This window comes from Bubalus kerabau, chromosome 16, assembly GCF_029407905.1.
Source record: "Bubalus kerabau isolate K-KA32 ecotype Philippines breed swamp buffalo chromosome 16, PCC_UOA_SB_1v2, whole genome shotgun sequence".
NCBI classification, from domain to species: Eukaryota; Metazoa; Chordata; class Mammalia; order Artiodactyla; family Bovidae; genus Bubalus; species Bubalus kerabau.
The window spans coordinates 52,991,078-53,063,166 of record NC_073639.1 but is presented as its reverse complement, the minus strand read 5'-3'; the positions used below and the strand labels follow the sequence as shown (position 1 = coordinate 53,063,166).

At 45.1% G+C, this 72,089-nt stretch overlaps 1 protein-coding gene and 1 long non-coding RNA gene across 2 annotated transcripts; both read right to left on the bottom strand.

Moving 5' to 3' along the window:
* Positions 1-36,895: 36,895 nt before the first annotated feature.
* Positions 36,896-49,834, bottom strand: LOC129629835 (uncharacterized). Its single transcript, XR_008703342.1, has 2 exons — positions 49,615-49,834; positions 36,896-37,421 (listed from the first exon to the last, which is right to left on the bottom strand). It is a non-coding gene; the product is annotated as an uncharacterized LOC129629835 (long non-coding RNA).
* Positions 49,835-52,850: 3,016 nt separating this feature from the next.
* On the bottom strand, positions 52,851-63,021 carry LOC129629742 (40S ribosomal protein S27-like). The gene is made up of 3 exons (XM_055549949.1): positions 62,969-63,021; positions 53,566-53,840; positions 52,851-52,993 (listed from the first exon to the last, which is right to left on the bottom strand). Exons 1-3 carry the CDS (start codon positions 63,019-63,021, stop codon positions 52,851-52,853), a joined length of 471 nt encoding a protein of 156 aa, XP_055405924.1.
* Between the last annotated feature and the right edge of the window lie 9,068 nt (positions 63,022-72,089).

The window sequence follows — 72,089 nt, the reverse complement described above, 5'->3', positions numbered from 1 at the left end:
TTTCAAATTTTAATTTTATTGGTGTATAGTTGGTTTACAATGCTGTGTTGGTTTCAGGTACACTGCAGAGTGATTCAGTTATACACATAAATATATTCATTATTTTTCAGATTCTTTTCCCATATAGGTTATTACAGAATATTGAGCGTAGTTCCCTGAGCTATAGCACAGGTCTTTGCTGGTTACCTTCTTATATACAGTGGTGTGTATGTGAATTCATCCCAAGCTCCTGAAATACCCCTCCCTCCCACTACGTTTCCCCTTTGGTAACCATAAATTTGTTTTCCATACCTGTAAGTCTGTTTCTGTTTTGTAAATAAGTTACTTTTGGGGATTTAAATATAGTGCCATGAACTGAATCTCAATAACAAAGGAGAACTGTAATAACTTTGCCCACTGCATCTCAGCAGCTTAAATACCACTGAGGACAATCCGAAGGCCTCATAAACATTACATGAACCATTTAATTCCACCCAGTAACCATGCTCGCCCTCGCCCCAGAGCAAGTCTTCAATGGTCACTCCCCCAGGTCCAGTTTGGGTCAATTGAGAAAGACACACAGAGAAGTCATATACTAAATGCCCAGCATGGGTGAGAAAGCATCTGAAATATTTCTGAAATAAATGAAATGCTAATGATCATTTTGATGGATGACAATAGACTCGTGTCGTTTTTCTGGCGGGGCTAATGGAAAGGGGATCTCGCTTTGCACCATCTTTTGGGCTGCTACCCTCCCCACTCTGCAGAGATAACCAAGTTCAGGTCACGCTGAAATTCCAAAGGCCATGATGTGCGCTTGATTTAATAACGTGACATCAACCAAGAAAAATAAGGCCATAAAATAAAGAGAGACAATGCTCTCCTAATTCATGTCACTGAAAGGACAGTAATAAATGGATGAGAAAAAAAGAAGGAACGATTAGGAGACTATAAACCCAACTTGGTCATCCGCCCACGCTGCTGTTGACAGCTGATGATGGAAGATTGTTTGAGCGCCTTTTAAACTTGAGGTGAGGACCCTTCCTCTCACCTGGAGGCAAATAAAAGTAATAACACATACGCATCAATGGTCAGGCTTCAGGTTTTAATGCTCAGAAACTTCTATGAATATGTTATACAATCATCCCCCCTCTTTTCTACTTGAGAAATGCAAGCACAGGGAAGGTTAAGAAATTTATCCAGGGCATCCTTGGCTGTCCAGTGGTTAAGACTCTGTGCTTCTAATGGGAGGCACTAGTTCGATTCCTGGTCAGAGAACTAAGATCCCACATGACGTGTGGCCTGGCCAGAAAACAAAAATTATCCAAAGTCACACAGCTAGGAAAGGGTGGAAGATGGGTCTGAACTTAGGCATCTGGTTCCAGAAATGATGACCGTAACCACCGCACAGCACAGTCTTCCATAGGATGAGAGCTTTGGTGAATTTGCTCAAGCTAGGTTCTTGGATAAAGTGAACCCAATGAGCAACCAAACAAACCTGGGCCAGGATGCAGAGAGCAGACTGTGGCCAGAGATGGAGTGGGTCTGCCCTGGTTTAAACTCTACTCCAGACTAACAAGGGAAAATCCAGCTGGTTTCAGGTCTCTGCCCTTGCCTTTAAGACCTAATGGATTCTGCCCTCTCCCCAAGGTTGCTAATTAAAGAATACAATTTTAAGGAGGGGGAAAAAAAAAAAGCAGTGCCTAAATAATAAGGAAAATAGAAAAGAATTAATGCACTCCTAATCCTCCTTGACTACAACCCGGCCCAGTGGACCAACAGGCCAATTCAGACACGTGCTCCCCTTAATCCTTTCCCGAAAACCCCGATGATGACAGTCCAGGAGTGACAAAAGGGAGAGGAACAGGAGCATGAACAGGAAGATGAAGCAATTGGGAAACGGGAGACGTGAGCCAGAAAGTGAAAAGGATGGAAAAATGGTAGCTGATTAGAGAGGGTGCAGAAACCCAGGCTGACTTTGGGATTCCCCAAAGCAAGCAGGCTGCAGTGAAGGTCCTCACAGGTCCCAGACATTCAAGGCTCCCGAGTGTCTGAGATTTGAACCCCAGCCCTTTATCTCACTGCCCATGAGGCCAGGGAGCCCCTGACCTGCTCTCCAGGAGAAGACTTGAGCTTACCACATGGGAAAAGAGAAACCAGGGGGCATTAGGGACTCAGACTCCAAGCCCTGTTGAGGGAACAGGTACCACACTGGGAACAGGGCTTGTGTGAAAGTCCCAGGATTGAACAGAGAATGTCCCCAGGCCCCTCCTGCTCCCAGCTCCATGATGCAGGCAGCCAGATGCATCCTCTCTCTGCCCTCCAACCTGCTGCAGGATGGAGAGTTGAGGCTGTGGTTCCAAGGAGACAACAGAGCCTAGAAAAAAAAATCAAACTACAAACACTGACAGTCAGATGTCTTGCAAGGCACAGCTCCGACTGATCACACTCAATAAAGCCCCAGATGTCAAGCCCTATTGGTGCCTACAGGGATTCTAGTTTGCTCTTCAGCAACTCAAGCCTAAATGTGAGTGGACAGCGAGGACCCAACAGGAAAGACAGATTTAAAACAAAACAAAAGTCCAGAAAGGAGTCAGGAGAAGGCAGGCATATGAAATCTCTAAGAAACACTCATTCATACTTTAATTTTAGTCCTTGGTCCTGTTGATGTGCTTTTAATGAAAATAAGCATTCAGAAAACAAGAAGATTTTGGAAATTAAAGCTGAGATACAAAATATGTAAAGGATTGGAAACAGATGTTTGGGAACTCTTCTAGAGATTAGAACTTAAAAACACAACAAGATAAAATTTAAAAATGAACAGAAGGACAAAGAACATGATAGAAGGAGAGAGATGTTGGGTTTAGAGAGGTCAGGAAGTTTAATATTTGAATAATAAGAGTTCTGAAAAGAGAGAAGAGAGAAAATTAAGTGGAGAAAATTTATCACATGAACAGTTAAAGAAAATTGGGGGGCATCTGGAAGAGAATTATTGCCAAGTTAAAAGTTTTCACCAAGCACCTATAATCATGAATTTAAAAAAAATAAAAAATAAAAAACAAAAAGGGGCAAAAAAAAAAAAAAAAATACCTCCAGGCACATTATCGTAAAATTTCAAAACAACAGATATAAAAATACTCTAGAAGATTCCAGAAAGAGAATACAATTTGCATATCAAGGATTAGGCGTCACAGACATCTGACTTTCCAACAGCAACACTGGAAGCTAAAGGAGTGACTAAGATCACAACACAGACAGTGATGATATCGCATAAGTGCTGTATTTCATAAATCCAAGGTGCTCAGAGAAAACTGGGCCTGAACAGTTCATTCTGAGGTGTTTACCTCCAGATGAGAGTGCCGTCCATCATTTATGATCATAGTTGACATGCCTAGGCTGGAGAGGGCGATCACCTTTCATCAGTGGTCTACTCCTTCTCTTTCTCGTCTTGATCGTTGTCCCAAGGAGTCACATTGCTCTGGACAACTGGCTTTTGATTGAATCCTCCCACCCTGGTCGATAAGATCCACTGGAGAAGGGAATGACAACTCACTCCAGTATTCTTACTGGGAGAATTCCATGGATAGAGGAGCCTGGTGGGCTACAGTCCATGGAGTTGCAAAGAGTCGGACACAACTGAGCAACTAACACTTTCACTTTCACCCCAACCCTGGGGTGGCTCTGGTGGGAATTTGGAGAGTGGAAGGAAAAGAATCCGGGGCATCCCTCTTCCTTCCTCTTCTTCTCCCCTTCCTTTCCTTCTTCCTCCCCTTCCTCCTCCCCCATCCCATCCCTTCTTCATCCTACTCGTCCTCGCCCTTGTCCTCCTTTTCCTCTGCCACACTTCCTCCTCCCCCTCCTTCCCATCTTCTTCCTCCCCCGCCTCCTCCTCATGCTTCTCCTCCTCCTTGCTCTCTGCTTCTGGTGGCATCTCTAGCAGTAATCCCGTTTCCTCCAGGATTCTGACTATATCACAGCCCCTCCCTCCATGGTCTGTTTTCACAGCAACCCCTTAGGGTTCCAGCCTCCACCTCTCCTTCAGGCCTTGTGGAACAGTGGCATCCTGCAGATACTTATCTATTAGTTGCTTTGTAATATGTATTTGGCTTTTTATTCTCAATCACCTGCAAAATCAGTCTCTTGTATTAAGCTCTCTGTTGGAAACTTGTAGAATAGTGTCTGTCATCATGGCTGATCCTGACACAGACCAGTGCCTGCCAGTCTAAACTCTGGCATGCATCATTAGCCTCTAATCTCCACAGTCAGCTTGGGTGTTGTTGCTGTTCAGTTGCTAAGTCGTGTCCAACTCTTTGCGACCCCATGAACTGTAGCACTCCAGTCTTCCCTGTCCTTCACCATCTCCTGGAGCTTGCTCAAACTCATGTCCATTGAGTCAGTATGCCATCCAACTAGCTCATCCTCGGTTGTCTCCTTCTCCTCCTCCCTTCAATCTTTCCCAGCATCAGGATCTTTTCCAGTGGGTTGGCTCTTCGCATTGGGTGGCCAAAGTATAGGAGCTTCAGCTTCAGCATCAATCCTTTCAATGAATATTCAGGGTTGATTTCCTTTAGGATTGACTGGTTTTGATCTCCTTTCTGTCCAAGCAACTTTCAAGAGTTCCAGCACCAAGAGTTCCAAGTCTTCTCCAACATCACAGTTCAAAAGCACCAATTCTTCAGCTCTCAGCCTTCCTTATGATCCAACTTTCACATCTGTACACAACCACTGGAATTGACCATATGGACCTCTGTTGGCAAAGTGATCTCTCTGCTTTTAGGGCCAAGATTTATCCATTTCCCTATTTTTCACAAGGAGAAACTGAGGCCCAAATGAGTCTTGTTGCCTAAAGTTCTGCAGGCTTGCAGTGGCCTGGGTAGTGCAGGAGCAAACCAGAGCCCATGCTTTACCAGTTGTCAATTACAATACCACCTTGGTGGACCTGGGGGATCCTGGATTAAACCAGTCATGGCAACATCAGCACTAATAAGACAGACTAATTACTCTGCTACGGGGATACATGAGTGCAGAGGTGCAGCAAATTAAACAGGGTCACGCATCTCTTAGAGTCTGAATCACACCCTGCTGACTCTCTTCCATGGGAGTCTCAACCAGCCCTGGAGGCAGAGACCCAAATTCTAGGCCTGCATCAATGAGATGTGTGAACATCTGGATGTTGGGAAATAAACATCCCCAGGCTGTGTCTTAGAATCTCAGTCATAATCTAGGTAACAAGATGCTGCACATCATTAACCATTAGGGAAATGCAAATTAAAGCCATAATGAGATACTACTACATTACCTATTAGAAGACTGAAAACAAAACCAAACTAAAACGGTCGAGTTCCAGATAAAGGGTGTTATACCAAAAAAGTATTTTTAGATACTGGCAATGAAGATTGGAGACCATATTAATACCATTTACTCTGGAATTTAAAATTATATGAGAGTTAGGGATACATTTCATGAAAAGAACTTTACAACGAAAATGACAAACCGTTGCTGAGGGACTTCTCTGGCGGTTATCCTTTTGTTCTACTTTGTGTATCCTCCTTGCCTCTTGCTATATGTATTCAATAAGATGTGTAATTCAAGCATTTTAGTTTGGTCTAGTGGTTAAAAATCCACCTTGCACTGCAGGGGTTGTGGGTTTGATCGCTGGTTGGGAAACTAAAATCCCACATGCTTCAGAGCAACTAAACCCACGCACCACAGCTAGAGAATCTGTGTACTACAACTGAAGATCTTGCGTGACACGAGAAAATCTCATGTGCTGCAACTAAGACCCAAGGCAGCCAAGTAAACATATTAAAAAATCCAAATTAATGGCAAGATACAAACTCTATTCATGGACTGGAAAATACAGGATTGTTAAATTATCCATTTCCTCCAATGTGTTCCAGAGAGTAAACACAGTCTAATAAAACAAATACTCCACTGTATGTGGATAACTAACTTCCCAGGTAGCTCAGTGGTAAAGAATCTACCTGTCAATGCAGAAGACCCTGGGTCCCTGGAGAAGAGAATGGCAACCCACTTCAGCATTCTTGCCTGGAAAATCCCATGGATGGAGAAGCCTGGTGGGCTACAGCCCATGGAGTCACAAAAGAATGGGACAAGACATGGCAACTAAACAACAACAACGAGGGGATAACATATGTTGTATATCCACTCACCAGGTTATTGACTATGCCAAAGCCTTTGACTGTATGGATCACAATCAACTGTGGAAAATTCTGAAAGACATGAGAATACCAGACCACCTGACCTGCCTCTTGAGAAATCTGTATGCAGGTTAGGAAGAAACAGTTAAAACTGGACATGGAACAACAGACTGGTTCAAAATAAGAAAAGGAGTATGTCAAGGCTGTATATTGTCACCCTGCTATTTTAACTTCTATGCAGAGTACATCATGAGAAATGCTGGGCTGGAGGAAGCACAAGCTGGAATCAAGATTGCCGGGAGAAATATCAATAACCTCAGATAATGTGGTCCACTGGAGAAGGGAATGGAAAACCACTTCAGTATTCTTGCCTTGAGAACCCCATGAACAGTATGAAAAGGCAAAATGATAGGATACTGAAAGAGAAACTCTCCAGGTCAGTAGGTGCCCAATATGCTACTTGAGATCAGTGGAGAAATAACTCCAGAAAGAATGAAGGGATGGAGCCAAAGCAAAAACAATACCCAGCTGTGGATGTGACTGGTGATAGAAGCAAGGGCCGATGCTGTAAAGAGCAATATTGCATAGGAACCTGGAATGTCAGGTCCATGAATCAAGGCAAATTGGAAGTGGTCAAACAAGAGATGGCAAGAGTGAATGTCGACATTCTAGGAATCAGCGAACTGAAATGGACTGGAATGGGTGAATTATATCTACTACTGTGGGCAGGAATCTCTCAGAAGAAATGGAGTGGCCATAATGGTCAACAAAAGAGTCTGAAATGCAGTACTTGGATGCGATCTCAAAAACGACAGAATGATCTCTGTTCGTTTCCAAGACAAACCATTCAATATCACAGTAATCCAAGTCTATGCCCCAACCAGTAACGCTGAAGAAGCTGAAGTTGAATGGTTCTATGAAGACCTATAAGACCTTTTAGAACTAACACCCAAAAAAAGATGTCCTTTTCATTATAGGGGACTGGAATGCAAAAGTAGGAAGTCAAGAAACACCTGAAGTAACAAGCAAATTTGGCCTTGTAATACGGAATGAAGCAAGGCAAAGACTAATAGAGTTTTGCCAAGAAAATGCACTGGTCATAACAAACACCCTCTTCCAACAACACAAGAGAAGACTCTATACATGGACATCACCAGATGGTCAACACCGAAATCAGATTGATTATATTCTTTGCAGCCAAAGATGGAGAAGCTCTATACAGTCAGCAAAAACAAGACCAGGAGCTGACTGTGGCTCAGACCATGAACGCCTTATTGCCAAATTCAGACTGAAATTGAAGAAAGTAGGGAAAACCACTAGACCATTCAGGTATGACCTAAATCAAATCCCTTACGATTATACAGTGGAAGTGAGAAATAGATTTAAGGGCCTAGATCTGATAGATAGAGTGCCTGGTGAGCTATGGAATGAGGTTCATGACATTGTACAGGAGACAGGGATCAAGATCATCCCCATGGAAAAGAAATGCAAAAAAGCAAAATGGCTGTCTGGGGAGGCCTTACAAATAGCTGTGAAAAGAAGAGAAGTGAAAAGCAAAGGAGAAAAGGAAAGATATAAACATCTGAATGCAGAGTTCCAAAGAATAGCAAGAAGAGATAAGAAAGCCTTCTTCAGCAATCAATGCAAAGAAATAGAGGAAAACAACAGAATGGGAAAGACTAGAGATCTCTTCAAGAAAATCAGAGATACCAAAGGAACATTTCATGCAAAGATAGGCTCGATAAAGGACAGAAATGGTATGGACCTAACAGAAGCAGAAGATATTAAGAAGAGATGGCAAGAATACACAGAAGAACTGTACAAAAAAAATCTTTACAACCCAGATAATCACGATGGTGTGATCACTGACCTAGAGCCAGACATCCTGGAATGTGAAGTCAAGTGGGCCTTAGAAAGCATCCCTACGAACAAAGCTAGTAGAGGTGATAGAATTCCAGTTGAGCTATTCCAAATCCTGAAAGATGATGCTTTTAAAGTGCTGCACTCAATATGCCAGCAAATTTGGAAAACTCAGCAGTGGCCACAGGACTGGAAAAAGTCAGTTTTCATTCCAATCCCAAAGAAAGGCAATGCCAAAGAATGCTCAGACTACCACACAATTGCACTCATCTCACATGCTAGTAAAGTAATGCTCAAAATTCTCCAAGCCAGGCTCCAGCAATATGTGAACCGTGAACTTCCTGATGTTCAAGCTGGTTTTAGAAAAGGCAGAGGAACCAGAGATCAAATTGCCAACATCTGCTGGATCATGGAAAAAGCAAGAGAGTTCCAGAAAAACATCTATTTCTGCTTTATTGACTATGCCAAAGCCTTTGACTGTGTGGATCACAATAAACTGTGGAAAATTCTGAAAGAGATGGGAATACCAGACCACCTGATCTGCCTCTTGAGAAATTTGTATGCAGGTGAGGAATCAACAGTTAGAACTGGACATGGGACAACAGACTGGTTCCAAATAGGAAAAGGAGTACATCAAGGCTGTATATTGTCACCCTGTTTATTTAACTTATATGCAGAGTACATCATGAGAAACGCTGGACTGGAAGAAACACAAGCTGGAATCAAGATTGCCGGGAGAAATATCAATAATCTCAGATATGCAGATGACACCACCCTTATGGCAGAAAGTGAAGAGGAACTAAAAAGCCTCTTGATGAAAGTGAAAGTGGAGAGTGAAAAAGTTGGCTTAAAGCTCAACATTCAGAAAACGAAAATCATGGCATCTGGTCCCATCACTTCATGGGAAATAGATGGGGAAACAGTGGAAAGAGTGTCAGACTTTATTTTTCTGGGCTCCAAAATCACTGCAGATGGTGACTGCAGCCAAGGAAAGTTATGACCAACCTAGATAGTATATTCAAAAGCAGAGACATTACTTTGCCAACAAAGGTCCGTCTAGTCAAGGCTATGGTTTTTCCTGTGGTCATGTATGGATGTGAGAGTTGGACTGTGAAGAAAGCTGACCGCCGAAGGATTGATGCTTTTGAACTGTGGTGTTGGAGAAGACTCTTGAGAGTCCCTTGGACTGCAAGGAGATCCAACCTGTCCATTCTGAAGGAGATCAGCCCTGGGATTTCTTTGGAAGGAATGATGCTAAAGCTGAAACTCCAGTACTTTGGCCACCTCATGTGAAGAGTTGACTCATTGGAAAAGACTCTGATGCTGGGAGGGATTGGGGGTGGGAGGAGAGGGGGACGACAGAGGATGAGATGCCTGGATGGCACCACTGACTCGATGGACATGAGTCTGAGTGAACTCCGGGAATTGGTGATGGACAGGGGGGCCTGGCATGCTTCGATTCATGGGGTCGCAAAAAGTTGGACACGACTGAGCGACTGAACTGAAGATGTGTAATTCGAACATTTTAATTTGGTCTGCAAGCCTTACTGATCTGTGGCCTCTAGAAGAGGCTGTTTGGCAGGTGTATTTGGAGACTCTCATTGCTTCTAGGTAATTTCCCAGAAGACAGTTTTGTGTGACCACCCAGAATGTTGCCACCCAGGTCATGCTTGGCGATGGGAAAATATGGCTATTTCACAGGCTGTGATTAAATGGGGACAATAATGCCTGAAGTATGGTGCATTTCAAAAAACCTTCACAAGGAACCAGAGAGAAGCAGGATCAGAATTTAAGCTTCCACTGTCTAACGGATTAGAGCCCAGCTCCTCTGACCCCGGACTGGCCAGACCAAGCCCATTTAACCCTCACAAAACCTGGCAAACGTTAAGTGCAGGTTCACCGCTCTTTGTGCAATGAAGAGGCTCCCACAAAGCCTGTGTGTGCGTGGACAGCAAATGGACTGGCTGCCATGGCTACATAAATGCCTTATTTCTTATAGATAAAAATTTCTGAGCAGAACTTAGTAAGTGGAAGTCTGATGGGTCATGTGACCATGCCTGAACCAATAGCCAAAGCCCAGAGGAATGGCCTGCACTGATTGGCCCAGAATGATCATGTGATTCTACTGGAGGTGGTTTCAGAGTACTGGAGGTGGTTTCAGAGTACTGGAGGTGGTTTCAGAGTCCTGAAGGGATAGATTGCCAGTGAAAATCTGCGGGTTGTTTCCAGAATCTGGGGAAAGACCTCAGGCTGGAAAAAAATAATACTACAGTATCATGCTGGGTATTTGTAAACATTTCTGAGTTTTTAGGAGGATTTATCAAGTAGAACATCATTTCTGGGAGGATCCATTAGAAACTAAACCACAGGACAGTTTCTTCTCTTCAAGTAGCAAACATTTTAAATAAATTTATTCTGTAATATATTTTCTTCATAAGAAAACCACAGAAGCATGGAATCACGTCAAGATATTTTGGGGGGAGACACAGAAAAATGAGTGCATGCATGAAATGCACACACACGAGTCTGAACAAAGATCTCTAGAACATCAGATTGCCTGTCATGTGTTATTCGGGGGGAGGGGGCACTGTTCTCTGATGCCTCACTGTCCATCAGCTGGTGCGTGTATCTTTCTTTTCCCCACCCCTGTTTCTGAAATGCCTACTGTAATTAAGAATTTGCAAGAGATTTTCCCAAAGCCGCCTGCGTGGGTGCATCTTTCAGAATGTTAAGTACCCCACTTTTGACATATGCCCTTGGACTGAGTTTTTAAAGATCCCTGACAGTTATTGACAGCCAGTAATTAGTCTGTAGAAGCCCGACTTCTGCCAAGAGCCTGACTTACCACCTCTGAGTCATCTTCTCCATCAGCCTTTCCCTCCACGTCATCATTTACAGGAAGGCAAGCTCTCCTGTTCTCAATTCCATGCTGTGCTCACCCCTGGCCCACTTTGAGGATGGCTGCGTACTGTCCTCCTGAATGAATCTTGAGAATATCAACAAGGGAGAAGGAGGCTCAGGCCGTTGGCACTAAGAAGTGTGTTAGAAAAGAATTCAAGCCCTGTATTCAGAACTCATGAGAATTAGGGTGAGTGAAGTGTGGTTATTTTTCAGGTACCCTAGGCAAAGTGCAATTGCTTAATTTAGAGTCCAAACCAGGATAGATCTGAGAAGGAAATCGTTCACTTTCAAGAGATAGGCTGTGAGAGTAGACCTAAGTGGATTATCCCCCAAGGAACAGGGTGGTGTAGACACCTGTCCCTCAGTGGCACATCCCCGGGTCCACATTTCAGTTCTTCTATCCTCTCACTCTGAATGTCTTTCTTCTTCTTCTTGTCACACTTTCAGTGGTTCAAAGGTCATCTCTTCATAGTCTGTCCAGTTTCAGAAGTTTATCCCTCTTCATGACCCTAATCATTTTCCTTTGTGCTTTTAAAGCCACTTTGGGTGACAAATGGGAGGAAATCACTCAACCTCAGATCCAGTGTTGTACTTCCAATTCTCAGGCTAAGGACACACACCAACAAAGTGGGTGAGTCCCACAAGGGGTCATTTGAGGCCTTGTGGCTACCAAATGCCTTGAATGTGGACTTCCCTGGTGGTCCAGTGGTTTAGAATCTGCCTGCCAATGCAGGGGACACAGGTTTGATTCCTGGTCTAGGAAGATCCCACCTGCCACGTGGCAACTAAGCACATGAACCACAACTACTGAACCCATGCTCTAGAGCCAGGGAGCTGCAGCAAGAGGAGCCACCACAGTGAGAAGCCTGCACACCACAAGGAACAGTAGCTCCCACTCGCTGCAACTAGAGAAAGCCTACGTGCAGCAGTGAAGACCCAGTGCAGTAAAAAAAAAAAAAAAAAAAGTAAATAAATAAATCTTTTAAAAGTCTTCAGTGATTCACATATATTTGTCCTCTTTTCTTCTAAAAGTTTTATCTCTTTACATTTTTTGTCTCACGTATATTTCATGTGCCATGAATGTTGGTACCTTATATAAGTATGTTCAGTGGATCACAAACATTCAGCCCTTAACAGGCCTCATGCATATTTAGTATATTTAGCCCTTCTATACTTTATGGTCTGCAAGCAATGTTCTATTTACTTTTTCTATGTACAATACCACCCATATTTAATTTCTTCAATCTGCTTTATCTGTTTCTTTCTCTTATTTTCCCTAGTAGGATTGAATAGTCTCAAATAATACAAGCCAACACACAATACAAGTATCAAAATATCACTCCAACTTTTTCTCAATCCTGAAAAGGAGAGCTTTTCAGGTGTTTTTCTTTTGGATGAACATTATCTATATTTAGAGAGATGGAAGTTTTATCCCTCATGTTGAAAAAGGCCCCCAAAGACCCCTTCTTCCTTTTGCATTCAGTTCAGTTCTGTTCAGTTCAGTTGTTCAGTTGAGTCCGACCCTTTGTGACCCCATGAATTGCAGCACACCAGGCCTCCCTGTCCATCACCAACTCCCGGAGTTCACTCAAACTCATGTCCATCGAGTCAGTGATGCCATCCAGCCATCTGGATGTCCCCTTCTCCTCCTGTCCCCAATCCCTCCCAGCATCAGAGTCTTTTCCAATGAGTCAACTCTTCGCCTGTGGTGGCCAAAGTATTGGAGCTTCAGCTTCAGCATCAGTCCTTCCAATGAACACCCACGACTGATCTCCTTCAGAATGGACTGGTTGGATCTCCTTGCAGTCCAAGGGACTCTCTAGAGTCTTCTCCAACACCACAGTTCAAAAGCATCAATTCTTCAGCACTCAGCTTTATTCACAGTCCAACCCTCACATCCATACATGACCACTGGAAAAACCATAGCCTTGACTAGACGGACCTTTGTTGGCAAAGTAATGTCTCTGCTTTTGAATATGCTATCTAGGTTGGTCAAAACTTTCCTTCCAAAAAAGTGTCTTTTAATTTCAAGGCTGCCAATAACCATCTGCAGTGATTTTGGAGCCCCCCAAAATAAAGTCTGACACTGTTTCCACTGTTTCCCTCTGCATTAGTTCTCTCTGAAACTGGAATCTGACCAATTTCAGATTGGTGGCCTGAGGTAATGAATGTCCTTCTAAATGAGTCCTACCAAATGTGAGCTCTTCATTCAAGAAAAAGCTTGGGTCTGCTCCCCCATCAGCAGGGGCAAAGGACCAACATTAACTGATTTCAGCCAGATAATCAGTGTCCAAAAGACTTTAGACACCCCACAGAAGGGATGGCTTCCATTCATGAGGAAGCAGCAGCCTCAAGAAATCTCCCAAGATGACTGGAAAACCAGGCTCCACAGACACATTAGAAGAGTCTGCCATGGCTGCTTCAAAACTTTGCATTGAATTTCAAACAGGATACCAGGCCACAAGTGGCTTACATAATAGGCTTAAATAAGAGGCTTAAATCTAACAGTTCCATGGTTAATTTGGTGGATGAGCCTCTCTGTGAGGCTTTTGGTATTTTCCTCATGGCCACAAGAGGGCTGCCACAGCTCCAACTGTCTTGTCTTCATGCAACATCTCACAAAAGCAAAACTAAAGGAAGGAACCTCTGTCACATGTCTCTTTCTTTCTGTTAGAGAGAACAATAACGCTCAGGAGCTCTTAAATGGCTTCTTTCTGTCCCACCAGCCATAAATGGTGGCATTCTCAAGCTTCAGATATAAAAGAGCCTGCAGTAGTGGGTGTCTGGATTTTCAGGCTTCAGGGAATGAGCAAAATGGAATATGAAGTAGGAAGAAGGTACTGGGAATAGCCTCAGGGTGGGCAATCACAACTCTGTACCCCAGTGAGCCCTGAGGTCTGTATAAGCCTTGTTTGTGGATGCTGTAGCTAGATCTCAGCATCTTTCCATGCAAACAGAAGGGAGTCAGTGTATATACACCAGTATTAACAGTTCTGCCCCTCAGGACAGGGAGACCAGACCTCTCAAGGCCACTTCCTGCAGCACACCCATCAGCCTGAGATACCCCCATTGGTTTCAGTTTGGCTCCCAGGGAGTTCTGGGCCTGTTTTTCCAATTCCCATTTTTTCATTACCACCCTCAGGTCTCTGGGCACTTTCACTCATGACCCCTGATAAATCCCAAGGCTGAGAAACTTTCTGAATAAGTTATATTTGGAGTGGTTTTTTTTTTTTAATTTTTAACTGTAAATTTTGATTTACAATGTGGTGCCAGTCTCTGCTGTACAGCAAAGTGGCAATTACACTTAGTGGCTCAGTCATTCTTTTTTTACATATTCTTTTCCATTATGGCTTATCGCAAAATATTCAATACAATTCCCTGTCCTAAACATTAAGACATTGTTGTTCCCTGTGGTTTATCCATTCTAAATATAAGAGTTTGCGTGTTCAGTTCAGTCCCTCAGTCATGTCTGACTCTTTGCGACCCCACGGACTGCATCATGCCAGGCTTCCCTGTCCATCACCAACTCCCGGAGCTTATTCAAACTCATGTCCATCGAGTCAGTGATGCCATCCAACCATCTCATCCTCTGTTGTCCCCTTCTCCTCCCACCTTCAATCTTTCCCAGCATCAGGGTCTGTTCCAAAGAGTCAGGTCTTTGCATCAGGTGGCCAAAGTATTGGAGTTTCAGCTTCAGCATCAGTCCTTCCAATGAATATTCAGGACTGATCTCCTTTAGGATTGACTGGTTGGATCGCTTTGTAGTCCAAGGGACTCTTAAGAGTCTTCAACACCACAGTGCAAAAGCATCAATTCTTTGGTGCTCACGTTTCTTTATAGTCCAACTCTCACATTATGCATAACTACTGGAAAAACCATAGCTTTGACTAGATGGACCTTTGTCAGCAAAGTAATGTCTCTGCTTTTTAATATGCTGTCTATATTGGCCATAGCTTTTCTTCCAAGGAGAAAGCGTCCTTGAATTTCATGGCTGCAGTCACCATCTGCAGTGATTTTGGAGCCCCCCAAAATAGTCTGTCCTGTTTCCATTGTTTCCCCGTCTATTCCCATGAAGTGATGGGACTGAATGCCATGATCTTAGTTTTCTGAATGTTGAGTTTAAGCCAGTTTTTTCACTCTCTTTTTTCACTTTCATCAAGAGGCTCTTTAGTTTCTCTTTGCTTTCTGCCATAAAGGTGGTGTCATTTGCATATCTGAGGTTATTAATATTTTCCCCAGCAATCTTGATTCCAGCTTGAGCTTCATCCAGCCCGGCATTTCGCATGATTTACTCTGCATAAAAGTTAAATAATCAGGGTGACAGTATACAGCCTTAATGTACTCCTTTCCTGATTTGGAACGCATCTGTTGTCCCATGGCTGGTTCTAACTGTTGCTTCTTGACCTGCATGTACCAACCCCAAATTCCCAGTCCATCCCTCTCCCTCCCTCCTCTTGAAGTTTTTTAAAAGATTAAATTTTCTAAATTCATAAATAAAGAGACTCATCCACCAAAAAAAAAAAAAAAATGGACTCAAGTTTGAGAAAAGAGAGCTCTGGTTGGGGAAATGCATTTCTAGACATAGTTGACATCTGGGTCCAGGTTGTCCAGACCAGATGGAGCCCTGAGAACCTGTCCATCTTATTTTCACCTGGTAAATCAGCCAGATAAATTGGCTGCTTTCATTCAGGAGGAAACAGCATAGTGGAAATGCTCACCACTCACTAAGCCTGGTCCCTCAGTCCGTCCCCATCCTTGTGGCCACACGCTGTGTGCCTTCCTGTTTGCCCAGCTGCTGTCTGATCGCACCCATCTCCTCCTGATCACTGACACCTCCTGAAAGATTCCTATTCGTCACAGACTGATGGTGAAAAACAGTGTGCAGTCTGCAGGAGACTTTGACCTAAGAGAGGAGAGGAGCCCGTGTCAAGTCCAGTAAGGTCACTTCCAGATAGCCAGCCACAGCCCTCACCCTGGGTAACAATGGGGACAATGGGGACAGGACAGGAGCTTCAGTCCCTGACCTGACTTGCCACTTCCCCCGGAAAGGTGAGAAACATCTGCTGTCAAGAAAAGTCACGTACAGGACAGCGACCTGGAGTCTATCAGTTGATAACGTTCATATTTCTCAAATGAAGGCCAGGTGATTTCCCCCTGACAAGTGTCAGAGAGCATTCCCAACTCTTCCTCTTAGCTTTTGGAGCTGGGTGACAAGTACCTTCACTGGTCTTCCTTATTAACTCTTGTCCTATGCAAAAACTGAACCTTCCTACATGTTTATTAAGCCTCGGACTGCCTCATCATTTCTCTTTTCCGGAATAAAGTTCTCAGGCCTCTTGTAGACAGAGGAGACAGTGGTATCCCTAAAGAGAGCAGGTAGTTCTCCCATTGGTGTCACTGCCAATGTTGCGATATCCTTGACTTCACTTCATTTTGGCTTTCAACTCCTCCATCTGCAGGGAGAATAACTAAGTGCAGCAAAGTGTCGGTTCCAAACAGCAGTTGGAAATTTTTGCAATTAATTCTTACCTAGGAAAACTAAAACCATTCAACTAGAGAAACTCACTGGATAACTACTAAGACTTTGCGGTCATTAAGTGGTGTATTTAGAAGTGTATTTAGAAACCATGGGACATCAGTTGCTTTCATTAGAGTGGTAGACATCTGCCACTCGCCAATCCAGGGTCAGGAGTCCTTATGTATCAAGCATCTTCCTGTCATGATTAATGACATGATTAGACTCCAGCCCCTGAGTTTAAGGGAAGTTAGATCTGAATTGTCTTTGGAGAAAACCCCTGAACTCCATAGAAAGGAAAAAGCATCTGACACCCAAAATCAGATCTTATAGCGACAAGGACAAAGAGCATTTATTCTGTGATGAATGCACCAAAGGAAGCTGAGAAAACATCTAAATCTTGTGCACATGGATTAGACTGCCCTGGAGAGCTGGCACTGGTTGTTCTAAGCTGGGGTAAATCAGATGAGTTATGCCTGGACTAAGGGTCCCAGTCACTTGGCAATGAATATCCAACCTTTGATCCCCAAGACTGAACAGCCTTCCACAGAGTGGTTTATTTCACGTCAGGTCACTGATGAAAAAGTATCTGGGTCATTTTGATGCAGGTGACACATGACAAATATGCACAATGAAAAAGGGGTAGCCTCACAGATTTCAGTGAACTTCCTCAGAGCTCAAAAGAGAGTCATGTAACAACATCTTCTTGCTGGTTTGAAGTGGCCTCATTAAATGTTTCTTGGTTTCAGATATGAGACACCAGGCTCTGAAATTCCTGATTGTTCCGTTGATTCCTACTGGGTGCCTGTGAGTGACGGGGTAGAGTTCAACAGGCTGTGAATTTCTAACAAATGTTAAAGTACACTTGGCCATGCCCTGACTTCGAGAGGCTGTGTGATGCTCAAAGAAACAAGCTTCCAAAAGCCTGACTTGGAAGACAGACTTCAGACTGTCAAATGCAGTCAAGTGCTAGAGGTTGCCAATTTGCATTTGTCTTAGTGAGACCAGTGGACTTGGAACCAGAGGTGATCAAGAAGATTGATCATGGAAAATCATTCACCTGTGAATGCCATCCATGGCAACAGTTATGGCAGGCAGTCCAAGTGATGCCAGCTGACTCAGTTTGCCCAGGAGGCCATGGAAGTCAGGCATGTGAGACAAAGCCATCTCTAGTTGGCCGTGAGTTGCATTATCAAAGCACAAGGCAGGGTTCCCCTGTTAGGGGTTGCTTTACTGCACAGAAAAGGAGACTTGTTCCTTGAGTCATCTTAGGAGTCTGCCTGCTCTACCAGGGCAAGTGTTCCTGATCATGTTCTCTGCTTTTCCCCACCCTTGAGACCATGGACCATCACCACATGAGCAACCTCAACTCTGACTTTCAATTGGGTTCAGCCACCGAGAGGCTTCTGCAGGAGATGAGAGAAGGATGTGTATTTTTTACATTTTTCTGAAGGATGTTCCTGCCCCTTGAGATGTGAGGGTGAGGACTGCTCACCATCCCTAACCCATGTTTGTACATGGATGGCCTCTTTTACCCAACATCTTGCCCACTCCTTTGCAAATAGCTTCTCTACTAAACTTTCTTCAGGTTTAAGTGTACCATCTGTTTTCTGCTGGGATGCTGGCTGATACACAGCAAGATGAGGACACAGAGGGAGAAAAAGGGCCTGGGATAAGGAAGGAAAGGAAGCGGTAAAAGAAACAGAAAAGAGGAAACAAAAATAATCATCATTTGTCTGGTTGGTACTATGTATCTAGATTAGTGCAGATTTCTTTTTTTTTCCCCCTGTTCTTGCTGATCCATTTTTTTTAATATTGAAATGAAATCCCTCTAACATAAAAATTACTATTGTAAAGTGAGCAATTCAGTGGCATTTAGTGTAGCCACAAAATCATGCCACCACCACCTCAAGCTAGTTCCAAAAGATTTTCATTACCCCAAAATAAAACCCCACTCCAAGTCAGAGTTATTCCCCACAGACCCTGGCAACCACCAGTTGGTCTTAGGCTTGCAAATCATAGGAATATGTTCTCCAATCTCTGTGGAATCAAACTGGAAATCAATATAACAGAAAGATAACAGGAAAATCTCCAAACACTTAGAAACTAAACAACACACCTCTAAATAATCCACAGATCAAAGAAGACTCATGTCTTAATCAGAAAGTGTGTTGGACTAAATAAAAATGAAGATACAGAACATAAAAATTGTGAGATACAGCTAAAGCTATGTTGTGAGAGAAATGTATAGTATTAAATGCAAAGATTTGAAAAAGATGGAATTTAAATAAATCATCTAAGTTCCTTAGAAAGGGAAAATCAAAATAAACCCAAGGCAATCAGATAGAAAGAATGGAAAGAAAAAAAATGAAGAAATCAATAAAACTGAAAAGGGAAACAAAGCTGAAAATTAAAGTTAAATCTAAAGAAAGAGCTTTTTTAATTTTTTAAAGCATTAATCAAATTAACAAAGCAAAAAAAAAAAAAAAAAAAAAGGAAAGGGAAAGGAAAGAAAATGGGAAAATCACTAACATCAGGAATGAAACAGGGGACATCACTACAGTCCCTGAAGAAATCAGAAGGATGAGGAGGGAATACTACAAACTACTCTACACACACAAATCTGGCAATTTAGACAAAGTGAAAAAACTCTCAAAGACAGAAATGATCACATTTGGTAAAACTGATGAATCTACATTAACACATCATATCACCCAAAGTCTGGAGCTTGCCCTGAGGTTCAGTCTTGGTGTTGTACATTCTGTGGGTTTAGACAAATGTATAACCAGGTAGTAGCGCTCGTGGTAAAGAACCTGCCTGCCAGTGCAGGAGATGTAGGAGATACGGGTTCAATCCCCAGGTCGGGAAGATCCCCTGGAAGAGGGCATGGCAATCCACTCCAGTATCCTTGCCTAGAGAATCCCACAGACAGAGGAGCCTAGTGGGCTACAGTCCATTGGGTCGCAAATAGTTGGACACACACACACACACACCATGATATACATTCATCACTGATATCATGCACAATATTTTCACTGCCCTAAATATCCTCTGCTGCTGCTGCTAAGTCGCTTCAGTCGTGTCTGACTCTGTGCGACCCCGTAGACGGCAGCCCATGAGGCTCCCCTATCCCTGGGATTCTCCAGGCAAGAACACTGGAGTGGGTTGCCATTGCCTTCTCCAATGAATGAAAGTGAAAGTGAAGTCGCTCAGTCATGTCCGACTCTTAGCAACCCCATGGACTACAGCCCACCAGGCCCTCCATCCATGGGATTTTTCAGGCAAGAGTACTAAAAAACATCCTCTGGGCTCTGCCTATTCATCACTTCCTCCCCCAATCCCTTGCCGCCTCTGATTTTTTCACTGTCTCCATCATTTTGCTTTTCCAGAATGCCATATAGTCAGAGTCATACAGTCCATAGTCTTTCCAGATGGCTTCTTTCACTTTGTAACTTGCACCTAAGCTTCCTTCCATGTCGTTTCATGGCTTGATAGCTCACTTCTTTATAGCACTGAATAGTACTTCATTGTCTGGATATACTATAATTAGTTTTTGCATTAACATTGAAGAACATCTTGGTTGCCTCCAACTTTTGGCAACTAAATATATAAATAATTGCTGCTGTAAACTTCCATGTGCAAGTATTTTCATGGATACAAGTCTTCAACTCTTTGGATAAATTCCAAGGAGCAAGATTGCTGGATCATATGGTAACAGTATGTTTAACTTTGTAAGAAACTGCCAAACTGTTTTGCAAAATGACTGTACCATTTTGTATTCCCACGAGCAAGAAAGGACAGTTCCTATTATTATTCCACATCCTCACCAGAATTTGGTGTTGGATTTTGGCAGGCAAGTATAATGAGGCTGTGCATACATGCTAAGTTGCTTCAGTTGTGTCTGACTCTTTGCGACCCTATGGACTATAGCCAACAGGTTCCTCTGTCCTTGGAATTTTCCAGACAAGAATACTGGAGTGGGTTGCCATGCCCTCCTCCAGGGGATCTTCCTGACCTAGGGATTGAACCTGCATCTTCTATGTCTCCTGCATTGGCAGGCAGATTCTTTGCCACTAGGGCCACCTAGGAAGCCCTGTGATGAGACTATTTTTAACTGTGTTCCTTCTCAGAGCCACCCACTATTTCAGGTGTTGGGGATACAGAGGTCCACAAGGCAGGTAAAGTAACTGTGCTCCTGGGGCTTCCAAGAGCTCCTGGTCATAAGCTACACTTTATTTATGATTATCCTGATAATCAAATGGCTAGATGCAGAGGTTTTTTGTTTTTAGTATTTATTTGGCTGTGCCAGATCTTAGCTGCAGCATGTGGGATCTTTAGTTGAGGCGTATGAGATCTAGATCCCTGTCCAGAGATCAAGTCCAGGACCCCTGCGTTGGGAGCACAGAGTCTTAGCCACTGGACTACCAGGGAAGGCCCTAGAGGAAGAGGTCTTTGCATTTTAGATGTAAATTTCTTCCATTCTAGATGTACGTTTCTTAGCAGTACAACCCATAGCTCAAAGGGAAATAGAAAGTTCTAGGACATCCTTGAATCCAGGGTGCCTGTTAGCTTCAATTAGGATTCATTTATTTATTTTTACTGAAGTCTAGCTGATTTACAATGTTGTCAGTTTCTGCTGTACTAACAGTTATACATTATGTTACTTCTTATAATCTTTTCCATTATGGTTTATCACAGGATATTGAACACAGCTCCCTGTGTTATACAGGAAGACCTTGTTGTTCATCCATCCTATAAGTAATAGTTTGCATCTGCTAACCCCAAACTTCCCCTTCCTCCTTCCCACAACTCTTTACCCCTTGGCAACCATCAACCTGTCCTCTGTCTGTGAGTCTGTTTCTGTCTCACAGATAAGCTCATTTGTGTCACATTTTAGATTCCACATGTAAGTGATAAGGTATGGTGTATGTCTTTCTGTTTGTGACTTCACTTAGTATGATCGTCTCTAAGTTCATTCATGTTAATGTCATTCATTATTTTTTGTTTATTTTTCATCTACTTACTGCTTACCACCAATAGGGAGCTATTTGTTTTTATTATACGCATGAGTATGATTGGGATTTTTTTTATCCTGTATATTTTAAGTACTTTAAATATTGAAATATTGATTTGTCTACAAACAGTATGTCAATGTGAGTGAGAATTCAAATTTATGGGGATTTTTGTTGTGATTACTGTTGCTTGGTCTGCTTTACTGGCAAGTAAAGAAACTCACCCTCATTTCATTTATTTCCTATTGTGACATGCTGTTTAGTCCCCAGGATCCTTTGCATCACAGAGCTGTCACTGGGTCCCACAATAAAATGTATAATACCACACTACTTGTGATATTTCTTCTCCATGTGCCAAAATATGCTGTTACTAATATATTTCTGTTAGCTCTGTGATTGTATTAATTTATTTCCAAGGTTGAAGAACTATTATCTAGAGCAGTTTCCTATCACATTCCAATATAGAGTATGTTGGATTTACATAAACAAAAATCTATATTTTTTCTTATGAAATCACTTTACAGTCATTTCCAATGTCTAAGTGATAAAAAGTGCTTCGATTATTTTTATTTCAAAAAGAAAAAAAAAAAATCTCCCTGTGAAAAAGAATGAGTGTCCTTCCCCGGCATATTTTATAAGTGAGCAAAGAAGTACCTCAGGCTTGGTTTGAGGGAAACTCTGAAAGAGAAAAATCTAAGTAACATTTCTTGGGCACAGTATTTTCCATGGGGTATTTTATTTAATCTGCAGGCAAGATCTCCCAGTGCCCACCTGAAGCTGCCATTCTTAGAAAAGTCTGCCTGCAAGGTTGACCTTGAACTGGCATCTGGGAGCTAGCCTGGTAAACAGGTCCCCATGCTGATATAAAACATCCTCTAAATGGTAAGGCGGTTCAATGCCTCCAGAATTTACAGTCTGTTCAGTTGTCCTGACACCTACTTACCTTTAGGGAGTCTGGAATCTGGGTCTGTGCCCCAGTAAACATGCTGGGTGCTGAGTTTCTACTGGACGTTCCTGGTAGTGATGTGACCTGCCTTACATCATAACTCATTCCTGGGGAACTAAACGCATCTTCTGTGACTGCCCTGGGAGAATGTTCTGGAAGCCTGTACCTGGTTCTTCCAGACTTCACCTTCACCTTTTCTCTCTGCTGTGTTCTGTATTCCTTCGCTGTAATACATCAAAACCCTGAGTGTGACCATATGCTGAGTCCTGGAAGTCCTCCAGGTGAGTCACAGAACCCGAACGTGGCTTGGGGGCTATGAGCACAGGCCTATAGCATCATCATGGCTGTTGATACAGCTGAGGAAGCAGAGCCCAAAGCCACACAGCTGGGAAGGGGCAGAGCTGGAGGAAAAGTGAAATGTTAGTCACTGGGTTGTGTCCGACTCTTTGTGACCCCATGGACTGTAGCCCAGCAAGCTCCTCTGTCCATGAGATTCTCCAGGCAAGAATGGTGAGGTGGGTTGCCATTTCCTTCTCCAGGGGATCTTCCTGACCCAGGGATTGAACCTGAGTCTCCCGCATTGCAGGCAGAATCTACTGAGCTGGAGGAGGAACCTCCAAAATCTAAGGAGGATCTCTAATTCCCAAAACAAACAAAAGCATGTCTGAGACAGGTGTGGGACCTGGGCCCCTTTGCTACAAAGCTTGCACCTGGACACAACTCTCCTTGAACTACAAAATACAAAGAAACTGCTGCTGCTGCTGCTGCTACTAAGTCATTTTAGTCTTGTCTGACTCTGTGCAACCCCACAGACGGCAGCCCATCAGGCTCCACCATCCCTGGGATTCTCCAGGCAAGAATACTGGAGTGGGCTGCCATTTCCTTCTCCAATGTATGCATGCATGCAAAGTCACTTAGCATGTCCGTGTCCAACTCTGTGTGACCCCATGGACAGCAGCCCACCAGGCTCCTCTGCCCACAGGACTCTCCAGGCAAGAATACTGGAGTGGGTTGCCACTTCCTATTTGGGACTCAAAATAACTGCGTGCATGCACAGCTGGGGTAAATTCTGGACCAAAAGATAGAAAGACAAAAAAGCACCCAACTGCCATTTCTGAATTGCTGGGAGCAAAAAACTGGGTATTGGGAACAAAAGTGGGGTCCTGTGCACGCCCTTCTGCACACAACAGCAACAAGGGGTGGGCAAACCACCTGAGCCACCCCTCCAGAGCGAACCCTGGACACACTTCTACCCTCACCCCATATAAGGAACCAGCTCGCCCCACCTCAGGAAGTGAGCAAGGGAACCTGTTCTGTGTTCTCGCTGCCCCCCTGCTGCAGCAGGAGCCCCAGGTATGCCTTGCCTTAATTTCTCATCAAGTCTCTAGTCAATTTCTACTGACTGGGGAAGAACAAGAACCCTAGTTGGTATCATGTCTGTGGCAGAACCCAGATTGCAAAGCTTGGAAACTGTTAAGTTTAACTTATGACTGATCAGTTCTGCCAGTCTGGAGCTTTGAAGCCTGTGTTCAGGAGGAGTTTGTGGAATCTAAATGTTGGGATCTAGAAAAGCACAAGAATCCTGACTCTAGATTCTAGAGGTCAACAGGCCCTACAAACAAGCAGGCAAGTTGTACACGACACATCACCACCCCTTCTCAAGGGTTAACATTCATAGCTGATTTCACAAATCTGTGGACTCCTATGTCCACAAGTCCAAGATACACATTGTCACACTTGAACTGTCCTTTAATTAAGAAGCATTTTAAAACAATGGTGGGCTTCCCTGGTGGCTCAGACTGTAAAAAATCTGCCTGCAATGCAGGAGACCTGGGTTCAATCCCCCGGGTGGGGAAGATCCCCTGGAGGAAGGCACAGCAACCCACTCCAGTATTCTTGCTTGGAGATTCCCCATGGCCAGAGGAGCCTGGAGGGCTATAGTCCATGGGGTCACAAAAAGTCGGACACGAGTGAGCGACTAACACTTTAAAACAATGGTATCTGCCCGTGATGACTGCCAGCATTCTTGGTTAGTGCTGTATAAAATCTTGATAAGTCTTACAATAGAAGGAATCTCAGATTTGATAAAACGGAGTATTTATTCTGAGCATTTTTTTCTCCCTGTTTCTTGTTCTAACAAACTCCATGAATTAAAATTATTTTCTGACAGATGGCAATAAAAGTATCATCAGAAAGTGTTGGCATGTTTTAAAAACTTTTTGAAGTCCGTGTATGAACTAGTGTTCCAGAGCTCAGACTAATAGAAAAAGGACTTACTTCCTGTGTAAAGGCACTTCACGTCAGTCATTCAGGCTAAAGAGGTGGGTCTCCCCTTTTCAAGTTGCTACAGTTCCACAATATTTACATTTGTTAAAGAATAATTTATGGGACTTCCTAGTGGTCCAGTGGTTAAGACTTCACCTTCCCATGCAGGGGGTGTGGGTCTGGGAACTAAGAGCCTACATGTCTTAAAAACTTTAAAAAGTCTTAAAGACTTAAAAACTCCAACACATTTGAGTCAGTCCTAATGAGGTGGATGAACCTAGAGCCTGTTATACAAAGTGAAGTAAGTCAGAAAGAGGAAAGCACATATTGTATATTCACACATATATATGGAATCTAGAAAGATGGTACTGATGAACCTGTTTATAGAGCAGCAATGGAGAATCAGACATAGAGAACAAACTCGTGGACACAGTAGGGGAAGGAGAGAATGGGACCAATTGAGAGAGTAGCATGGAAACATATACATTACCATATGTACAATAGATAGCTGGTGGAGATTTGCTGTATGAAGCAGGAAGCTCTGTGACTACCTAGAGGGGTGGAATGGGAAAGGGGATGGGAAGGAAGTTCAGGAGAAAGGATACGTGTGTGTACCTATGGCTGATTCACGCTGATGTATGGCAAGAGCCAACACAATATTGTGAGGCAATTATCCTTTAATTAAAAATTAAAAAGAAATTAAATGAGGCTTAGAATTTTAAAAAAAAGAATACATGGCCAAGAAATGGGAGAAATTAAACAAGAGAGAGAATAATTTGCATACTTAACAGTCTCTCACCAGAGCAAAGAAAAGATCGAATACTTTCTTTTTAACCTTGGCACATTTACACTTCTGTGTTTCTTCATTGCCTGCTTGAATCCATCAGCACACACCTCTTTTACAATATTTTAGTTATAGACATGACATTTCCATTTCACGTCTCACTGGGTTTTGTCATCTGGGCCAGCACGGGTCCCAGAACATAGATGGGGGACCCCGGAGACTCATCTACCAGTCCCGTCTCTCAGCAGCTGATGTCAGGGCGGGGGGTGTTCTGAGCAGTGGCCACTATGCTTGGTGACTTGGCTTCCAAGCTCTGTGGGTGGGCCCCCACGAGAAGCAGTCATGTGGCTTCAAAGGGAGTCCCTGCACAGGGAACAGACTTGTGGTTGCCAAGGAAGAGAGGGGGATGGGGAAAGGATGGGGTGGGGTGTTGGGGGGCAGCAGATATAAACTGTTATATATAGAATGAATAAACAAGGTCCTACTTCAGAGCACAGGAAACTATATTCAATATCTTGTGATAAACCATAATGGAAAAGAATACTAAAAAAGAATATATACGTGTAATGGAATCCTTTTGCTGTATAGCACAGCATAAATTAACAAAACATTGTAAATCAATTATGCTTCAACTTTTTAGAAAAAGGAAAACAAAACAAAGGAAAAAACAAAGAGAGTCCATGACAGCCACCGCCAGTCCTCAGAATTGAAAGCTCCCCCCCTAGACGTTGTTAGTGTGATGTGGCAGGACAGAGAACTCTTAATTAAAAAATCATTTTAGAGTTCCAGATTCCAACTCCATTAATCTTGTTAGTTCCATATCCTTTCAAATCTTTCACCAAAAAAAGTACAATTTCAACATATTTACAAACCACCTGGCTCGTGTTTCATTTTAATTACTCAGTCTGTAAAAATGCATGTCAGCTCCCCATAATGAAGGACAGGAAGAACAGTGCTAAACGATCACTTTGGGTTTCAGACTCCACACTGCCTTCCAGCCAATGACAACACCAAAAACCTTTTCATTTCTTGAGTGTGTGTTTTTCTTATCTTTTTCCCTTTTGTCTTACGATCACTGCCAGGTGTGACCTCTCTCTTCCCACAGCCACCTTCTTTGTGTGCTTCTCCTCCTCGTTTTATAAGGATACCAGTTGGATTCAAGGTCCATCCTAACCTGGGATAGCCTCATCTCTCATCTGAATTTAACTGCATCTACAAAGATCCCATTTCCAAATAAGCTCTCACGCTGAGGGTGCAGGTGGATATACCGTTTTGGAGGACTCTGTTCAACACACACTGTAGAGAGTAAGGCACAAAAACAGACAAGCCTGCTGTCTTTTCTGTTTTGGTTGCGCTGGGTGTGCCTTGCAGTGCTCGGGGCTTCTCTAGTTGTGGCACAGGGGCTTAGTTGCTTCACAGTATGTGGGACCGCAGCTCCCCGACCAAGCATTGAACCCGAGTCCCCTGAATTGGAAGGTGGGTTATTAATCAGTGGACCACCAGTGATGTCCCAGGTCTCTTTTCTTCATGTGCAACTTGGCTAGATAGATTCTCTGCACCTTCACCAACGCTGAAGACTAGAACACGGGAGGGGGCTGAAGACCTGCAGGTGACAGCTGTTATCGTCCATCTTTTTTTCTTTTTTTACCCCACGCGGTGTGGCATGTGGGATCTTAGTTCCCTGACCAGGGATTGAATCCATGTCCCCTACATTGGTACTGTGGAGCTTTAACCACTGAACCACCAGGGAAGTCCTTGTTATCTGCCCTCTTGATGGTAAGTTTCTTCTCAATACCTTTGGGCTGCGTTTGAGGTTCCAGACCTTCCTCACCTCCATGTGTTCAGGGTGGAATGGCCCCCATGAGAATCCGGGGGCCCAGGTGGGAGCATCGCATTTCCTGGCCACAGTCAGTGTCAGACCTGAAACACTGACTTGCAGACCTGACTCCAGATCCACCAATGCATATTGGGTAAATCTTGTTCATCAGAGCCATAGCCATGTTAACAACCCTTGCTGTGTCTGGTGATCCTCCAATGGACACTTGTTTCCTTCAGTCCTTTAATCCCAGTGATCAAGAAAAAAATAATTCATAGAATGGAGTGGAGGTGAGTCTCAAAATTCCAAATAGAGGTCTGGGGGCTCAATCCTTAAAATTAGGCCACTGGGGACCTTTCTGATCATGATTGAGAATTAGTATAATGTACACATTTAGCTTTACTTGTGAGATGCTAAAATTATTTATGCATGAATTGGGTGTCATGGAATGTTCACAGCAGAAGCAACCTTGGGATCATTGCTTTATTATAAAGACAGGGAAATGAAACCCTCTTGGCAAGTGATTGGCAAAAGGTCCAGGCAAAGACAGAACCAGGAATGACCTGAGGGCACTTGAGGTTTCAGTTTGGGGTTATTTCCACCACAGGGATGGATTTTATTGGTTTTTTTTTTAATTTTTAGAATATGTATTTAGTTTATGTTATTTATTTGGCTGAGTCAGGTCCCAGCTGTGGCAGACAGGATCTCTGCTCTTTGGCATGTGGAATCTTATTTTTTTCCCCTAATATTTATTTATTTGTTTACTTGGATGCATTGGGTTTAAGTTGTGGCATGTGGGATCTAGTTCCCTGGCCAGGGATCGAACCCAGCCCCGCTGCATTGGGAGCATACAGTCTTAACCACTGGACTACCAGGGAAGTCCTCAAAGGGGTGGATTTTAAGGTTATGGTCAATGCAAGGTGTAGGTGAAATGTGGATGTAAGCAGAAGTTATTCAGGGTGAAAGGATGAATTTGAGTGAAGAAAAAGGGAGAGGAACTCTCATCCCAGCTCTTCCTGAAGCCAAAAGAAAGGAGGTGCCTGGGGACACGCTTGCCTTTATACCTGAACCTCCTTCCAAAAATGAAGACCACTGTATGTCACTGACACACTCTTCAGACTAAATTTGAATAAAGCATACACTGTCCTTTTCCAATTCACATACATTAATGTGTCACCGAAGTGTTCTCTCTTTTTCTAATTGCCCAAACAAACCTTGCTTTGAATCCTTAATTTCTCAGGCTCCTCCATCCTAGACTTTTCATTCCACATGATCCAAATGTAACAAGAATGCTTCAGGTCAGACTTTTATAGCTCATGACCCATAAACAACTAGCGGCCCATGCCCTTCCTCTAAGAGGTGACATTTAAAGAAAGAACGTCTTCAAACTGTGATCAGCCAGCAGTGAATTTATTCATTCTCCAAGTGCAGGCTTTAGGATCTTCTGAAACGTAGGTCCTTCTAAGGTGCGATTTGACATGTGGTAGCCCCATGGGCTGCTACAACACCTAAGACCCAAGGATAATTACAGACAGATAGTGGGCGTTGAGTGGTTTGCTAGAAGATGCTGTGTGAGATTAAAGAACACATAGCCAGTGCCTGGAGGGGATTCTCCGTTGATAATAGAGTTTGCTGAAAACAAAATTGAGGAGAGATGTGGTGACAGAGAATCTGAGCCTTGCACTTGGGAGAGACATTTCAAGATTTCAAACCATGTTCCCCAGCACCCCTCCTGCTAATTTCCTTATTTGGAGGTGTCTTTTCTCATTGATCTTAGTTGAAGGCTTCAGTATCCTAGGGACGCCAAGCGCTAATTATCAGTGATCCTCTAACAATTGCTTCCTCCCTTAAGAGCTACAGATGGAAAACCTCCTTCCTATACACGCTTCTGTTTGTCACCCTCTCTTGAGTCAAAGTCTGTTTTCTCAAAACCCCAAACTCTCTTGCCTTGGAAACAACACACGCCCTTCAGAAGCAGAGATGTTACTGCATCTTACCTATATCTGATTTGGACAGACGTTTCATACCATCGAAAAATCAAAATGTTAAAAATGCCAATTCTCTTCACTACCACCAGTGACATAATTTTGTGCAAAACTCATGGTTTCAGACACCATTACCATGCGTCTGAGTACCTATCAAATGACACTTGCAAACTTTCCTGTTAACTCCTTGTTAAAATTGCTACTAAAATGTCGTGTGGATTGGGACTTCCCTGCTGGTCCAGTGGTTAAGACTCTTCCACTGCAGGGGGCATGGGTCCAATCCCTGGTCAGGGAACTAAGATCCCACAAGCCACATGGCATTGCAACAACAAAAAAAAGGAATAAAAAGAAATTTGGTGTGGAGTATATACATTTTTTCCCCATCTAAGATGGATAGAGTCTGAAAAAATAAATAACCTGACTTTTGAACTCTCCCTTAGACCAGTAGCTATCCATCCATGAACAGGTGCTGGCTGGTGGGTAACCAGACCAACACACTGTGTCAGAAACCTCAGCATTGGTAGATGGGCTGTATGGACTTCCCTGGTGGCTCAGATGGTAAAGCGTCTGCCTACAATGCAGGAGACCCAGGTTCGATCCCTGGGTTAGAAAGATCCTCTGGAGAAGGAAATGGCAACCCACTCGAGGATTTTCTTGCCTGGAAAATCCCATGGACAGAGAAGCATGGTAGGCTATAGTCAATGGGGTCAAAAAGAGTCAGACACGACTGAGTGACTTCACTCAGGCCTAGTAAATTCCAGGTATATATCTCATAATACTTTCTTCCCTTCCCCTATTCCCTACATGTGCACATATACACCAGTCACCATAGTCCTCAGCCTCTGTTCATTTCTCATTAAACACAGTGTAAACTATGTTCTCCGTAGGGCATCTCCTGGCATAATAGTACCCCCGGGGCACATGAAAGACACCTGGAGGGGGGCCAGATTTACAAGAATGTCAAAGAAGGCTTCAGAGAAGGAGGACACGGGGACTTGAAGGATGAGAGTCCTACCACCTGATGGTGTAAAGGAGAGGCCTTTTGGCATCAATTCTGTCTAGCCCATATGGATGAAACAGCATCACCCGCCAGAAAACAAAGGATGCTGTAGCCATCATCCACTACAGGTGCCCCAGTGGTGAGCCCTGAGGGGACTCAGGATGGAAAAGAACAGGATACTGACCCTGGATGGGTAAGGTGCATACCAAAGGAAGAGTTCAGTGAGCTCAGACTTGTTGCATCTTCCCATACATAGAAAAGGGCTAAATTCATTAACCTGAAATGTCTGGTTTTCTTTAACGAACAGTAATCCTTTAATGTTCTGAGTAGTCTCTGTTTCAAAAACTCCTCTGTCTTTTGGTTCCTCCTCTGGGCAATCTGAGAGGCTTCCTCCAGGGCTTAAGTCCTCAAAGTACACCAAATAAAACACAATTCTCAACTTGTAGGTTGTGCATATTTTTTTCAGTCAACAATTCCTGCTTGATAGGTCTTCCCAGGTGGCTCAGTGGTAAAGAATCCTCCAGTCAATGCAGGACACTGAGGAGATGTGCGTTTGATCCCTGGGTCCAGAAGACCCCCTGAAGCAGGAAATGGCAACCCACTCCAGTATTCTTGCCTGGAACATTCCATGGACAGAAGAGCCTGGCAGGCTGCAGTCCATAGGGTCGCAAAGAAAGGGACACGACTGAGCGAGTGAGCATGACCAATCTCTCTAAACTAGGGAGAAAGGAATTTGAATTTGTCTTTTATAAAAACATAGAAATGTGAACATTTTAAGTTATTTTAGTATAGAATTGAATATCGTAAAAATTCAAGTTTTGCTCATAAAGCCTGATGAGGTCAAACTTAAGGAGAAAAACGGAGATTTATCTTTTTTTGGATAATTTGACATTTCCTTTTTTGGTGTCTTTGGCTTATTAGGGACAGCCTGAGTTTGCAGAGGGGAATTTGGAATCCTGGTGTCTCCATTCAGGGACCCTACTCAGGGGGGAGGAGCGTGAGGCTTGAGAACACAAAACAAGTAACCAAGGATGCTCATTTCACAGGGTCAGTGATGGGGGACAGGACTTGACCTCCCCTAAGAAATCTGCACTTTCTTCCAAAAGAGAGAACTCCCACTTGGAAGTAATAGCTTGGGAAATCAAGTCAAAATTTCCCAAGTGCTCACCTCAGATCCAAGCAAGGTGAAAAAATTCTGAGCTTGCAAATGAATTCAAAATAACTTTCTTCACCCTAATGGATAGGTTCCTCATTTCCATAGCTGGTTTGGCCACCATCTCTGATGTGCAGGAGCCCTGCGCCCTCCTCAGGGTGGCTAATCACGGAGAAAATGTTTTCTGATTCGATGAATTAACTTTTCACTCTGTCTTCAGATGGCAGCACTGTTTATCATACTGTCTTTCACAACACATCTCTTCCTTTCCAGGTCTGGGTCCATTAGTGCTGCACCAACTCATTGGAAACTTCTGCAGCGTCGGAGCTGAAGCATCAGCTTGTTCAAAGTTGCCAGGTGAGGAAGACGGAGGGCTGATTCTCCTCCAGGAATAGAAGGAGGGAAAAGGCTCTGAGCTATGGTAAGAACCTCTGAATATTAATCTGTGCTCGCAGCAAGCCAGAGGACTGCAGTGGAAGCGTGAAGAAGACTTGCATCTTATTAATTCCATCATCCGCCATCCCTGTAGGACCATTCCGCAGGCTTCCCAAAGTCCAACTCTCCAGCTCTGTGTGGCTGCAGATACACGCAGGATGTACTCAGCACACAGAGATAATCCTGGGTTATCTGGATGAACCCAGTGTAATCACAAGGGTCCTTAAAATGGCAAGAAGGGGCCAGAAGAGAGTCAAAGGGATGCAAAATGAGAAAGATTGGACTGACCATCGCTGGCTTTAAAGATGTGGAAAGAGGAGCCAAAGAAGTCAGAACAGGGACCTCCCTGGAGGTCCAGTGATTAAGACTCTGCCTACCAATGCAGGGGGTGTGGGTTTGATCCCTGGTGGGGGAAATAAGATTTCACACGACTTAGGGTCAAAAAACCAAAACATAAAACAGAAGCAATACATAACTAATTCAATAAATATTTTTTAAATTGCCCACATTAAAATAAAAATCTAAAAAAAAAGAAGAAGATGAAGGTAGGAGGTTTCTAGGAGCTGGAAAAGGGAAGGAATGGATTCTTCCCTAAGACCTTGAAAAGGGAAAACAGTCCTGGCAAACACCTTGATTTTATCTCATGGACGCTCATTTCATCAAAGGTTGTAGTTCTAACCTCCAGAACTGAAAGATAAGGAATATATATTGTTTTAAGCCATTAAACAGGTGGCAATTAGTTCAGGTACTAATACCTACTTTGGGATGTGCATGCATGCTCAGTTGCTCAATTGTGACTCTTTGTGACGCTATGGACTACAGCCTATACAATTTGTCTTGTCCTGAGAACTTTTAGGATCTATTCCTTTGAAAGTGAAGTTGCTCAGTCATGTCCAACTCTTTGCGACCCCATGGACTGTTGTCTACCAGGCTCCTCCATCCACGGGATTTTCCAGGCAATAGCACTTCATGGGAAATAGATGAGGAAACAGTGGAAACAGTGGCTGACTTTATTTTTGGGGGGCTCCAAAATCACTGCAGATGGTGACTGCAGCCATGAAATTAAAAGACATTTACTCCTTGGAAGGAAAGTTATGACCAAACTAGATAGCATATTCAAAAGCAGAGACATTACTTTGCCAAAAAAAGGTCCGTCTAGTCAAGGCTATGGTTTTTCCAGTAGTCACGTACGGATGTGAGAGTTGGACTGTGAAGAAAGCTGAGCGCCAAAAAATTGATGCTTTTGAACTGTGGTGTTGGAGAAGACTCTTGAGAGTCCCTTGGACTGCAAGGAGATCCAACCAGTCCATTCTAAAGGAGATCAGCCCTGGGTGTTCTTTGGAAGGAATGATGCTAAAGCTGAAACTCCAGTACTTTGGCCACCTCATGTGAAGAGTTGACTCATTGGAAAAGACTCTGATGCTAGGAGGGATTGGGGGCATGAGAAGTGGACAACAGAGGAGGAGATGGCTAGATGGCATCACCAACTCAATGGACATGAATTTGGGTGAACTCTGGGAGTTGGTGATGGACAGGGAGGCCTGGCGTGCTGCAATTCATGGGGCTGCAAAGAGTCAGACACGACTGAATGACTGAACTAAACTGAACTGAATTAGTTTAGGAGCAAGGAAACTAGTATGGTCTTCTCTGGTAACTCAGCTGGTAAAAAATCCACCTGTAATGCAGGAGACCCCAGTTTGATTCCTGGTTTGGGAAGATCCCCTGGAGAAGGGATAGGCTACCCACTCCAGTATTCTTGGACTTCCCTGGTGGCTCAGACATAAAGAATCCTCCTGCAATGGGGGACACATGTGTTCCATCCCTGGGTTGGAGAAGATCCCCTGGAGGAGAGCATGGCAACCCACTCCAGTATTCTTGCCTGGAGAATCCCATGGACAGAGGAGCCTGGTGGGCTACAGTCCATGGAGTCACAAAGAGTCGGACACGGCTGAGTGACTAAGCACAACACAGCACAGAAAACTAGTATAGGAAGAGTGTGGCCAGTTTACCACAGTCCCCACCATTCCCTATTACCTCATCCATTTCAGTTCTGTTTCCTGTCTGGTTCCCATAGGCACATGAGTGCTCAAACCCTATCAGTCTTTCCCTGAAAACTTGAGAGCCATGTACTTTCTGAGGACTCGAGGAGTCAATATTTGTTTGCTGCTAATACTTTTGGGGGGAACAAAGAATTCTCAAAAAATGGATACCAATCATCCACGTTCTCTTTCTGTGTTATCATCTTTATTTTGCCTTGTGTATTTCTTCACATTGCATTCTAATTCCCGCCCCCTCCCAGATCTGCTTTTTAACTGGTTTTGCCAAAGAACTAAATCTAACAACAAAGAGAGGAACTATTTTCTCGGCAACCCTGGCCCCTCTGGAGATGCAAAGCAAAGGGGGAGATTCATAACATAAGATATAGTCCTTTGAGCCCTGAACCATGCTCCTCTGGCAGACCACGCTGAGAAGGCTGCTCTGGGGTGTGAGGCAGATGAAAGGGCAAGTCTATTCACATTTGATGGATAAAGGAATGAGCTACTGGGACCTTCCCTGGCAGGTCAGTAGTTAAGACTCCATGCTTCCAGACTTCTCTGGTGGCCCAGTGGATAAGACTCTGCCTGCCAATGCAGGAAACACGGGTTTGATCCCTGGTCTGGGAAGATCCCACATGCCACGGAGCAACTAAGCCCATGTGCCACAACTACTGTGCCTCCAACTCTAGAAACTGCAAGCTGCAACCACCCAGTGGGAGTGCTGCAATTACTGAAGCCCACACACCTAGAGCCTGTGCTCCGAAACAAGAGAAGCCCCTGCAGTGAGAAGTCTGCGCACCACAAGGAAGAGTAGCCCCCATTGCTGCAACTAGAGAAAGCCCATGCAAAAGCAACGAAGACCCAGCACAGCGAAAAATAAATTGATTAATTAATTTTAAAAAAAGACTCTATGCTTCCAATGCAGGGGACACGTGTTCAGTCCCTGGTTTGAGAACTAGGATCCCACATGCCACAGGGCATGGTCAAAAAAAAAAATGAGATGCTGAATCTCACTGACTTTTGTAAAGTCACATAGCAGAGCAACCACCAGACCAGATAGAAACTCCTCTCTCATCCCAGATACTCCCACACTAAACTCCACCCTGCATCTTGGTTGTGACATTACAACCATGAAGCTCCTGACCCAGCACCCCAGAGCATCCCCTATCCCTGGAGCAAGAAACAGCTCCTGCATGGCCCACATTCATCTACTTGAGCTTTCCACTCTCCCCAATATAATCACTGTTGTTTAATCAGTCATGTCCAACTCTGTGACCTCATGGATTGTAGCCCGCCAGGCTCCTCTGTCCATGGGATTTTCCAGGCAAGAGTGCTGGAGTGGGTTGCCATTTCCTTCTCCAAGGAATCTGCTCAGCCCAGGTATCGAACCCACGGAGTTACTCCATTTTCTGGGCTTCCCTGGTGGCCCTAGTTGTGAAGAACCCACCTGCCAACGCAGGAGACATAAGAGACTCGGATTCGATCTTTGGGTCAGGAAGATCCCCTGGAGGGGGATAGCAACTCACTCCAGTATTCTTGCCTGGAGAATCCTATGGACAGAGGAGCCTGGTGGGCTACAGTCCATGGGGTCTCAAAGAGTCAGACAGAACTGAGCAACTCAGCAAGCACACACCCACTTATCAGAATCTACATTTTATCTTCCTAAACGCACAAGCTGTCCCAAATGTGACTTAAACATTAACTGCTTGTGTTTCTTCTACTTAGGGGAGGAATCTTGCTGCCGTGAAATTGAAGTTGTTATGGGCACCCAGAGATTCTGTCTTTCCAATCCCAAATATGGCTCAAAGCAGTAAATATGAAGTGCCTGGTACCTTAATTTTAAACGACAAAGTTTTGAGGATGATGCTCCAGGGATTTTGAAATACTTGAGGAACCTACTTAGGATCATCTTTCAGCAAGTTTTATGATCCAGCTGGTTTAATGTACACGTCTGGAGACGGTATGCATGGTTATCTGTTTGAGGAAGCTCAGCTCTGTGAGGCAGCAATATTAGGAGGATTTCCAGGGTTCGGGAAAGGAAAGGCATGCACTTGGAAATCTTTATTTAACTTTCTCACTCAGTACACATGATCATAGCCAAAGGCACTTCCTTGTTTTTTAAATAAAAAAATTAGTAAATGCTTAACAGCGTTTCCTTTGGGGGTGATGAAAAAGTCCTGGAACTGGAGAGTGGGAATGGTTGCACGATATATTGTGTGTGGACAAGATGTCACTGAACTATTCACTTTAAAATGGTTAAAACAGCAAATGAAATGATGTTCAGCATCACTCATTATCAGAGAAATGCGAACCAAAACTGCAGTGAGGTACCACCTCACACCAGTCAGAATGGCCATTCATTAAAATGTTTACAAGTAACAAATGCTGCAGAGGATGTGGAGAAAAGGGAACCCTCCTATGCTATTGGTGGGAATGTAAATTGGTGCAGCTTCTACAGAGAACAGTTTGGAATTTCCTCAGAAAGCTAAAAATAGAACTACAATGTGTTCCAGCAATCCCACTCCTGGGCATATATCTGGACAAAATTCTAATTCAAAAAAATGTATGCATGCCTATGTTCATAGCAACACTATTCACAACAGCCAAGACAAGGAAACAGTCTAAACATCCATCACCAGATGGATAACAAAGGTGTGTGTTGCATATATACAACTAAATAAAAATAACTAAAAAGAGCTAAATCATGCCATTTGCAGCATACAGATGAACCTAGAGATGATCATACTAAGTGAAGTAAGGCAGAAAAAGAAAGACAAATATCATCTGATAGCTCTTATATGTAGAACCTAAAATATGACACAAATGAATTTATCTATGAAACAGAAAGATTCACAGACATGGGGGACAGACTTGTGGCTGCCAAGAGGTAGGGGGTTAGATTAGGGATGGAGTGGGAGGTTGGGGTTCACAGATGTAAGCTATACTAGGTAGAATGGCTCAACAACAAGGTCCTACTACACAGCACAAGGAACTATATTCAATATCCTGTAGTAAACCATAATGGAAAAGAATGCAAAAAGACTGTGTGTGTGTGATACACATATATATATTACACACGTAACTTTGCTGTACAACAGAAATTAACACAACATTGTAAGTCAACTATACTTCAACAAAAAATTTTTTGTTCGTTTGTTTTTCCAGGAGTCATGTATGGATGTGAGAGTTGGACCATAAAGAAGGCTGAGTGCCGAAGAATTGATACTTTCAAACTGTGGTGCTGGAGAAGATTCTTGAGAGTCCCTTGGACAGCAAGGAGATCAAAGCAGTCAATCCTAAAGAAAATCAACCCTGAATATTCATTGGAAGGGCTGTTGCTGAAGCTGAAGCTCCAGTACTTTGGCCACCTGATGCAAAGAGCCAACTCATCGGAAAAGCCTCAGATACTGGGAAATATTCAGAGTGAGAGGAGAAGAGGGTGACAGAGGATGAAGATGGCTGGATGGCATCACTGACATGAGTTTGAGCAAACTCTGGGAGATAGTGAAGGATGGGCGAGGCTGGAGTGCTGTAGTCCATGGGATCGCAGAGCGGGGGGCCATGACCTAAAGACTGAACAACAACTTATTCAGGTTACCGCATCGCACTGAGTAGAGTTCCCTGTGCTATACAGTGGGTTCTCATTAGCTATCTATTTTTCACATAGCATCAATAGTGTGTCTGTGTCAGTCCCAGTCTCCCAGTTCCTCTTACCCCAACCCCAGCATGTTACATTTTTCAGAGGAAAAGTGGACCTCTGATAGATAATACAATCCCCACCACCACCACATCCTCCACACTGCAGGAATTTAATGGCTCTGAGACCACCCTGGCAACTTCAACCAGCTTCCTTTCCCCAGTGAGTTCTCAGCACCCAGAGTCCCAGCCCCTACCGCACCCACCTGCCCTGCCCTTATCCCTGCCTCCTCCTTGAACAAGGATGGGTCTTGTCCTGTAGCTCGAGGTCAAGCGTCGCACCTTGACTGCCCATCAGAATGACCTAGACAGCTTTCAAAAGTGTTCGTGTCTGGCCTCACCCTGGACCCACTGAGCCATGACCTCTGGGGCACGTTCTAGGCACTGGACACCCCGGATGGTCTAGGGCATCACTGGGCTTTCTGCTGTTCACTGACTCTTTCTCATTTTCATAGTTTCTCTATTCTCTCCCATGTGAAACACAGACTTAGATCACTCTTTTCGGATGATGCATTTAACCTTAATACACGACTTCCCTGCCGAGAATCTGAGGTTCAGGGACAACCAGTGGGGAAGAGGTCTGTGGAGGGGAAAGTCTGGATGTCCTGAGATGATCATAATTCCACTCATATATGTGGAAATGGGGGCTGTTTTCCCTGCAGAGCCCTGTAGAGACTCGCGTGGCAGTGGTGGAGTGATCGGAGCTGGCTTCTGACAAAGCCAGTCCCTGATTCCTGCACCTTGGATGGGGAGGAAAGGGAGCCATGTTCTCCCCGAAAGGAGAAAGCTGTTTCTGCCTCTTTAAATATATAACCTTATTTATTTATTTTTGGCTGTGCTGGGTCTTCACTGCTGCTCGGGCTTTTCTCTAGTTGGTGCGAGAAGAGGCTACTCACTAGTTGCGGTGTGTGGGTTTCTCCTTGTGTGGAGCACGGACTCCAGGGTGAGTGGGTTTCAGTTTAGCTGCTGCTCCTGGGCTGTGGCACGTGGGCTCAGTTGCTCTGAAGTACGTGGAATTCTCCTGGACCAGGAATCAAATCCACACCTCCCACTCTGGCAGGCAGATTCTTTACCTCTGAGCCACCAGGGGATCCCAGGGGTGTCTCTGCTTTTCTCAGTGTACTCCATCAATGGTACTTCCTGGACTTGTGCCTTCATGGCCCCAAGCAAACTCCTTTAATCCTCACAATAGCAATGAGATAGACCTTCTTATCTTCACTGCATAACCAGGGAGACAAAGACACAGAGAAGGCCAGTAACTTGCCAAGGTCACACCGGCGATGAGCAGCAGATCCCTGTTTTGGTCCTGGGCAGAATTTACCCTCTGAATTGCCCCAGGATGCTGCCTCATCCTGGCTGTTTCTGGCTGTTTGGAATGTGGACAAAATGCCAGGGGGAAAGATGGGCATCTCAATGGTCCCTCCCAAGAGAAATACGTGGACTTAACAAAAGTTGGATTTCTTGTTCCCTGGATTGTGGGACTGAAATGTTTTTCTGCTGAAGTGAGCATCCCTGGGTGAGCCCAGGAGAGAAACACCTGGGTCCCACCCCCAGAACCGCCTCCCTGCCCCAGGGTCCTCTCCCTCTGTCTTCTTCTCTGTCCCTTCTTCCTCCATCTCACGGTTTCTGTTGTTCAGTGGCCATCAGGGACTGCCTCTTTCCAAGTCAATTGATTCTCATGGCAAGTTTATGAGATCAGACTTACAGTCACCCCCATTTTACAGAAGGGACAACTGAGGTTCAGAGATATAAAGGAACCTGCCTCCCAATTTTACAGTGAGTCCAGGGCCAAGATGGCACCCAAACCTCAAGAGGTCTTGGCCAGAGTCTTTCCTGAAGCTCTCCTTGTCCCCCATGTTGCCTCCTCTGCTTGCCTTCTTTTTATTCTTCTCCTTCCCTCTGTATGGGTATGTGTATCCTTATTTTCTAATAAAGGAAGATGAGGCTTGGTTAGGGGAAGAAAAGACGAGAAGGAAGAGGGAGTTAAAAATCACTTCTCCTTGTTATCTGATTACAAGATTCTTCGGCTGCCCTGCAGCTGTGGTTCCGGATAAAGGCAGCTTCCAAACCCGCACCACTGCGAGAACGCTTTCATAGTCACCATGCAAAATCTATTTATTCTTGTCTGTTCCTGTGTACACGACCCACCCCTTCATATCTGCATAATTAAAGGGACAGTGGCAGAAAGAAGCCACTCTCAGCAGAAGCTAATCTTATAGATGCCAATGGTCCTAACCACTGTCCCTGGCACATGTCTTTTATTTTTTTTAATATTTATTTATTTGGCTGTACTGGCTCTTAGTTGAGGCACCTCAGATCTTCAGTTGCGGCATGCAAACTCATAGTTGCGGCATGTGGTATCTACTTGCCTCACCAGGGCTCGAACCCAGGGCTCCTGCATTGGAAGCATGGAGTCTTAGCCTCTAAGCCACCAGAGAAGACACCCAGCACACTTTTGAGGAAGTGTCTGCTTCTCAACCTAGAAGGGGAGGTAGTGTGGGCTGCTGATGGAGTCCTTGACCTTGGAGCTGCACTGAACACCTGATGGTTTCAGCTGCCCACCATTTCCCTTTAAGAACCTGTCCCACTGTCTCACCCTCAGCCCCCAGCTGCGGTCAGTCCATGAGGGCTGGGAGGCTAAGGCTGCCATCACTTCCAGGTATTGATACTGTTACCAATCCCAGGTCCAGCTGCTCACCACTCAAAAGCTATTAAAGAGGCCAGGTTGTAGAAAGGAAAGCTTGCTTTATTTTGGATGCTGGCAAGCATGGCAGGGAGAGGGCAGATCTCTGTCCAAAGGCCAACTCTCCCCCCTCCCACTCCCTATAATCAGGGGGCAAGAGCTTTTATAGATGGAGGGAGGGGGCTATGTGCAGAAACAGCACAGTCAGCTCTGACAGTCATCTTGAAATTGGTCATCGATGGTCTGACCAACGTCATCTTGGTTGTTTTAAGTACAGTTACTCTTCAGTTCCGGTCTATTTGCATTTCCTTGAGGCCACCTGGTGGGGTTTCAGTATCTACAAGACAGCTCACAGGGCATGGCTCAGAATATTATCTACATAGCTCTTGAGAAGGAACTAAAGTCCTTGATTTTGCTTAATGACTAAACTATTATTATTTGGCTTCCTTTGACTGTTTTTCTTTGTTTCTGCAGGTTGTCATTTCTCTGATTAAACTTATTCTTTGGTTAAAGTTTTCCCACAGACAAAAAGGCTGAGGGTATGGCAGGGAGTTGGAGGGGAAGGACCATAGAGTCCTACTTCATTTCAACATAACCCTCAACCCCAGCCAAAATGATCATGACCCCAAACCAGCCCATGAGCACATCCTGAGGAATTCCAGTCTAATTACTGGGAAAGCTGTTCTCTTCTATCCCTGGATTTGTGGGCTGCTAGACTGGCAGCCTGTAGGTGTGGTTTTCCATCCAGCCGCCCAGAGTTTACTTAACACCCCCACGGTGCTTACATGTGTGCAGTGGGGGAGGGGGGGATCTGTCAGGGAACCTGCTTTCTCCAATGGTGGCACCTCTCCTAATGTCTGTTTATCTGCTCAGTGTGGGTTGTTAGAAGCAAAAGCGCTCTGGGGAATAGTTCCCACTGCAGACTCCCCAGGTGGGGTCTGACCACACACACAGCCAGGAGAGGGGGTTCAGAAGCAGTTCTCTGGTATTTGTTGTTTTATTTGGTTCTCTTTCATGGGCATGCCTGGTGGCTCAGAGGTAAAGAATCCACCTGCCAATGCTGGAGACACAGGTTTGATCCGTGAGTCGAGACAATCTCCTGGAGAAGAAAATGGCAACCCCCTCCAGTATTCTTGTCTGGGAAATCCCATGGACAGAGGAGCCTGGTGGGCCACAGCCCATGGGGTCAAAGAGTCAAGACACGACTTAGCAACTAAACAACAATAAATTTTATGTTTACAATGCTGGTGGGCACACACTAAGTCAATGGTAGGATCTTTCAATGGGTCACAATCATGGTTTAAAAATGATGCACCTGGACTTTCCTGGTGGTCCAGTGCTTAAGACTCCACCAGCCAATGTAGGCTCACCGGTTTGATCCCTCATCCAGGAAGATAATTGCATGCCCATGGGGCAAACAAGCCCGCGTGCCATAGAGCCTGTGCTCCACAATAAGAGAAGCCACTGCAGTGAGAAGCCTGCACACCAGACTAGATAGTAGCCTCCACTAGCCACAATTAGAGAAAAGCCCGCACTCAGCAGGGAAGACCCAGCACAGCCAAAAATAAGTAAATAAATAAACTTTAAAAAATTAAAATAAAGTAAAAAGTAAAACAACAGAGGATGAGATGGCTGGATGGCATCACCAACTCGATGCACATGAGTTTGGGTGAACTCCGGGAGTTGGTGATGGACAGGGAGGCCTGGCGTGCTGCGATTCATGGGGTCTCAAAGAGTCGGACACGACTGAGCGACTGAACTGAACTGAAAAAGTAAAAATGGTGGACCTGATTTCCCTGGTGGTCCAGGGGGAAGACTCCTAGCTTCCATTGCAGTGGGCATGGGTTCGATTCCTGGTTGGGTAACCATGTGCCATGTTGTGCAGCCCCAAAAATAAACAAAATTAAAATGCTGGGCCCAAAACTATAAGATAAGATAAAATTGCTGGACCAGCTGGTGTCTCCACATAGGCCCCAAACACCCAACAGTCCTGGACAGAAGGGTCAAGACAATACAATCACAGGAGCAAAATAACCCTGTGTTCAAGAAAGTGAATATGGTTCTTTCCTCCTTTTTTTTTTTTTTCTTTCTTTTTTCCCCTTCAAGCATTCAAAGGAGAAATTTGTTTTCTAATCTGGTTGCATGGCTCAGGGGCCTTCTGGAGGGGAGAATGATCCCAGCACTTGTGGTAATGAACTCCTTTTCCACTTCTGTTCACACCTGGCTGGAGTCCTCACCCTGCATGGGCTACGCACACTGGATTCCTCCAACACGATGCTTTGGGCTGAGTTTCTCCATCTCTCTCACGAGTAAGAGGGGAAACATCGGAGACTTTGAAAACAAGCAACCAAATTCGAGTGCATCCATTCGGAAAACCAAAGGAGGGGAAAAATTCTGCCCCATTGTTAACCATTTCAAATGAACAGGCACGCATTCAGCCTGTCTAAAATGCTTCTAGAAATTTCAGGCAAGTGGCACAGCCTCCTCCTCACTGGTGAAATAGCCCTTTGAATCCTAGCTCTGTCAGCTGTAGCTGTCCCTGGAGAGGTGGCTTCTGAGGACAAGACACTGGGTCCACCCTAGTCTAAATAACCCTCTGTGGGGACTACCTTGATGGTTCAGTGCTTAAGACTCCATGTTCCCACTGCAGGGACACAGGTTCAATCCCTGGTCAGGGAACTAAGAAAAAAAAAATAATAATAAAGTATAAATACCCTCTGTGGAAAGGCTGCTTTTCCAAAGACCTGGCTAGTTTTGTAGGTTGACAAGCAACATGACCTTAAATAACATCTATTTTCTTTTTAGGGGGATTATAAAAGAAATATATGTCACTAGGAAGAATTTGAAGGAAAGAGTGAAAACAATTGCCTATGGTCCCATCACTTGGAATATTTTTAGATTATTTCCTTTCTGATTCTTTGCCTATGTGTATCTTTCTTAATACTTTGGTGTCATATTATTGTAAGTATTCAAGCTATGTACATGGTAAGAACATGTTTGGCCACCAGGAACAGAATTTTCCACTCATGATGGCCTACAAGAACAATTCATGTGTTTACAGGGGAGCCCACGGCTGGGACTGACTTGGGTCTGTACGGGGACCCTCTCCTTCCTTCCCCGTGACCTGTTCAGTATACCGGTTTCTTCCTCATTCACAGTTCATTCATTCTTACTTTCTATATGAATGATTGTCTTCATGGTTTTCTTTAAACAAAATGTTAGCAGAAAGTTAACAGTTGGGGGAGGGATGGAGTGGGAGGATGGGTTAACAAGTCGTGAGCTTTTATATGTAGAATGAATAAACAACAAGGTTCCTACTGTATAGCACAGAGAACTATATTTAATATCCTATGAGAGACCATAATGGAAAAGAATATTTTTAAATGTACATATATTTATCCCTGAATCACTCTGCTGTAATCACTCAGCCGTAATTAACACAGCATTGTAAATCAACTACACTTCAATTTAAAAAGAGAAAAGGGAAAAAAAGTCGATTTGCACTAAATATACATTGAACTTGCACTTGCACTGATTTGACTATATCCTCTCTGTTAAGATGAGCAGAGGGAGAGAAACGACAATTTCTAGAATGAGGGTGATTCTGTCTTCTCTTCTGTCCCCGGATAAGGGCAGGAACTGTAACTGTCCTGTCCCCTCAGGTGGCCTGACCTCCAGGAAGCCTTTCCTAAATTAGCATCTCACAGCCCTGAGCACTCTATTCTATATCTGGGTAGCTACTGAAAGGACTTTTCAAATCCTATGCACTAGGGGTTGGAAAACATTTCCAAAAGGCAGATAGCACATTTAGCTGTGCAGGAAACATGGTCTGTCACAACTATTCTGCTCTGCCTTTGTGGCAGGAAAGGAGCCAGGGATGAGATGTCAATGGATGGACATGACTGTGTTCTAATAAAACTTTATTGACAAAAACAAATGGAGGGCCAGGTGTGGCCCAGGGCTGTACTTGGCCAACTCCTGCTCTACAAAAATTTTAAATTTTGCCTTAACAAGGAGGCTCCTTAACTCTCCCAACTCCCATTTTGACAGAGGAATAGAGTGTCCTTCTCAGCCCATCCATCATGAGGGCTGGGAGGTAACTTACACCTTTGCCTCTCCCTGACTCCTGCCCATGGAGAAGGAGTGAGTTCTTAGATGGAGTCAGGAGGAGTCCAGCCCTGGCCCTGCTCCCTTCAGAGCCTCCTCTCCTCTGATCTCTGTTACCACAGGTCTCATCTTCCAAGCTCACCTTTCCAGTAACAGAGCCCAAGGATTTTTCTCTTTATGTTGGCTCTTGTGTTTGCCTCTCAACTGATTCTGACCTGGGGAGGTGAGTGGTCTCTTCGTTTTCCCTACAGGTCCTCCCAGTTCTGTGCCCCAGGAGGTTGTCTCCTCTGCAACCAGCTCACCTTGACTCAAGGGCACGAGAGTGGGGATGGAGGCAGCGCCAGCATGGTCCCCAGCTCCTTCCCTGTGAGGTCTCTCTGGCTGGGCTGCAGCATCTAGCCCAGTGCCTATCTAATGCCTTATCCCTGTGTGTGTGTGCTCAGTCACTCAGTTGCCTCTGACTCTTTGTGACCCTATGGACTGTAGCCCACCAGGCTCCTCTGTCCATGGGATTCTCCAGGCAAGAATACTGCAGTGGGTTGCCATTTCCTTCTCCAGGGGGTCTTCCCAACCCAGGGATGGAACCCGCAGCTCCTGCAGCTCCTGCGCTGGCAGGCAGATTCTTGATCACTGAACCACCTGGGAACCCCCAGAACCTCAGAACACAATCTTATTTGGAAATAGGACCTTTGCAGATGTAATTAAGGTAAGGCTGGAAAGGAAATCACACTGGATAAGAGTGGCCTTAAATCCAGTAAGAATATTCTTTTAAGAGACAGAAAAGGATGCCCAGAGACACCCAAGGGAAAGTGCCATGTGAGGACAGAGGCAGAGATGGAGTGATGCGCCTAAAACCAAGGAATGCTTGGGGGCCCCCAGAAGCTGGAAAAGGCAAGAAAAACTCTTCCCTAGAGCCTTCAGAGGGAGCATGACCCTGCAGACACCTTGATCATGGACTGCTGGCCTTGAGAACCCCGAGGGGATAAATCTCTGTGTTTTAAGCCACTCAGATTGTGGTAATTTATTGCAGTTGCTTCAGGACACTGATGCAGAACCTAGCTGACAAATAGCATACAAAATCTCTTTGTAAAGTGTCTATATTTTCCACAAAGCATACCAAAATCTTGTTCTCCATGGGTGACAATGATGAAGAGCATTTTGTTTCTTAGGGAGACTTACATGATGAGCTCCCAAGAAAGGCTTCTTTTCCAAGCATCAGTACCTCTGAGATCTGACACCAGCCAAGCCCAGGAGGGAGGGCGGCCTGGGCTGACACCAGGGCCACGTCTGCAGGAAGACCCCAGTCACTCTCTGCTTCTGCTTTCCCCTGATTCCAGAGTGCATCTGCTTTTCATTTATGACAATATCTCAGGCAGCCTCGCTTCCTTGTAGAGCCCAAACCAACACATCTTCCAAGTATGATTTCAGGACATTTGTCACTCACTTTTTTTTTCTCTTGGAGTATAGTTGCTTTACAGTGTTGTTGATTTCTGCTATATAGCAAAATGAATCAGGCTTATGTATACACATATCCCCTCTGTTTTGGATTTCCTTCCCATTTAGGTCACCATAGAGGATAAAGTAGAGTTCCCAGTGCTATACAGTAGGTTCTTGTTAGTTATCTATTTTATACATAGTATCCATAGTGTATATATGTCAGTGCCAATCCCCCAATTCATCGCATCCCCTTATTCACATTTTAATTGCAGGAAAGATCAGTGCTTCTTAGAATCTACAAGTTTTGTCCACTTTCATGCCAAGGAGTTTTAGAATTTTACACCCTTCCATGTTAGGGCTTCCCTGGTGGTTCAGGGGTAAAGAACACGCCTGCAATGCTGGAGATGCAGCAGGAGCCGCGGGTTTATTCCTGGGCCAGGAAAATCCCCTGGAGAAGGAAATGGCAACCCACTACAGTATTCTTGCCTGGAAAATCCCATGGGGTCAAGAGAGTCAGACACAACACATATATGCTAGCTATAATATGCAAATGGGAAGAGTAACTTGCTGACAAGTTTTCTATGAGTATTTTTAGGCAGTGTTTTCCATGGGGTTCTGTTTGTTTCTTTGGGACAAAGATCACAAAGTCAAAGAGTCAGAAAAAACTCATTGTCTCACAGATTTTCTTCAAAGCTGTTTCACGTTTTAAAGACATTAAATTAGTGGCCAACACTCATGCATTAAGACATTTTACATAAAATTCAGTGGGTTCAGCTACCGCAGGCCTTCACTGGTACATGGCAGCAATTGGCTAGGGTTGAATACTGCCTGTCTTTTAACCCACTTATCAATTTGCCACAGTCCTCACTGCTCCATAATGCCTGACACTTGTTCTATTTGACTCCACAAAGTGGTTCTCTCTAGACCTGAGGTTAGTTTCTGATACGGGGACTGTTTCATTCATGTATTCTTCAACAAATATTTATTGAAGTGTGTAAGTTGTGCCAAACACCATAGTAAGTGCTGAGAATGCAAGAGTGAACAAGACAGACACGGTCCCTGCCTTCAAGGGGTCTATGTTCAAGCAGGCGACTCAGGTCCTAGTATTATGTGGCAGGGGAACAAAATGCAATATTTGCAATGCCATCTCAAAGATTTAGGACTTGGCATATAGGGTTCGCTGTATGTTAATTTTCATTTCTTGGGGGAAAGGTACAAAGTTGCTGTCAACCTGGAAATTTTCTTGTCCAATTTTGGTTATATCTGAGGTTCTTATTGGTTTCTGGAATGTTTTATAGCCTGTCTGAATTCCTAGCATTCTTCCATACCTTCTGGCCTCCTGCTGATACCCTATCTGATCACTCAGGATTAGAGCTAGCCTAAAAACGGGCATATGTTTTGAACTTGTTGGCAATCATAAAAATTCTCATCCAATTAAAACTCCTTCACCAACCTCCAGGAACTGCAAACTCAAGAGTCTTTGTTTATTGTCCAATCAGAAGGTTGACTACCAAAATTCATAATATTTTAAGATAGCTGTTGGATGTATTTGAGAAATAACCCTGCTTTAAGGTATATTGATGATAACCCCCAAGATGAAAACCAATCTATCCTAAAGGCAATAAACCTTGAATATTCACTGGAAGGACTGACACTGAAGCTGAAGCTCCAATATTGTGGCCACCTGATGCAAAGAGCCAACTCATTAGAAAAGACCCTGAAGCAGGGAAAGATTGAGGGCAGGAGGAGAAGGGGATGACAGAGGATGAGATGGTTGGATGGCATCACCAACTCAATGGACAACGAGTTTGAGCAAGCTCCAAGAGGTGGTGAGGGGCAGGGAAGCCACGTGTGCTGCAGTCCATGGGGGTCACAGAGTCCAGCATGACTGAGTGACTGAACAACAATTTCTATACTCACTAAAGTTGCCTGAGCTTCCCAACACCACTCTTTCTGGTTTCACACACCCAGGGAATTCCTAGGTGGAATCCTAAACCAGCTCCAGAACCCAGCGGGCAGGGAGAGACAGAAGGAAGACAGCCTCTGCAGATGGGGAGGTGGCAGGTTTAATAAGCAGGTGACTTCCCTCAAGGGCTGGTCTTAGTTGCCCCAGGACCAGGAGGTCACTGCCTGCCCAACTGCGGCATCTTAAGAGTTTATAGAGAGACCTTCTTGGGATTCAGGTACCCACGACATCCCAAGGTCTCCACACCTGCTCTTTCAAGGTGCATCCTTAAAATAGCTCCCACAATGGGCACAAGGGATGGCGGGAAAGGGCAGAGCAGCCATCCCAAGGTCAGGGGGGTGGTGAGGGACCTCTGATGCCCGGGATGAGCTCACAGGTCAACCAGAGGTCATGTCCTCTGCAGAACCTCTTCCAACTATAACTATTTCATCCATTACAGAAAAAGAAAGCATTTCTGAAAAGTGATTCCTTACTAGAGATCTCAGATGTGAACAGCACTTGTAACTTCTCTGGGAATTTTCATGTCTCCTTTCCAATTAGATCCTTAAAATAGCACTAAGTCGTATCTGACTCTTGCGACCCCATGGACAGTAGCCCACCAGGCTCCTCTGTCCAAGGGATTTCCAGGCAAGAATAAATGGAGCGGGTAGCCATTTCCTTCTCAAGCAGATCTTCCCAACCCAGGGACCTAACACAGGTCTCCTGCACTGCAGGCAGATTCTTTATTAACTGAGCTACGAAGGCAGCCTTAAAACAACACTGTTAAGTAACTACTGCAAGTGATACCATCATGGTTTTTCCAAGTGGGTGAAATCTACCCGGCATCCAGGGGATGGAGGTATAGGAAGGTGTGGCTGCCCCATCCAGGCTCCTGTGAATTTCCACCTTGGTCAGAAGGTGGAGTTTTCTCTTCACCCCCAAAAGGACATATCCAAACCCTCCACATATGTTCATGGTGTTCATCTGCACCTGAGGTCATCAGGTCAGGGGACATTCACTGGTGACACAGCCACAGGCAGGGGGTCCCCACTCGGCCCAGCTCAACTTTAAGTCACTGTGGCTGACTTCAGGTCTCTCCTCCAACGGGGGCCCTACCCAGCCGCTTCACCCCTTCCCTACTGCTGCAGCCTCTCCTTCCCACAATCTCTCCTTCTTCCAGCCCTACTCATATCCAGTCAATGAGGACAAAGAACACTCCCCCAGCAGATGTCAAGAATTTTCCATCTCAATGGAGTTTGGGCTCTGCCTCAGATCTCGAGGGTGGACCCCAGTGTGCTGCTTCCGGTTGTGCCACGTGGCCATAGCCTGGCACACCGTTCAGAAGGGCCAGAGGTGTGGCTCCTGTAACCTGCCCCAGGTGCTCCTACTGTCCAGAGACGAAGGATGCTGCAGGGATGAGGACTGCTCAGCACCCACGTGCACACCAGATTGCATGGGGTTCACACACATGGGGTGAAACTATGGCCAAGCAAGGTGGGAGTCGGGGGTCAATTCTACTTCTTTCCTTCTTCACCAAGAGCTGCTTTCACACACCCACTCCTTCCTACCCTCTCTCAGAAGCCAGGCCCACTGGTGAAACAATTAGATCCACTGTATACTAGGCAGTGGCCAGCTTGGCAAAGACCTTCCTCTCTCCTATCTCCCCCATTTGCACAGCCTAGTAAAGTCAGCCTGAGACATCGCAGTGGCTTCACCCCCAGGTGTGTTCACTGGTGGGCCCATGACCCACAGTCTAGTTAGCTGTCTGCTGGGGAGGACCTCCCATCCCAAATAAAAGGCCAAACTTCCTAGGAAGGTATATTAAGTTTCTATTGCAAGTGTAAGCCTGAGCCACCTCAGTAATTACCATAAACACAGCAACTTAAAACAATACCTACCTGTTGGCTCCCAGTTCTGGAGATCACATGTCCAAGTAGTCTCAACTAGGTTCCTGCAGAGGGTCTCACGTGGCTGAAATTAATGTGTCAGCATCTGGGCTCTTACCTTGAGGATCTAGGGAATCGCCTGCCTGCAAGCTCATCCAGGTGTTTGGAATTCTGTTTTGTGCAGTTGTGGGACTGAGGTCTTGTTCTCCTGGCTGGCTGTCCTCCCAGAGTCCTTCGTGCTCGGTCCCTAGAGACAGACCCCATTTGATTAGATTACACCCACCAAGATAACCTCCCTTTGGAGGAAGGCAAAGTCAACTGATTTTACATCCTGATTACATCTGCAAAATTCCATTTATCTGTAAAGATCACAGGCATATAATCTCGTCATATTGACTGCCTGGGATTAGGGCTGGAAATCTTTGAGGGTTATCTTAGAATTATGCTTGCCACAGAAGGTCTTTTGCTTTTTTCCCTTCCTTTCTTCCTCCTGCCTGGGATACAGTCATGATGTCTGGAGGCAAAGCAGCCATTTTGCAACCATGATACAGCCAAATGCAAATGGAGGTGGCAGAAAAATAGATCCTGGGTCTATGTGACAAAATCAAACCACTGCATAACATCTGAAATCCCTATCTCTTGACTTTTATTACATGATTAAAAAAAACTCTGCTTTGCTTTAAGCTACAGCTGATGAAGTGTTCTGTTAATTCTCCATCTCCCAACTCAATCCTCTCTGACCTTCCAGAATTGGCCCTTTCTGCTTTCTGTAGGTGATCTAATCCACCCAAAGTTCTCCTGTGTTTTTGTGATCAGGGGTGGAGTAGGTAGTGAGGGCAGCTTCCAGACCTGTTTCTCCTTCAGCCTTCCTGAACTCCAGTGCCCTCGGTGATGGAGCACACAGTCAGGGGGGAAAAAAGACTTTCTCCAGGTCACCAGTTTCCACAGTTGGCTCAGTCCAGCCCAAGTTACACACTCATCTTCTTGTCCCCTCCTGTGCTTGCCCACTGCACATCTGAATTCAGAGCACCAACCCCCACAGCAAATTGCATCATCTTGTTCTATGCATCTGCTAGCAAGGAGCCTAACGAGGTCAGACAGGTAATGTAATTCTCTCAGGCTCCCCAGCCAAATCTGTAAAACGGAGCTTGATCTGATTTTTATTTCATAAAGCAGCCTCAGCATATTGGTTCAACAAGAACTTCCCTTTCTCATTGGTGCAAAGACTTCTTCACCTTTGCATTTGTTTATGTCCTCAATGAGGAATCTCTGGTCTTTTGACAGAGCCCATGACCTTATACCTTTGAAGCAGTCATTCACCTTGCACTGTTGGGGTAAATCGCTTCAGAACAATTGGGATCTTAAAGACGTTCTATTTTACCTGTGAGAACAGAAGCCACCACCTGTCCTGGAGTCCCAAAAAGATGAGTCTCCTGGAGCAGAGTATGTGGTTAGGCATCGTGGTAGACTGTCATGATTTCCATTTTGATCCTGTCTACTGTGTTACAAGGCTTTTTGATCATAGTTAACATGAACAAAGAAAATTAAATGTGATCAAATGTAAGATCCAGGCAGGTTAAATCAGTATATCCAATGACTGTGTGCTTATGCTAAAGCCCTCCCACACTTGACTTTTAAAGTTTTTTTTTTTTTTAATGTGGACTATTTTCAAAATCTTTATTGGATTTGTTACAATATTGCCTCTGTCCTAGGTTTTGGTATTTTGGCTGCAAGACATGGGATCTTAGTTCCCTGACCAGGGATTGAACCCTCCCCTCCTAATTTGAAGTCTTAACCCCTGGACTTCCAGGGAAGTCCCTAAAACCTCCCTTTTAATGATAAGAACAAAGGAGCCCACCTAAAAAGCACCAATAAAATACTTTTTATTTCCCTGATCAAATTAATGAAGCCTTGAGTTGAATCTCCATGGCTTATGAATTGCATGGTCCGGCTAAGTCGACTGGACAGCTGAAGGACCTGATTGAATTCAGTGCTGATAAGAAGTTATGAGATGAAGGCAAATCTCCGAGAAAGAAGCCAGAGGTTGCTAAGAGGCTTTTCTGTCATTTGCTTTCCTCGTGGCCAACTTTGGGCTCACCCAGAAGAAAGGTTGCTAGAAGAAAGGCCAACTTTGGGCTCACCCTGCTGCAGAAGAAAAACTGGACATGGCCATAAGACTGGCCAGATGTTGAAGCCTCTACTGGTTTAATTCTCTGTTCAACCTGACCATCTTGGTTTTACAGTGGTTCTAGATGTGGAAAAATATACACGCTAAGTTGCTTCAGTCGTGTTCGATTCTTTGTGATCTCACGGACTGTAGCCCACCAGGCTCTTCTGTCCATGGGATTCTCCAGGCAAGAAGGCTGGAGTGGGTTGCCATTCCCTTCTCCAAGAGATCTTCCAAACCCAGGGATTGAACCCAAGTTTCTTATATCTCCTGCACTGGCAGCCTGGTTCTTTACCACTAAAGCCACCTGGGAAGCCCCCAAAATATACAACTCTAGTGAAATCTGAAAGTCTGGTATGTAAAACTTCCTTCCATGGAGTTTGAGATTAGCAGATTCAAACAATTAAATATAGAATAGATAAACAACAAGGTCCTATTGTATAGCACAGGGAGCTATATTCAAGATCCCATGATAATCCATAATGGAAAAGAATGGGTAAAGGGATATGTATGTATGACTGAATCACTTTACTGTACAGTAAAAGTTAACACAGCATTGTAAATCAACTATACTTCAATTAAAGTAAAAATACCCCGCCCCCCCAAAAAACAACAAAACTTATTTCCATGAAGGTCTTAGAGAGGGTGATTCTTCTTCCTCTCCCTGAGAGAGAGAAATAGCAAAATCAAGGGCATTGGGATTTGGAGAAACCAGGACTCAAAGTCCACCTCTGTCACTGTCCAGCTGTGTGACCCTGAGCAAGTGACTCAACCTCTCTGGGCCTTGGTAGTGTCAACTATAAAATGCAAAGAGTACTAGCATAGCATCGGTGGGACTGCTGAGCTGGATTTCATGAGATGCTTTGTTAAAAGGGCCCAGCACATACCCACCAGCTGTTCCTTCCTTCCCTCTGCTCCCTCCAGGCAATGGCCATAAAACAGCATGGCTGCTGGGAACACGTAGTTCCTTAATTCCCGAGGCCCAAATAAATTAAACCAAAGGAAATTAAGCATCAGGGATCATGATGTCCGTGAGACTGTCTCTGGTGATATTCTCACTCTGAGAGGCAAGCTAAAGAGGTCAGGTGACGTGTTCAAAGTCACCGCCTGCGGGCAGCAAGGCAGAGACGTTCCGGCAGGTGTAAAGGTCCTGCGCGTCCTTTCCGGCACAACATACAGACCGCTCCAGCCTCAGGAAGTTCCTCTGACCTGGCTTGTCGGATGCTGCAATTTATTACCCCATTAATAAAAGGGCACCTGGGCTGGCTACTTTAAAGCGACATGTTCGTGTCCTCTTTTGGCTCTGCCATCCCAGATGCCAGCTTCGTCTTCAGGTTGACCCTGTCGTGGTGATACATTCAAGATGTTACCTACACTCACGGCCCTGCTCATAGAAAGAAGAGTCATCTGGGATCGTCATGCAAAAGAGCAACAGAATTTTGATGCATCAGGTAGGAAGGGAATGATGAAGGGTTTGGAATGGATCGCTTGAATCAGGAGACAGAACCCTAACCTCCACCCACCCTAAAGGCTTCTCACAGAACACCTATTAGTGACAAGAGATCCCAGGATTGGATAAAGATGGCTTTTAGAGGAAAAACGCCAACACAGAGTGTCTTCAAGCCAAACTCAAATAAAATATATAAAACAAGCACATTGAGAAACCTAGAAGGACCTATCTGCATCTGAGAGAAGAAATAATGCATCTTTCCAAAGGCCAGCACATTTCCCACCCTTTTTAAAAATCCAACATGTGTTTATTGGGATGGTTTCCTATTCATCTTGATACAGGGTACTTTTAGTGCTGCTTTGTCTGAAGGAACATGCTTCTGTAAGCTTTGCTTTTCCTCCTGTAGACCGGCGGAGAACAGCACAGCAGCCAACACACAAAACTACTGTTTCTGCGTGGCTAAAGATGGTGGTGACTGAATAGCATCCTGGGCATTTCACATCCATGAAATAGGAACTGGGGCTCTGCACCAGGTGCTTCTTCCTGTGTTTGCTCTTCTCTTCTGGAGAGGGTTGAAGGAGATCCTTTGCAAGAGGATGTGAGGTCTGGAAAGGCCCCACCCTTTAAAGACAATACACTGTTACCCATACAAAGGCTGAATGGCTTATGCTGCTGCTGCTGCTAATAACAAGCAAACACTTAGAGCTGTAAGAAAAAAAAAAAGAAAAGAAAAGTCTTCACAACATGCCCATGTCTTCGGGAGCACTGTCTTTTGCTCTGTGCCCTTTGCTATGACACCTGCATGCCTGCAAGCAATGGAAAGTCTCGGGGAAGAGGGGGTGCCCAGTGTGGGCTGGGGGTGGCTGGAGGATCTGATCCGAGTGAATGCACTTGCCCTGTGAGTTACCGCACATGCACATTTGTAATCTACCTGAACAATTTCAGGAGCAAGAAGACGCTGTTTCTCTTTTACTCCTAATGAAATTCTCAGGGAGTGGATATTTCCCCGGGGTGAATCTTCAGCAAGGTGGGGCTGATCCTGGGACCCTGTGAGCCCAGGGAAGAAGGTGATGGGAGAGACAGAACCCAAGTGTTTGGGGTGGCCCTCACTCCCCTGCTTTCGTCTCCTTCAGGCTGCCTCTGGCTGGTGCAAGCAGTGAAATTGGCATTTTCTTTTCTTGAAAACTCCCAGTTTCTCTTCCTTCACATAATGTTAAGAAGTTCCATTAATCTGTAGCCGCCACTGGCTATTCCCTTCTCTGCAGTAAGGCCTAAATAAACCATTTCATTGCAAGGTGTGAAATCCATAAGTTTATCACGTTCAATAGCATTTGATTTGTGGAGCAAACTGGAACCCCACTTAGATAATTCTAATTCGTCATCTACTGTCGATTACTTCAATGGGAATCTCAGATGTCGGAAGAGGAGACTTGTGATCCAGTTGCTGGGCAACAGAGTTTTGTCTCCTGAGACAGGTAAGCTGGTAGGATGCATATCTGGAATCCTCATGGCCCATCATCTAGGGCCACCCCACTAGAGAGTAAAGCCAACTGAGAAGACAAGAAAGGTGAACGGAGGTGAAAGGAAAGTCTACCTCTTTGTATCTTTGTTTGAGCCCCAGGATCCAGCCAGGCTGGGGGGTAGCCAACCTCTTGAATATTCAGTGGTAAGAACCCATACAGTTCCAAATAGTTTAGGTTAGGTTTCTGTTCTTGCAGCAAAAAATTAAAAAAAAAAAAAAATGCCCAGCTGGCACCACATGCCTTTGTTCCATGGAATCTGAAAGAATGGGTAGACCTCAGGTGCATTGGAAAGAGTGCCAAATCAGAACTTAGATGATCTGGAGTTAATCCCCTACTCAGCAACTAACTCATGGTTCATCTCACTGTGCATCAGTTTACTCATCTGCAAAATGGGGAGACTAATATAGATCTTCCCTCCTGTTCAGTAAAGAATTAGCCTCCTTCTGAAGCTTAAAGGGACTCTAGGGGGAGTACTGCATGAAGAGTCAGGTGACTCAGGAAGACCCAATGGATTCATCCAGGAAAAGTTGCTTAAACCAGAACCTGGCATATTGTAAGTGCTAACACACACTAGTTCTTCTTATTTTTGTTTAGGAGTATTAGGAAGAGAAGGCAAGCAAGGAGAGAGGGCTGAAAGGAGAGGCCCAGGTTGCTGAGGGCAGGAGGGAGGTCCAATCTTCAGAGGAGGCGGGTTCCATTTGCTGCAGAAGAGGCACCCTATGATAGCAAATTACTCCAGAGCCAGGCTTCCCCTTCACAAAGGCAGGTATGCTCCAGCTCTGTGGTCCCATTATTTTGAGCCCCATGGCTCAAGGGCACAGAGGGCACCATTCTGATGGGGCAGGGATAAGCCAAGGAGCCTCTGCGCTCCTTGGAGCCTCTGGCTCCATCGTCAGCCTCCCCTCCCCCAGCCCCCAGCGAAGCTCTTTGGCAATCTCATTTCTTTCTGCCAATTTTAGTGCTGATTGTCTTTCAGACCAGTTTCTGTGCCCACAGGCAGATTCCCTGGAGCATCTCTCGGTTCCCCATTCAGGCGTCATGGGAACAGTTGATATTAGTCACCCCTAACTTCTCTGGGACATTCATACCAGTGACATTCTCATGCTCAAGATTAAATTAATACTCTGTCCTCTCCCATTGTATTCCTAGCAGCTTCTTTTTTTTTTTTAAGATCCTTCTTTTTTAAAAGAGGAAGGCTATTTTTAAAATATTTTATTTTTATTTGTTTATTTGGCTCTACCCGGTCTTTTAACGCGAGATCTTTGATCTTCATTGCAGCATGTGGGATCTTTAGTTGTGGCGTGAAAATTCTTAGTTGTATCATGTGGGATCTAGTTCCCCACTGAGGTAGCTAACTCAGGCCCCCTCCAGTGGGAGCTCAGTCTTAGCCACTGGATCATGAGGGAAGTCCCTTCTTAGCAGCTTCTAAGGTCCACTGGATTGCCTAGAAGGGCCCAGTGAATATTTATTATTGATGCAACAGACATGTGTTTTGCCTTAACACCCATACCCATATTGGAATATAATTATAATAATGATAGAAACTATGATTTTTGACCCCTTACTATGTGCTGGTCACTGTACTTCTTGAATCACACAACATATGAAATCTGAGCACCACTCTCTGAAGACAGCAGTATCGATATTCCATGTTACAGATGAGCAAATTGAAGCTCTGGGAAACTAATTTGTAGGAGAAAATGAAGCTAATACTTTAAAAGAAACAAAGTCGATAGAGAAAGAAAAAGAGATACATCAGGCACAGGATTCTTTCACTGACTTGATTCAGCCATACCTGAAGCCTCTTGCATCCCTGAACTTCCCATTCGTGGGAGCAAATACATTTTTCCTTCGGTTTAAGGGCATCTGAAAGAGTTGTGATTAACCAGAACAACCTGAAAGGTGAGTATAATTATCCCAAAGTTTAGTAATGTTTTAAAATGAGGCTGAGAGGTTAAGAGTTCCATAAAAGCAGGGATTTCCCCCCTTAACTTGCTGATTATGAAATATGGATCTCCTAAGAAAATGCCTGATATTCACTTTTGGTCAAGATGAGAAGGAGGGGTAAGAAAAAGAAAAAGGAAGATTTAGTATACAACAAAGAGGTGGGAAAAGCAGGACTTTAATTAAAGTTCATTTTTCTCCATGAGCATTTGAAAATACACGTATTATCCCTCTGTCTGAACATATTTACCTCTTAGTTTTTCCTCTTGATCCTATGATCACTCTCTCTTGGTTGCAGGAATGCAAGATACTTACTGGTTTCCCCTTGCGCTATGTCTCCACGACTCCTACTGCTTGTTTCGGCCAAGAAGCAGGGCAGGAAACAGAAACCATGGCAGGGTCTCCTTGGTGGTCCAGTGGATAAGAATTCTCTTGCCACCGCAGGGTACATGGGTTGGATCCCTGCTCCAGGAAGATCCCACAAACCGTGGAGAAATGAAGTCTGCGGGCTACAACCACTGGGCCTGCGCTCTCGAGCTACAACCTCTAGGCCTACGAGCCGCAACTTCTGAAGCCCGAGCTTCTAGAGCCTGTGCTCCACAAAAGAGAAGCCACCGCAGCGAGAAGCCCGTGCACCACGACGGACAGCCCCTGCTTGTCCCCTTTCACTGCAACTAGAGAAAGCCCAGGTGCAACTAAGACTCGCCACAGCCAAAAATAAAATAAATCTTTTTTAAAAAGAGAGAAAGAAACCACTGCAGGTATTTTAAGCAGTTACCTAATGCAGAAATGAGCACCAAGAAAGTCGCTGAAATGGCCAAAGGAGGGGTTGTAGGCTCTGCTTTCACACTTTCCTGGCTTTTGAACTTCAAATTATTTTGGATGCTTCTCCATACATTGTAAATGTTATGCTGTGTGGACTCTGGGTTCTGTTATATTCCTCAGAAAAGCCTTAACAATTTTATTTTGGTTGGATTAAAAAAAAAAAGTGTCTTGGTCTGCAGCTCAAGTCAGTACAGTTATTTTATTCTCCATGTGCTCATGGATCCCTCAACCACATGGGCTGTTTATACATGGAATTTGGGGATCTTCCTTTCTGACTCTCCTATTTTTGGATTTCCCCTTCTACTTTCCTCTGTGAAGGTTCCAAACTCTGGCCTCCAGTCCTTCAGCCCAGAAAGAGTGGGTATCAACAGGAGTAAGAGCTGCCATAAGTAGCAGCAACTGTGACCTCTTCTTAGGGGAAAAGCCGCAAAAACAGGAAACATCTTCCACACCTTTTCCTCCTTCCGAATCTCAACCTCCTTCTGGAATCTGCCTGCCTCGTTCATACTTTAGCATCTTCAGGGAAATGGTTTTGTTCATGCATTTATGCTTCTCTTTTTGTTTTGTATTTTATGCAGAATACCATTGTTACCTAAGTGAAGATCTATCCCATAGGTGTTTAGTTGGCCATGTAAGAAGCTGAACTCCTTCACATAATCTCTGAACATCCTACCCTGGGGTGTGGGCACACCTGCCTCTCCAGATTCTTCTGCAAGTTCCAGTAAGTACACCTTGAAGGAGCTGAAAGCACAGCCTGTTCTGAATCATGTGTCTAGTAAATTTAGTGCTTCCGGGAAAGCTGGTCGGTGGTTTTTACTTGTGCTCCAACTCCCCCTTCTGGACGGTTATATCTCCAGCTTCTCTCACAAATGATAGAAGGCCTCATTTCTAAAATAAATTCCCTATTCGTAGTGGATCTGCTTCCCTGACTGGACCTCAATGAATAGTGGCATTTGGGTTCCATCAGTAACTATAATGCCCCAAATTTAGGATTTCTGTATACATGTATTATCTTCTCACCAGCCTTGTTCCTAACTCCAACCATCCTGAGCTTTAATCTCTCCAATCCTCCATAGGGATCCAATGTCAGTCTCCTGGGCTCCATTAAGGCAACTGGTTCAAATGGGAAACGCTATTGACTGAAATCCTATAGGAGATGGGCCACCCCCTGGACATATCTGAACTTGTGCTCACAAATCAGGGCAAAGGGGCATTATAGGGCAAAGGGGCCTATAATGACCAATATTGCCTCTTGAGAGGAAAGACACTCATTAGTGTGAAATGTTGCTGAACTGAATGGCATGTTAGCATGTGCGTCTGCCTGCCCCTTTAGCTGAGGCCCAGCAATCTGAGCTTTTCTTTTTCTCTCTGCCATCAGAATATACCAGCTGCCGCCACCAGGGGGCACTGTTGACTCTATAACCATTTGGAGGCTGCCTGCCGGTGGGTTAGGGAGCAGAGCTGTTTCAAACATAAATTAAGGGCATTGGTGTTCCAAGGTTCCAAGTATTGGAAACAACACAATTTTGGCAGTTTTCCATTTGAGGCTCAATCTTTGTAAAAGGCCATCAGAGAGTTTTAAGGGGAGTCCAGAACATTGTAGTGGGTCTAGCTATTGGATACAAAGTTCCTTTAGTTACCTGGATGGTCTCAACCTGAGAAAGGTGGTAGAACACAGTGAGTCCTATGTAAAAGTTATGAGTATCTCTCCTTCCCAGAAACTGGCTGGATCTGTAATGAATCATAAGCCATGCCATAGCTTGAGCTGCTGATCGCAGGCGGCCAGGAGAGGCTCTAAAACGCAGATTAATAAATAACACCATATAAGTGCTATGTTGCATCCCGAAGTCGTGCCTGAGTTTGAATTGAATTACTTCCTATGGAAAAATGCAAAGTTTAGGTCCTGATGAGTCATGACTATCAGATGGAGAAAACAAAACCAAAAAGCCTTAGAGGTGAAGAGGGTGACACCAGTATCATGGCTGAAGCCGCCACAGGTCAATGTCAATGACCCTGGAGCTAGATTCATCTGTTTCTTCTCTCTGGTTATTATGGGGACTGCCCGGGAGTAACAATCGCTCTTCCTGTTTGGGGGCCATACTATCTTCCTGTCTTGTTCATCCTTCCACAAAGACTCTGCCATCCTGTCTTTCTTTCTTTCTTTCCCATCTTCACTGTTAATCTTTCACCATCCCTGTGATCAAACACTACTTCCTCCAAGGTATCAATCAGAAATTATTCAACATCATTTCTTGAGTTCAGGGTATGTCCTGGCTCTGTCCTGGGTCCTGGGGAAGTGATTGCGGCGGGTAGGGGGGGAACCTCACTAAAGGAGGACATTTGAAAGGAGAGGAAATGATAAGGACAAAGACTCAGGGAATGAAAACAGCAGGTGCAAAGTCTCTGAAGGGAGAATAAGCAGAGCTTTTAAGGTCAGTGTTGATGGAGTGTAGGTAGGTAAAGAAGTCACTCTGATCTTCACCAGGCTCTTACAACACATCCTGTATGCCTGTTTTCTGAGGTATATTCAGTCTCCTCTATTATGCTCTCTGAGGACAGGCTCCAAACTCAATGCTTACTCATCATAATTGCTCATCAATTGGCTATTGATTTAATGATTGACAAGATACGGAGACTATTATTCCTGCAATGAGACCTGATACTCCACAAGGAGCAAGGGCAAAACTGAATTGGATGAATCATGCAATGCACGTGAATGCCTGATGTTTCGGTGAGGATGGGTTATGTTCTGGGGCAGTAACAAACAACCCCCAAATGTCAGGCTGCCATCTCTCGTTCATCATGTGTGTGTGCGTGCGTGTGCGTGTGTGTGTCCACTGCCACTTTGCCAGGGACTCTGCTCATTGAGGGCATTCAGGTGATGGAGCTGCCACCACCTTGACCCAAGCCAGTTGCCATGCTGAATATCAGGTTCAGTGACAGACATGTACTTAATAACTGGTATTAACTGACTGCGTGGCAAACTCCAATCTCAAGCTGCTCTTGGAATGATGTGAGGTGCTGAATGTGTCTAGGATTGCTTTGTGTTGAGAAGCAGGGAAGAGTTGGAAATTTGGTGACATCTTCAAATACACGTAGTTTGGATAATATAACTCTGGATTAAGATATAGAGAGCGGAATAAGGTAAGGATTTAAGGAATTGCTAACAAAAGATGGTTCATGGAGGTGCAGCATCAAGATGGTCTGGGGTCTTGATAGAGAGGCAGAAGAGTGGGTCTCCATGCCCTTTCAAGTGAATTGGAGTCAACACATTAACAAGAACTCAAGGTGATGAGTCTGCAGAACAAAGACTGAGGACTGATTACTCAGAGCAGGGAGTCTAGGATGGCTGGGTTTGAATCCCAGCTTTGCCAACTACTAGCTCTATGACACTGGATGTGTTACTTAAACTCTGTATGTCAATTTCTTGGTTTGTAAATGGAGTTAATAACAACAAGGAAGCCATAAGATGATATGTGAGTTGGTCGCTTGGTCATGTCTGACTCTTGCAACCCCATGGACTGTAGCCTGCCCGGTTTCTCTGTACATGGAATTCTCCAGCAAGAATACTGGAGTGGGTTGCCACTTCCTTCTCCAGGGGAATCTTCCTGACTCGAGGATAGAACCCAGGTCTCCTGCATTGTAGGCAGATTCTTTACCATCGGAGCTACCAGGGAAGCCAGGTCATGGTGAGGATTAAATGAGTGAACACCAGCCAAAGTACTGAAGATAGTGCTCGGCACAAAGCAAAAGATCTATAAATGTCAGAGATGATGACAATGATGCAGCAAATAGTTAAGGAAATGTCAGCGTGACCACTTCCATTTGTAACCTAATCTGAAGCTAGATTAGCCAAGATCTTTTCCTAAATGGACTATGTATTGACCTTGAACTCCGAGAGGAAAGGTGATGGGAACAAAAATCCACTCTGTAGGTCTCTTCCAGGACAATGAGAGTCTGGGAATGTGGCAGGTACCAGGAGGGAAACTGGATCAGGGTCAGGTGTGGGGGCATTTGAGCATCAGTTCTAAAAGTTGTTCTCACAGGCTGAAAGTCACCTGCACCTCTCATCTTACCTGGAGAAGCCGGGCCCATGTTCCTTTCAGGGGAAATTTGTCTCCATAAACACTGAGTTCTGGTAGACACAGGGGTAGCCCAAGGCACTGGGGAGTTATCTGCAAGGTTAAGTGAAAATTCCAAAGGCATGATTTTTCAGTGTTTGTCAAAAATAGAAAGATCTAGCAAGTGAAACCTGATCGAAGGTACTGGTCTGGCCAGTGACCAATATGCCTCGGGTGGGGAGCGGGCAGACCAAAGCATACACACGAACACAGCTCAGTGGGATGAACCATTATAGATCCAACCCCATTTCTGCAGCTTCCCAGCTGGGTGACCTGGAACAGGCCACTTCACCGCTTGCACATCAGTTTCCTAGTCTGTATAATGGGATAAAAAAGACTATGTCTTATAGGGTTGTCAACAGGATTATTTGTCAATTCACAAGCACCTAATGAATGATATTGTCATTGTCATTGTCATCGGTGTTTCTATTACTGGTTAAGTGAGCTGAAGGTAAAATATGCGAATCTCAGTTTCCTCGTTAGTAAAATGGGGCTGGAAATCTGCGTTCTCAGTTGCATCCGACTCTTTGAGACTCCTTGGACTGTAGCTCGCCAGGCTCCTCTGTTCATGGGATTTTTCAGGCAAGAATACTGGAGTGGGCTGCCATTTCCTTCTCCAGGGAATCTTCTCAATCCAGTTATCTACCCATGTCTCCTGTGCCTCCTGCATTGCAGGCAGATTCTTTACCTGCTGAGCCATCTACAGCTTCACAAAAGTCATTCACTGGACAAGTGCTTATTTTCGTGCATATACTGGTAGGGGTTGGGAACACAGGGGTGAGCGGGTCAGCTGTCACCCACCCCCCATGGAGCTGACAAAGGGATGGGGGAAGCTGTAGATAGAAAATAAGCAAATAGGGACACAGTTGATCAAGGGTGGGTGGTCATGGCCTTCCAATAAATATCCCTTAATCGTTACATTCTTATTGAATGGCACAAGGTTGGAATCTTTATCCACAGTGCAGCTGGGAATAGGGGTGGAGAGGGAGGAGGACGTGCTATTTCCACAGACCCCCTACCTACACAGCCCCACCTTAACTAGGCAGAGACCCTAGAATTTGCTGAGCGATGGGACTTCCCTGTCAGTCCAGTGGTTAAGACATCACCTTCCAATGTAGAGGATATGGGTTCAATCCCTGGTCAGAGCACTAAAATCCCACATGGCAAAAATGAAAATATAAAAGCAATATTGTAACAAAGTCAATGAAGACTTTAAAAAATGTCCACATCAAAAACTCTTTAAAAAAAAGAAAAGAAAAGAGAAACAATACTAGGGTTGTGGGTCTTACCAACATAAAACCCAATTTTAACTCCTAGTTGGTGGCTACAAGCTGACCTCGCCATCTCTGGGGCAGGAGGGGAGCTGCTTTTCAACGTCACCACTGCCATGTTCTAGCAAGTGACTTAACCGCCTCTTGGAGCCTCAGTTAACTGCCCCAATATGCTCCAGGACCGCTTGCCCCCAAGTCTTTCCTACCTCCCTGAAAGGCACCATTAGGTGCCCACTTGCTTGGGCCAAAACCTTGGACTCTTCCTACTGCCCTACAGCTCACATCCACCCATCAGCAAGGCTCCTGCCTCCACCTTGATCCGACAGCATAACTGGTCCATACTTCCCCTTCATCACTCCCACCTACCTCCCCAGTCTAGGCCTCCATCACTCCTGCCCTCCTTTTGACTAGATTCCAGGCTTCCTCTGCTTCCCGCTACAGACTCTGTTCTGTAAGAGGTTAGAGTGCCTCTTCTGGGGAAAAAAAAAAAAAAAGATTCTTTCCTCTACTTCCTGGCCTTTGTACTTTTGGTTTTCTCTTCCTTAAAAGCTCCTCTCCCAGAAATCCACCAGCTTACCCACTCCATCTGCCCTTACCCCCAAATCAGACTTTCCCCTTACTTTTAGTTTTATTAGTAACACATATCACTGTCTTACAGAATGGATTCATTTGCATATTTTTTGAGAGTCTGTGCCTTAGAATCCAAGATCCATGAGTTTAGAAACTTCTATCTGTTTTGTTCACTGCTATTACCCCATATTTGGGCATGACAAATGGTAAGCAGTAGACAGATATCTGTTGAATGAATGAATGAAATGTTAAAGGACAATAGTACTCCCATCAGAGTTATTGTGAACATTAAATGAAATGATGTCTATAAATAATAACAAAAGTGCCACCACAGAGAGCTAAACAAATGCCTGCTGCCTTCCTTATTTTTCATCCCTAAGAGCAAGCACTCTAGTCAGGACTTGCTGTTACATCAGCAGGATGACTATAGCTGCCTCACGAGGCCAACATATAGCCCTTCTTTTCTGTGTTCTTAGTAATATACACCTATAGGTCTCCTGTCTGGAGGCAGACCTTATAAGAAATTCCTGAGCTAAATTATCAAGTTCTTCCCCTCATTTTATGCGAATTTGAAATTAAGGACTGAACAACGCAACAACAAAACCTGAACTTGCCTTTTTGACTTATGCACCACTGGCACATGTGGAAACAGCGGGTTTCCTCTTTCTAATATCTCGTCTCTCCTATAAATCATGTTAATTGTCTCCATGTGCCCACAGCCCACAGGGAGTTTTGCAAGAGCCTTTGAGGAGATTAGTGGCCTCTGATGTTGGTTATGAAGTTCAGAAAAGCATCTGGAAGTAATTTAAGTTCAGGAATTAATTATTTGGGGGTTAAAAATACATGCCTTTAAAAAATAAATACAGGAAACTCTTTGCCCATGAACCTCTAAGTTCACACCTCTATTTGGCGGGGGTGGGGGTGGGGATTCCTAAAGAAAGATAAATCAACCACATCATCCCTTTTCTTGTTTGGTTTTGGGTGTGTCTGTTTGGTTTTTAGAAGGTCACATGGTAGATTGAATGGGATTCTAAACAGATTTGCAGAAGAGAGGCACTCATTACCTGGGTCTCCTTTGGTCCAATCTGGAAGAAGCGAGTCCCTTACAGGTGATGCTAGGAGACTTTGTGGTCTCAAGTCACGTCTAAGACTCAGAGCACCCGAGGACAGCACGTGCCTTTGGGGACTGGGGAGTGGATTTACCCTACCAAGACTCCTCCTTTCCTTTCTCATTTTGAGTTCTCCTATATTTCCCTGTGGTTTGTCCAGTTTCCCCTTTTCTGGTATTTGAACCATGGAGTCTCAGACCAGGGAATTTGACTTTGCAGTATACAGGGCGATATTTTGTGCCAAAAAGGGAAGAAAGGATGTGTGTCTGGGGAGGGTGGGAGGACCACATGGTAAATCTACAAAGGAGAAGATCAGGGGAGTGGCCAGAGTAACTGGGGGCTTTTTCTTTTGTTCTCTTATCAGACAGGAGGGAGAGAGGATGAAGCTGATTTTCTAAGCTCTCAGTCAGGAAATCATGGGCTATGTTGTATTTCTCACTGAGGCTAGAAACATTTAAATGAAAAAAAAAAAAATCATTCTCCAGTGACTTTCAAGCTAACAAACAAAAATAAGAAGGAAATGTGACTTCCATTTTAGGAACTCAAATCTACTTTTTTTTTTTTTTTGCCTCCCAAGATTGTGTGTACTCTAGCTGAATGAACTGAAGAACTGGGCAATTATAGCATAGTTCCCTTAAAAAATGAAGTCACTGCTACCCAAGTCTATCAGAACTAAGGTTTTGCAGTGCTCTTTCTGGCCTGGCTAGTTTTTCCAGCTGCCTTCTCTACCCATCATGTTAGCAGAGTGGATCAGTGAGCCCTTTTCCTCCTTAGGGCTATCCAGCTGGGAAAAAAGCTCCAGGGATGGGGAGTGCCCTTGGAGTCTCTGCCTCCACCCCTCAATTTCTCCATATGCTTGGTTCTTGACTCCTTTTAACTGACTTGGGACAAAAGAAACTGATGTGTTTAACACCTTTTACTTTGGTTTCTTCACATCTGATAAAAGATTTTTTTTCTTTTATTTTGAAATTCATTCCTGGCTCTGGTGTCCACATGATTCAGTGAGCTTTCTTTTAGAGGTTGGACGAGTCAGCCCAGCACACCAAGTGATCTCTAGGCAGGCTGTGGGATCCGGGGGAAGTGTATCAGCTGGGGGAGGGCTGGGCCTCCAGGACAAGGCTTCTGGGTTCAGGACATATTGTCTTTCAATCACGGACACGAGAGGGAGTTGGGGTCCTGAGTGGGGACTGTTCAGATCCCCGGGCGGCCCATGAGGCCCGAGCATCAGTAACCATGGAAGGCAGGCAGGCAGCTGGGATTCACGCGAGGAGGGAGGGCAGCACTGGGTACGACACAGAGAAGACATTTGGAGCACGAACTGGGGTGGCGAGTCCTTGGAATCTGCAGAGAAAAAACTATTGCAGGAGCAAGTCTGGCAGGGAAGGGGAGCATTCCCGCCCTCCCCCACCCCCGAATAGTTAATAAAAACACATGCGGAGAGGGGAGGGGGACGAGATCCAACAACGTAGAAAGATGCAGTTGAAAATGAACCTTTCTGTCACCCTGGCTTTCCAGTCTCCGTCCTGAGACACCGCGGCTGTCTTTGGCTTAACCCTCCAGACAAATATGCATATATGTGCACACGCCTGAGTATAAACCGTGTTCTTCTTGAATCTGTTCTGCATGTTGCTTTTTCTCACTGAATAATCTCTCTCTCCGCATCAGCTGTGGGGGACTTGATTCCAGATGTCCCCGGCTCAAAAGGCAAAGAATCAGGGTCCGCCCCGAAGTTGAGGTGTGAAGAGTGAGGACCCGGGAGGCGGGCGAGGGGAAGGGCTCGGCTCCATCTTGAGTCGCGGGTACCTGCGCAGAACTCTCCGGGACTCGAGCCACAGGCCACGAAGGCGAGAGGCTGCGGGGAGGAGGGGAGACCTCATGGGCGCAACCCTTGAGCCTCCGCGCCTCACCTCCTCTTCTGCGCGCCAGCTCCCACTTTCTCCCCGGCATCTTTCACCAGCCTCCGGCCAGGGGCGGGCCCAGGGGCGGGGCCCAGGGGTGGGCGGGGTCGAGTGGGCGGCTCGGGGGGCGGGGCGGGCCCGCGGCCGCCTTGGAGGCTGGAGAAAAGTTGTCCCGGCCAGAGCGCTAGCCGCCGCGGGATCCGGAGCCGCCGCGGCTTGCACCCGGCAGCGGCGGGGCGCGACCACCGGCTCTTCAGCCCGGCCGGCCGACTCGCTGCCGGGGGTGGCCCCGGGGCATGGGACAGCCGGCTGGGGCCGCGAGCGGGCGCTGCGCCCCGGGCGGGCGGCGGACGGCCTGAGCTGCCTGGACGCAGGATGCGCTCCGAGGGCGCGGCCCCCGGGCCGGTGGCGCCACTGTGTGGGGCGCTGAGCCTTGTGTTGGGCGCGCTGTTGGGCAGAGGTAAGAGGCCGGGGACCCGGGGTGTCGGTCGTGCCGGCGCTCGGGAAGTTCCCCTCGGTCCCCGGGAGCCTGGGCGGGAGGGGAGCCGATGAGTGGGGTTGTCTTGGGGACCTGGGTGAGGGCGCTGGTTCCCGGGCGCGGAACGGCGCCTGTAGATGGGCGACCCCAGTTGGGCGCCGGGTAAGTGAAATTGGAGCGAATTCGGCTGATCCAGTATCTTTGGGTTCGGAGTGCTTCCCGGGGGTGAAGAAGGGGCGTGGCTGAGAGACACTGTTCACCATCACCGAGTTCCATGAGGACTTAACGCAACCCCTGCATTAAACTACGTGGAGCTGGGGTCTGGGAGCGGGCAGCCCGGCTCTTTGCACCTCCTTTGCCCCTGTCTGGCATCCCCCTCCCCAGCTCAGTTGGACTGGGGCTAGTGACCTACAAGGGTAGACCGGCCCCTTTCCCCCACCGTGGGGTCTCGAGGGCCGGCGTTAGTCCACGCAGGAATGCCCGCTCACCACGCAGCCTCCGGGGACCTCGGCTCGGAAGAAATCCGGGACCCCCTCGGGGTACCCCGTAGAGGTCCTGTGTGGTCTAGGAGCGCGCAGAGGTGATCGCGCGGGTGGGGGAACTGCATCTCGGAATCAGATCTGGGCTTCCTAGCAGTGGGTCCTGGGGGGTGGCCTTTTACCTCAGTTTCCTCATCTCTGCAATGGAACTGACCACTCTGCTTTGGGTTTAAGAGAATTCAGGGAGGGGACGACTGGCGCCCAAAGAGCTCAGGAAAGATTGGTATTATTATTCCGGTTATGATTACGTGCGTGTGGGACCCGGGCGGGCGGCGCGAGGGGCCGGGAGAGTGGTCTTGGAGCCCGGGAGCCGCCGGCGCCGCGTGCCTTCCCTGTCCGGCACCGGCACTGGGGGGCGCGAACTCGAGCGGAGGAAGCCCCGCTCCTCTGGGAACCGCCGCTGCGTCCACCCCGACTGGGCAGAGAACCGGGTGCGGGTGAGCGCGTGGGAAAAGGGTGCGGGGGGAGCCACTTTACTGCCGCCCGCGCCCGGGCAAGGGTCTTGGGGCCATCGGGTGAAACCGAGATGCGCACAAGTGTCCCTGTCCTTCGCCCTGCGTCGCGGCTCCCGCCGCGGCCCCGGGCCCTGAGCCGGCAAACCGAGTCCAACCTGATGAGAATCACGGGCCCTCTCCGGCCTCAGGCTGGGCTGGAAATACATTCGGAGAGACAAGTTGCCAATTGATGTTACAAAGTAGCGTTTGCTTTTCCAAAGTCGTTGCGCACCGGCTGGGATTCCAGAAAAATCTACTTTCCTTAAGGCTCCAGGTTCCCAGATACACCAACCGGACAAAATTGCTGTTTTAAACAGTGTCCCTTTTCCCCAAGAGCTCCAGGTAAACAGGAGTGTGTGTGTGTGTGTGTGTGTGTGTGCGCGCGCGCGCGCGCGCGCGTGTTCCCATTCGCGCGCGCGCACGTGTGCGCGCACGGGCACGCGCGTGCGTGTGAAGGGATGGGGAACATTTTTCTGTTTTATTCCAGAGGAGTAAAATCTGGTGACTTAATTCTGTCATGAGCTCTGGATTCTATCATTTCTAGGACTCGGTTTTCCTAAATGTAAAGTGGCCATTAAAAAAAAAAAATTCCTTCCTAAAATACTTCCCAGAGACATTGTGATGATAAAGCGATCTAATGGGTAGAAAGCACTTCGTTAAGAAAGGTGGTGTCATTTTAAACTGAGCCAACGGTGAAAGTCCCCATCAGGTTCTTTCCCTCTGCCAGGAGATTTAATCAGGTTCAGTTTAGAACTCTGACTGCTGAATGTGCTTTTCAAAGTAAGTTGTGGACTTTTCTTAATTAAAGCTCACATTCCTTTTTCTCCCTCCCGGCCATCTAGAGGATTTTACTTTTGATTTAGAGGAATGGCGGTTAGAAATGTCCCCGTGGAAGAGGCTAGGGACAGCAATTTTATTGGGAAGTGGAATTGGGAATTTTGTTTTGAAGATGCTATTTAGAGGGCACGGGGTGGGGATGGGGGTTGGAGGTTAAGGGGAGCTGTCCCATTCCTCCCCGGCAAAGCCACCCTTCCCCCTAACCTAGGGCAACTTTGACTTACTGAGTTTTTCTCTTCCCACTTTTGCTTGACAGTTTTCACCACGTGATTTGGGGGCTTATGGGTCTGCAAATTTTTTTCATTTTGCTTCTGGTGGCTACAAGTAACAGTACATTCACTCCCATAGATCTGCAAAGAAAACGTTTGCTCCGTAGATTTCTCATAGAAAGGGAAGCTTTCTGACCCTTGTTTAAATTTGTACTGTCTTAAAAAAATCATCACTGACTCTCCTGGCCCAAGGATTTAAGTGCTGATTTCTGGAACCCTTGAAACCACTGATCAATTTTTAATACCAATAGTAAGCTGATGTTCAACTGTGGATTTAAGACTCTGCAATTCCTCAGGGTTTGGAACAGAATCATTGTTCTTGGGAGGTTCCATAAATAGACCAGGGCACTGAAAAAAGGGAGTCTTCCTAAGATTTAAGGCTTGGGCTGAAGCGAAGTGTCCTTGAGTTACTGGCTGAGGAATTGGCCCGGTGTAAAGAAGAGGGAAGGGCGGGGGTGGGCTCAGATGCTGTCAGAGTGAAGTAATGCTGTGAGAGGTGATGGTTGTCAGTCACACAGGGGGCCTCTGGGAAGGTCACACAGGCCGGAAATTACTTTCCTGAAATCTGGGGCCAGGTGTACTTCATGATTCAGAAGATAGGTTTGTAGGGAGACAGAAACCCAGGGTCATCCATAGATATTCTTTGAGACACCCGGACTGGCTGTGGAATTGTGTCCATAATTGGACCCATAGCTCATTTTGCACGAAAGATGTGAGTATTCACATCAAGAAGTCCCCCAATAGCCTCACTGCACTTTAGAGCAGCTTTGGTCCCCAGAGGAATTAAAAGCCAGGCGGCCAACCTTCGGATTGTCAGAGCTTTGGGGATTTTCAATTGCTGATTTGGAATTTGCAGCCTGGGGCAGGTGTCATGAGTAGGAAGAGGTTGTTAGCAGGCAGAGGTCCTTCTCAGCTCCCTTAACACGGGGGAAGATCCTCATACCTGGTCCTTCCCACACTTAGAGTACACAGACACTTTTGCCCTAAGCACACACCCCTTCCTCCCCAAATTGAAACTCCCCAATTCATGGAAGCTTCTTAGAAGTGATTTCAGTTTCTGGGAAGCCATTCTGTGAAACCACCAGGCTCCTGGGTCTGTCCTAGTTCTCTGCTCCACACCCACAGCTCTGAACTCATGCTTGCAAACTTCATGACCTGCAGGCAAGCACTGTTCTGTCCACGGTGTTTATAAAAAACTGAACAGTCTCCCCCAAACTGAGAGACTTCACATATAAAAATCAGAATTTCCAATTTCCCCTAATAAGAGTGTGGGTACTCTGCTGACCTTGGGACCAAAGCTATGCGGAGGTGTCACCCTGCCCCTGGATAGGGTGTTGATTAAGGGCTTCTCTTACCTCCTTACCTGCCTGCCCCTTCCCCTTGGCCACTTGAATTTGCACCTCTGGCCCTTCTTCCTTCATCTCACTTATTATTCATCTTTAGCTTCATCATAAGGGTGGCTAGAATCAGGCAGAGAAGAACCCAGAACTCTCAATTACATTAGCAGTTAGCACTTTCATGAGCAGGGGTTAAAACCAAAGCCTTTGGATGTATTAGATATTTCATACATCCATAGTCATGAGAAGCGAGGTTAATAAAAACGAATCTTTGGTATATTAATTGGAGTGAAAGGGAGTATTACTGAATTAATGGAATAAATGGAAAGTCTGATGGATAGAATATTTTTACAGCAATCTGCTTTGTTTAAAAGTCAGGTTTATTAATGCAATTTGCATACAGTAAAATTCACCCTTTTGAGGATAGAGTTTTAATTTTGATGAAGGCACATGGTCACATAGTACAATTGAATATAGAAAGAACATTTCCATCACTTTGCCCAAATCCCAGGGACCCCTGTGTTGCCACTTCCCTTCCTCTATCTGCAACCCCTGGCAACCATGATTTCGTTCTCCATCCTTATGTGTATGTGTGTGTTAGTCACTCAGTCATGTCTGACTCTTTGCAACCCCATGGACTAGCTCACCAGGCACTTCTGTCCATGGAGTTCTCCTGGAGAGAATACTGGAGTGGGTTGCCCTTCCCTTCTTCAGGGTATCTCCCCAACCGAACAATGGAACATGGGTTTCCTGCATTGCACGCAGATTCTTTACCATCTGAACTACCAGGGAAGCTTCTCCATCCTTATAATTTGCCTTCTTCATCATTCCATAAACGTGGGATAGTGCAGTATGCAACTTTTGAATCTTATTTCACTTACCACAATGCATGTAATATTTACCTATATGTCAGTAGTCTATTCTTTTTTCTTCTTTCTGTTTTTAAATTGAGGCATATTTGATTTACAATGTAAGTTTCAAGCATATAACATAGTGATTCAAAATTTTAAAAGTTATTCTCCATTCATAGTTATTATGAAGTATTGGCTCTATTCTCTGTGCTGCATAATATATCCTTGTAGCTTTTATTTTCTTATACATAATAGTTTGTACCTCTTAATCCCCTACCCTTATCTTGACCCTCTACATTTCGCTTTACCCACTAGTAATCACTAGTTTGTTCTCTGTATCTGTGAATCTCTTTTTTTCTTATACTCACTAGTTTGTTGTATTTTTTAGGTTCCGCATGTAAGTGATAATATTTGTCTTTGTCTTTCTATTTGTATTTGTCTTTCTCTGATTTATTTCACTAAGCATAATACCCTTCAGGTCCAGCCAAGTTATTACAAATGGAAAATTTTGTTCTTTTTATGACTGAATAGTATTCCATTGTATATATACACTGCATTTTCTCTATCCATAAATCTGTTGATGAACACAAGTTGCTTTCATATCTTGGCTACTGTAAAAAATGCTGCTTTGATCATGAGAGTGTGTTACCTTTTTGAATAAGTATTTTCATTTTCTTCAGGTGTATGCCCATGAATGGAATATCTGGATTTTATGATAGTTCTATTTTCAGTTTTGTGAGGACCCTCCATACTGTTTTCCACAACAGCTACACCAATTTACATTCCCAGCAATAGTGTACAAGG

Coding starts and splice junctions, on each gene's coding strand:
- LOC129629742 (XM_055549949.1), bottom strand. CDS start 63,021: ATGGCAGTGGTGACGTTGAAAAGCAGCTCCCCTCCTGCCCCAGAGATG. Junction 53,841..62,968: donor CCTGCCCCAGAGATGGCGAG/GTCAGCTTGTAG, acceptor TTGTCTTTAAAG/GGTGGGGCCTTTCCAGACCT. Junction 52,994..53,565: donor CAGACAAAGCAGCACTAAAA/GTACCCTGTATC, acceptor AATAAATTGCAG/CATCCGACAAGCCAGGTCAG.